Consider the following 72,089-nt stretch of genomic DNA (forward strand, 5'->3'; position numbering starts at 1 on the left):
AACTCTATTAGCTGATTTGTAATTTGGGGATGAAAGGATTGCGTTTTCTCTCTTCTCTTTCCCTTCTTGTCCATAAAAAGATAATGCAACTATTTTTCAATGCATGTGTATCCCCTCCCCTTTTTTATTTTCAAGCATGGGTAATCAGCCCATATAATTTAAACAAAATTATCATGTTGGAGTGAATGGTCTCTGTGATACATATTTTCTGTAGAGATAAACCAATTTGTTGATTTTGCTGTCCTGTGTATAATTTTACATTTTAAAAATATATTTAGACATGCTGTTATTATTGTTGCTACTTTTGTGGCATATAATTTTTCTAAAATTTCCTTTCCATCACAGATTTAAAAAATCCAGTAGAATGTCAGAAATCACTGCATTTACTGAAAACAGTAATTTTATTTTTCTTTTAACACTGTAACGTTTTGTCTTTTAGCAGTCCCACCTAGTCATTCACACCAAACGCAGAGTCAGAAGGCTTTCAACAGCACCTGCTTCATATCAGGTGTGAAAACAGGCTTCTTCCCTTCACATGGCAAGGAAAACATTTACATTATAACAGTGTAGGAGATACATTTTCATCACTTATTCACCAAGAATTTTATTATAGGGCTGTTAGTGTGGCTCTTGGGATTATAATTTCATATTAAAGAAAACTAATTCTCATTGGTGCTTTCTGTGGAAAATTGCTGTTGCAAAGTGCTGTTTGCTGGACTCCTTGTGATGAATTTCCAGCTCAGTCATGTGTCTGTCAGCTCATCAAAGTGCCTGGGAGTGATAAGAAGGCACATGGCCAGCTCTCCAGCATGGCCAGACCCTCCTCCTTTTATATTCATTGGGGAGAAATTGTTGGAAAGCACGCCAGAAGAATCAATGTGCTGTGTACTTGGCACATTCATAGTGATTTATAATTGCTTCATAATAAAGAAAAGTGACAGAAGGAAGTTTAAAATTCTCATCATTATGGTGCATAAAAATGTTATAAAGCTATTCTGTCATTATTGTGTTTTGCAGAGATAATCAAAACCACAACTTTTGTGAAAGTTGTAAAGCTGGTATGTTTATTACAGAGCTGGACACATGTGGGAATCCTTCCCCTAAAATGACATGCATACCTCTGGGAACTTCAGGTCCCTTTTTATCCCCCTCTCAAATACATATGTGTGCAATTTCACAATGGGTTCATACTTATTTATTTTTACGAATTTCTCGTGACATTTGCCGCTAGTTCTTCTTTATCAGAAAGAATTCCTAGGTCAGGCTGACCTGCTCTCACAGCAGTCTGTCTGTCTCTCTCTATCACCCTCTGTCTCCTCCCCCCTTATCTCTGTCCTTCTCTGAAGCAGTCCTTCTCTGAGCCTAGGCTTTGCAGTCAGGCTAACCACAGACTCAACTCAAAAATATACATTTCACCTAAATCAAAATGGATTTCTACCCTGGAAAATTTCCACTTTGCCTCAATTGTGTCATTTTCATATTCTTCAAAAATACCCATAAATCTCTCCCTATCCAGTACATACAATAGTATCCAATTAGGCCTATACAAGATACCATGGGCACGTGTTTTGGGGACATTTCCTGAAGCTTTCCTACCATCTACTCCAAGGAATTGAGGACTACGCTAGCTTTCATTACCTGTGTGGATGTGTCACCTACTGCATCATGCAGGGTGCATTTCACAGTGATGACGTGTGAGGGGGCCCCTTTTTCTTATCAAAACTGTTCAAAGGCAGAGTGAAAACTAGGCCTCCAAGGACTGCTGTTTTCTTGCTGCCCAGAAGCAATGAGCTTCTTTTGTGGAGAGCACAGGCTGCAATTTGTTAAAAATAGAAACATTGCAGTCGGAAGATTTTGCCAGAAGAAGGATGCTACCCTTTGAGTAAAGGTGGGAAAATAATGTACAGAAGTCGAAAGTCAAAAGTGAAAAACAAAAGCAATACCTGAACCTTCACAGGGGCTCAGGCTTCTGAAAATATATTAAATTTTCATACTGCCTTAGTAATTTCCTCCTGCATAGAGAAAAGTTGTCTCAAAGATGCAGATGCAGATCATTCATCCCAGAAATAACAAGATCATACATATGGACAGAAAAGTACTTTCTGCTTATCTTTAATTGTCATAATGAGTTCAGGCCACGTTGCTCCCAGTAGGTAGACCATATTAATATTAATCCATGATTTCCCTAAGAAGCAGTGGATAACTGGACTGATTTCTAAGAGTGGCAGAGAAGTAGTGACCTGGAAATTTCTGTACATTTTTGTGGTTTTGAGTAGATTCCCTTACTGTCTCCAAGCCATCACTTGTAAAGATACTGAAATACTGGGATTGAAGTAGGAGTGTTTAGGATTTTTATTTTTTCCTCCGCAGAAAATGAAGTAACTAACTTAATTGTGCCCTAAAGGCAAAATGTAACATTTTCTTCTTTAGAGATGTATTTGCAACAGGGTATGTGTACTGCTGTCAGCTTTGCCAATTAATATTTTACCCTTGTAGTGGGAGGAGAAGAACTGACACAGTAAGAGGGGAAAATGCATGTGTATCTCTGGAGACTAAACTTAAAAGATGACAGTTGCTCTATATGGTTTCCTGAACAGCCACTATGGGAGGTTATGTTCTCATGGAGGGCAGAAGAAACACAGCTCTTCTAGACCAGCTGCGTGCTGCCAACAGAATGTACAGATACCACATTTCAGGTATTCCAATACACTCATATACAGCAGAGTAGGATTAGCTTTATCTTTCTGATAAGGAATGATTCTTTTTCCCAGAGTATATGAGAGGAGTTTCACCAGGCTTATAGGACTTATTAAAGGAGCTTAATGTACGTCTAGGAAAGCTGTAAGCTGCTATTCCTGATTACTGATAACCACTGTGGAATACTGTGAAAATAGTATTTTGGTAATGTCTACTTTAAAATCTGACTCTGACTATCTTTGTGGCGTAGTTCATTGGTAGCTGCAAAACATTTTGATTTCTGGGGACAGGAAGCATTATAGTAGCCTGTAGCATATTAAGATCTTTCCACACCTTGGATTCTTTTTGCATGTTTCTGTGAAGGACAATAAGCATGAATTGTACTTTAAGGAACAAATACATTTACAGGTAGGTATTTATTAATATACAATATTAATATACAATTAATCTGTGGCTATTACATTTTAATACAAGAACTCCCATATTCTACCCTACTGCCATCTGCTTAGCTTGAAGAGAGATCTTTTCCTCCAGAAGATCATTTAGAGCTTCAGAAAGCCTTTTTCTCTGCACTTGACCACACAAGAAAATGAATGGGAGATTAATGTCCTTTAGCATACATTAGCCTGCAGGAATGTTGCCATCATGGACCATTTGAGTCTAGCTCTGAATCCTTTCAGAAGGCCATGCTCATAGTTGTGACAAGTGCTTGTCTGTGGTATTCACTCTGAAAGGCTCTCCAAAAAACTCACATACGAAGCCAGTCCTTGAAGTTGAGCTGTGTGCTGTAGTTGCCAGAAAGGAGCCTTACTCATCAGTGAAGATTGGATTTCAGGCTGACAGAGAAATGCTGATTTTGGCTTTATGGATTTGAAGCCTCTTATTGCTAAGAAAATGTTGTCATCCCTGAGTGCTCCATGGAGTAACACTGGCATATTCCTGACATTAATCTGCTGACACAACTGGAGTTTAGGCTTTGCTTTCTGTCAACTGTACTTCTTCTTCAAATAAGGGCAGCATCTGGAAATTTTTTGGAGGTTTCTTTACATTTTGCTTTTATTTAGTTTCTACATGAATTCATGAATATAAGCCAGACTTTACTACACTGTCCCTATGCAACCTCTTTTGCCTTTATTTTCCTCTCTCTCTGCCTCATGGGCCTTGCTCATGACCATGATGGGGTTGTGATGTGCACATGGAAGTCCTTTTACTCCTGAGGACTCCCTGCAAAGGTGAATAATATCCAGGTATGATCTGACAAAACATAAGACACATTCAATTTATGACAGAATTTCAAATTGACTTTTAATATTCAAAGCAGGATTTCTTGAATGTTTCAAAAATCCTCTGAGATTGTCAGTAATCTTTACATGAACAATATATATAAATATACTGTGTCTGTGAGCAATTTTAAGTTTCGCAGCTGAAGCACAAAGGCACTTCAGTTTTCTATCATTGTTTCCAATTTAAGAATCTCAGTAACAAAACCCTCTAATTTAGTCACCCACAAACCAGCAATCACTACATCAGTGAGGTTGTTAAAGCTAGAAGTGAGCTAAATTTTAGAAGAAAGCACAATGAGAGAAGCCTAGAGATCAGTAAAAAGAAGTGTTACTTGAGTTTCTGAAATACATCATCTGAGAGATAAAACACATCAGAAATGGAAGGAGCTATATCAAACAGTGATAAACTTGCAGGAGATAACTTAAAGTATTAGGAGCAAAGTGCATTACAACTGCATCAAGACCTTCCTAAGAACCTAAAATCAAAGGAGTCATACAAAAGGTAGAAATAAGGAACAAAATTATATATGAGTTTATTAGGAATGGAGAAAGTTCAGAGGGTAAGGTGTTAACATTATTTTGGAACAAAAATGTAGCAAAATTATGCAAAGTAAAATAAGTACATGAGGAGCAAAAGAAGGGCAAAGTAAAGGTTCACAACCTAGCAGACAATTCACAGAGTCCTGAAGTCTTCACTGTCTTCACATAAAAAGATTAATTTCCGATCAGATACTAACTACATTGAATTTAATGTGAAAATAGGAGCATGACCAGAATAGTGATAAATTAGGTTTAAAAATGTCTGGATAAGTTAAGTGTAGTTGAACCCATGAAGTCCTGATGACATTCAACTTCACTCCTTCGAAAAAAATATGAAAAAATCTCTGAAATGTTCTGTTACCTTTGAAAACTTGCAGAAGATGGGTAGATCCCATGCAAGAAAAGCAAATACAATACCTACCTTTAAAAACAAATCCAACCATAAACAGGGAATTATAGATTATTCAGTGCAATACCAGTTCCTGGAATTATTCTAGAATAGGTGGTTAGGTAACCAATTTATAAGTGCCTGGAGCATATTGAAATGGTATAAACAGCTGACAGATTTGACAAGAATGAATTGTATTGACCCTGCTCACTGCTGACAAGTTAACTGGCCTTGACTGAATAGTAAGGACAGGTTTTTGGGCAAAGGACAGTGAAACAATGCGGGAGACTATTGACTGATGCTGCTGCAGCTTTTTCTTTTCTTTCACTAGAGAATTTTTAATAACAAGCTAGGCACACAACTTTTGTGAAAGTTATCAGCATCTGTGGTCTTTCTTCAATGTAGGGTATTGTACTAGAAGAGCTGCAAGATCTTTTCCAGGCCTGTATTATTACACAGGCAGTGTTTGTTTAGGTCCCCTTTGCCCCATGACTTTTATTACATGTTTTTTGCCCTGAATGCTGGCTACTGAAGATTGTCTGGGATAACATATAAACTCTTTTATTCAAATTGATCTGAAATTGAAATTGTTCTCGTGGGCTTCATTTTCCTTTGGAAACTTTAGCAGAAAGCAAGCAGTAATTTTCCCCAGAAGTTTGTTTTGATTTTGCTCCTTAAGTTTATACAAATGGTACTTCTGAAATCTGCTCTTTCTCAACAGTACCTCTGAAATAAATGTCATACACAGGATGACTGATTCATTTGTTGGGGGGAAAGCTGTGGCCACTCCATTGCAGAAGTGAATGTAATTTTTTCCTGAAATTGCCTTGCACTAAACATGAGCATGTTGGGAAAATCTTGTGCCATGCTACTGCTTTCAAAGCAGCTCCACAAGCAGTGTCCTTTGGGCACACTTTTCAAATATTTCCAGGTCACTGGACCACAATATTGCCTTAGCTGTAAATGCTGATCATTCAAGATGAGTCTTTCTCTGTTTCACAGTTTCTGTCAGTGCAGGCAGGTTTAACTTGGCCTTGGAGGACAAAGATACCTTCTTGGGACCTCATAGGCTAAAGTTTGCTTTGCAGTAAACACAGTCCAGCAAGAAAGAGAGATATAGTCAGTGGGATTGCTGGCAGGATTTTCTATTACTCTGCAAGAGGAAACTGTACAGTCTGGGTTGGACTTTGAAAAATGCGAGAAAAATGTTTCAGCTCTCCAGATGTGGACCTGTCACTGAAGAGTGCCCCAAAATGGAAATAAATTACTGCTCCCCACACCCCTGAATTTGTGAGAGTGTAACAAGTTTTGAAAGACAATGTTGTCTCTTCAAAGGTAGGGTTGCCTTCACTGTCTAATATATATCTCATTTGACTGTCTATTATTTAATGGTGTAACAGCTAGTCAATATTTCAGGTAGTAAAAATACTTCATGCCCAAATGGTGGGAAATCCTTACACATACCCAGTAGCACATTCTCTCAAAGGAAACATTAATCTGCTGAGTGAGGAAAGCAGAGTCACTCCACTAGAGCATCTCCTTACTACTTTTGCTGCCTGGTTTTTTTTATAAATAGAACCTTTTTAGGAAAAAATGGAAGCTACTAAAATATCATTAGTAGTGGAATATATAAGTATTCAGATCTATTGAAAGTATATTTTACCAATTATATCTTAAAAAAAACAGAATCAGAGTCTGTATAAGCTTGGGATGTTAAACACATCTTAAAAGACTGTTGTTTTATTAAAAGAATGAGATTTTATTAAAAGCTAATTGGCATTTTTATTTTTAAAGGGGGACCCCTTAAAGAAAATGAGGTACATGTTAGTCTCATACAGATTTAGGCTTGATTGTGCTCTTTCAGATGGCTGCCTCAGAGCACCAGAATAAAAAATTAAACTTAATAAAATTACAATAAACTAGATTAAAAGCAGAATTAGGGCCCTTAATATAGTCAGTAACCTCCTGAGATCTGAACAGCAAAGCAACAGCAAGATGGAACTTTGCACAACTAGTAACATCCATCTTAATTTTTAGCCCAAGTATAAAACCTGACTGAGAAATTTTGGATTTCCTACATTATTTGTTTTCCATTAAACTGCAGTATTCTGGACACATTTAGTCATCAGAAGCATGAGAATGGGCTCCTGAATAATTCATTTGATGTACTTGATGCAATAAAGATAAGTAAGTTTTAGCAGCGTTGATCTGAACAATTTCTTTCTATGTAACATAACAGTTCCCATCCTTTAGGTTATGGACACTTGGCACTTGTGAGACTCTCAGGTACCTTTGCAGGGATCTGTGTGGGAGAGCTGGAGATGATAAAGTCAGTTCTGGAGAGCACAAAATGGTCCAAGCTATGGACAGTGCTGTGGTCTAGGCTTCTCTTTCGACCAATACTGGAACTAACTCTGTATTTTAAGCAAGGAATGAGCCTTTATACTGAGAGTATCCTGTATCTTGAGCTTATCTGTGTGTCTTCAGGCAAAGTCACTCAGTCCATCTATGCCTTGATATTTCAGAGATAAAATGGGACTTGGCCTCAGTGTTTTCTGTGTGTGGCCCTTGCTGTCTATCTTCTTACTCCAGGTGTTAAAACAGAAATCTGCAATAGCTGCTTCCTGGTGTCAGCTAGATGTCTGGGAGGTTTGGATCTAGATAAACTTCAATTTTCTGTACATTTTTTAAAGATTTTTTTTTCTTTTTTAGTAATCAGTTTTAACAATTTCTTTTGAGAATATGATGCTAGTGCAGAAAAGGGCAAGAGTTTCCTCAGATTAAACGTGATGCCAGTGTTGGATCCTATTTGCATTAGTAAAGTCAAACCAATTCATTTCAGATCATGCGGATTTAACTGAGATCAGACTCAGCCCTTCATAAATAATCCCAATTGCAGCCTTCAAATACTTAAAGGGAGCCTGTGAGAAGTTTGGAGTGAGACCTTTCACCAGAGCATGGAGAGAAAGGACAAGGGGGAATGGCTTCAAACTGAGAGTAAGTTTGGATTAGATATTAGGGAGAAACTCTTTACGGGTGATTAGACACTGGAACAAATTGTCCAGAGAAGCTGTGGCTGCCCCATCCCTGGAAGCGTTCAAGGCCAGGCTGGGTGGGGCTCTGAACTACCTGGTCTAGTAAAAGATTGGGGGGGGGCTGGAACTAGATAATCTTTAAGGCCCCTTCTAACTCAGACAATTCAATGATTTTATGATTATATGACAGTCCATGCTCCTGAGGCTGAAAGTCACCTACATTTATGCATATTGGACGCATCTTTCAGACAGAGAACTCGTACTCTGAAAGATGTTTTGCTTCACTGAGCAGCATTTCCCAAAATATTCCAACTGCCTCTTGTATTTCACAGATGCAATTTCCATTCTATTATCTTTTCTCCTACACATTATTCTAAAAGAGTTACACAAGGAGAGAAATCTCATCACAATGAAAAAACTGCTTGTGATCAATATAATGTGTGCAACTGATTAAGTTCCCTGTGGAGTCCTCAACTCCGTGTCATTTCTCTGAGCACTAGATTTTGCCTGTATATCTCTGATGTAGCCAAGATGTGTAAAAATTAATGTAAGCTGACAACTTGTTATTAGTTACACATCTGAAGTGTCTCAAGTGGATAGGCTCTTCCTCCTCAAGTCAATCGTGACTGAGGCTTGTTAATTGACTCAAATCTTCCTGGTGTGTGTACTAGCACATTAAGGGGCAAATGGTGGCTAGAGCTAGGGCTTTTGAATCATATCATGCCAAAACAATTTTCATTAAAGCCACCTGCTATCATTATATTTCCTCAAGCCCAAATCTTATATAATAAGAATTGGATTTCAGAGCCAGTCCCAGCTCTCTGCTCTGTTCAGCAGCTGACAGAGCTTCTGCTGTGAGCTGGAAGATGTGATTGCCTGTGCAAGAAACAGGGCAGCCCACAGCTCTGCCATGCCCAGAGGGAGATAGGGCACATCACTCTATCCCAGAGGGTGAGAGGACACAGAGGAGGGGCTTGGAGGAGGGAGAGAGAAATGGGGGAAAGAGGTAGGAATGTGAAAAGGAATGGGAACAAAAAAGGTAATAGAGGGCATTGCTTAGGTGTCAGCTAAGCCATCTCCAGGGCACAGGAAACTCCAGGGATGCTGGTTGAGGTGCTTGAAAGCCTAATGGAGCTTAGGTGTTGTTTTGCTGCACCAGCTCCAAAAGGAGCCAGTCTTGTCTTGTTTGGATGCACTATGCAAGAATTTATATAGTTGTTACAATCTATTTTGATTTAAGATCATTTTACTATGACAGTTTGAAAATGTATAACACTAAATAGTAAGAAATACATATTTCATTATACATTTAAGCATACAGCAAATTGAAATGAAAATAAATAAAACCAAAAATCTGTATTTCTGCATAGCCAGCATAAAACATTTTGGTATGATCATGGCAGTTTTATGGTTGCAGTTTTTTCCTGTTGAAATTTATTCACCTTTTGATACATTCTTGGAAAAGATCTGTTCTTTGGAGTATTTCCAAAAGAAAATTATTCTCTAGGAAAACCTTTAGTCACCTTTATTAAAGTTTGCCTCTGGTAACCACCATCAAACCATTATGGCTAAAATGAAACACATTCTCAGGGGAGTAAATCTGAAGCTGTGAGGGATAGGGAATAAAATTAAATGTTTAATGATGGTGATTTCATCCCTAAAAAAAAGCTGAGTAAAAGACCTACATGTGGGAAGAAGTGGAGGGAAGGTGAATAAATAAACCAGAAGAAAAAATGTAGGGCAATTATTTTGTAGAAAGCAAGTCTTTTCTTTTAATTACCATATTGAATTACATGAATATTTTTCTTCATTATAACCAGAAGACTTTAGTAAATAAAATAAAAACAGGACATAAAGAGAAAACATTCCCAGGAGCACTTGTATAGTATGGAACTGAAATGGGAGCAGGTACCTGCAGTTTTTATATACAACTTCAAGCGTAACACAGTTTAGTTTTAGGTTTTAAGGACTGATGTTGGCTATATGTTTCTATAGGAATGCTTGTATCTGTGACACTGGAGTACTTGAGAGCTCCTTAAAAATATATGGGGTTTAAACATTCCAATCTTTTCCTCCTGCCATGGGCTAATGTTATATTCCATTCCAGAAACAAAAATACCTGGTATCTGAGCACAAGCAACAGCAATTGGCAAGTAACTTCTGGCCTGGAGTCGAAGAGCCACATGGTTACATCTGTACATACACCAAATCAGTCTCTGTATCCTCTCTTTAAAAGCACCTGACATTTTCCTAAGATTCTGAAGACATCTGAGAAATGGAGCAATTTTTCTGTATATCCTTTGTCTTCTTTTCTCTCTTGCAGACAAACTTTCAGTAAACTATACACTCAGTCCATGAAGATGCAGATTGACTGAGATTTCCAAACAGGCTGAGTTACAAGTGTGTAAACCTAGAGTGACAACTGCACAGTCAGTGATGTTCCTTTAGATTCAGGCTGGTTCAGCTGAGATCAGATTCCAGCCAAACTGACATTTATGTGCACAGAAAATGTACGTCTCCTTCCAAAGACCTGCCACTGCTCACAATATGAGGGATGTGTGAGCATGAGGCAGAATTCCTGCAGGATTCCTCTGCATCACAGATTGTCAGGCATTCAAACAGTTAATTTATGGCTACTTTCTGTGATTCTACTCACTGTGATTCCATAAGTGGAGAACATATGGTTTACAAAATACTGTCTCCTGTGAGCCACATCCCTGTGATTTCAGCTAAGGTCAAGTTTTACAGATTAAATATTACCCTTCTACAAAGTGTCTGCCTTATGTGTCTTGGATTGTGTCTGGAATTTAAAAATAAATCAGCTTATCTTAGTCCCTCAAAACATTTATCCTTTCAAAGAATGTAGGCCATGTACACAGGCTGGAGAACCATGTTTTGGGATGTGGTTGTTTAGAAAGGATTTGAGGTTCATGGAAGAAAAATCAATCATAAATGAGGCATGAGTGACTGAGCATCACCCAAAGCACTGGGCTGTCATAATCCTTACAATTTCAAGTGGGAATCCCAAGTAGGAGCAGGACAGACAGTATGTTCCTTTGAGCCAAAAGTGTCCACTTCTGGTGTCCACTCATTGAGAGGAGTGTTAAGAAATTCAGAAGAATTCTATTGAGAATAACATAACAAGCTATCAAAGAGAGGGAAGGAAAGGGGAAAAATCATTTAAGAAAACCTTTAAAGGCTGTTTCCAGCAGCTTAGTGTGCTTAATTTAATGAGACCAAGGTTAGGAATGTCATGAGCACATCTCAGAGAAGAATTTATTCCACCTGATCTTAACTGATCTAGTGTCACCTCTTCCAGGCCTCCCTTAACTGATCTATGTAAATCACCTCTTCCAGGCCTCCTGTGTAACTGAAGGAAAATGTCATCACCCCAGGATGCTTTTCCTCCAGCAGAAAACAAATGGCCCAAACAACCTGGATAAATCATTATCTGTCTCCATGGGCCATGAGGGGAAAGTAAATGATTTATTCAGACTAGACACCTGATACTGAGACAAGTGAATTAAAAAGAGATAAATCCTCACATACACTGCATTGGAGCAAAGCTATGCAGTAGTTTACTGGAGCAGGCCAGGGTTTAATGAGATCTATCTGCTAAAAGTTGAAGGTGGACTAAACCAAGCTATAAATAAAGCAAAGGGCTTTTAAAACACTAGAAAATTTACTAGATTTACTAGAAAATGCAGCATATCCTTCATGACTGATCATTTCAAACACAAGATTTGTTGGTTTTTTCCACAAAATGCTTTAGCTCAAAAATTTAATTTCACAGACATCTCACATTAGTATAGTAGTGAGATTCAACTGCCTTAAGTTAGGGATTTAAAAATACATCATTTACAGCTCAAATCAGCACCTCAGGCTGAGGTCCTTTCCTTAAAAAAATAAGCATCTTCAGAGGGTACTGTGTTCAATCCTAAAAACAGGGCAGAGAAATTGTTTGCCAGAAGCACCTGTTTCTAAAATGTGTGCTGGGCAATTCACATTGATATGGGACATTGAACTTCTGTGTAGGTTTTGACCTTCTGTGTAGGTGAGATGATTTTCATTCTGGATGGTTTCTCCCTGGTCTGACAGGTCATGAAACTCTGACCAAAGTGACAGGCAGTGCTTTCACATCCAGTCCTAGTTTGTACATAATTCTTCTCTCTCATGCAGGTCTTGCCATACAACACCACAGAATTCCCTTAATTTCCCCAATGCATATAATTGTCTTTCAGTGCTCTTATATTTTTATGTTGACTATTAAAATACAATTCTGTTTAGTTACATGACCACACGGGAACAGCAATATTTTATTTATTGATTTGACTCCAATGCCCATTCTAAGAGAGATTAATTTATTTCCAGGTGATTTTATGGAAATTATAAAAAACTAAGCTATTCCCAGTTTTCTACTCTAGAAAGTCTAGTAAAGCAGGAAAAGCAGGACATTTTTATTTATGCATCCTCAGCTGCAGGAGTTCATTTGAAGAATCATCAGGCCTCTATCATAATAGCATAAGGACAAAATAATGATTATATATTCCCAGTTCACCATTAGAAAAGTATTTGTTCCACTTCTATCCTGAATAATTTGAGAAGGACATGTGGAAAGAATGCTCTTCATGTTCTGGGCCTTGTCCTCTACTGTTCAGCCCTTTGTTTAGAGGGAACCTAAAATGCCACTGCATGGTTATATCCCACCCAAATGCATTCAGACAAAATCTCCCTCTCCATTCTCCATGTATGTTTCACAGACATTTTCAGAGGCACAAAACACCTCAAAATGCCATCTTGTACAAAAGAAAAAAGGCATTGGTAGCAGATATTTCCTCTGACTCTCGACTGTTAAGAATATGACTCTTTCTGAAGTCTCCAAATTGTCCTCCATCTTCATTAAGTGCAAAAGTGATTTCAGAGTTCTTCTTCTTGCAGGCTTTGAGTTCATGCATTGAATCAGTGACAAAGGAGATAGTGAAAAGCTGCAAACTATCTCCCAAGATCAGAACCACTATGTCTTCCCTGTCCTCTGAGAGAAGGACTGGGTTTTGCAGAGAGAAGAAGCACAGTCTGTGCAGAAGAACCACATTTATCCCTCTGCTAAATGCTTTATGCCTCTTCAGTGCTGGGACCAGATTTGCCTCTGCATGCCAATTTTTCAAAAGAAAAGCCTTGGCTTTTCCAGATTAGTGGTGGGATATGTTTCAGCAAATCAGCCAGACAAGCAGATCAGATACGCTTCCATCTGTACTGAGCCTGGACATAAACTTTAAAAAATCTCCCTTCACAAAAAGTTCTGCACAAATTATAATATCCATCCACCCCTGAGACAAGAAATCATAAATATGGTAAGAACGTGGTCAAATGTACCCTGAGAAAATCAGTGACAAGCAACACAAATTTGTGAGCAGATCAACACACAAGTTGAGGGCACCATGTCTTTGGGACCATAGGATGCTTGTGCTCTGTGGAACAACTTGCAGCAGCAAGGCCAGGGATTGACTCTGCTGGCCCTATTTCCCAATGGAGGCACTGGCAGCTTACAAAATGTAGAGGCTGAGCAATAGATGAGAACAGAAGCATATCTACAGTGAAATTCAGCAGAAAACCCCAGCCACCTCTTCAGCTGATGTCTACATCTGAACTGGTTATCTAGATTCCCTTGATAGCTGGTGAACAGAAGAATTTGTCTGATACAGGTTATGAGCCCTACACGGCTCTTCTGACTAAAAAGTGCATCCCTTTACCTAGCTCAGGCAGAGACTTCTATGAAATCTATCCCAGAGAAATTTTCTGACAGTGCAAAGCCACCAGGGCACAAAATTACCTGTGATAGAAGCATTAGGCCCATCTTCTATTCTGGGTGCACAATTGTGGCTGAAACACACTGTGTGGCCTCTTCACATTTAAAGAGAAGGTTTAATCCTGCTCAACAGATGCACCTCCCTGATTTGAGGCTTGTCCACAGGATCAGACTTTAGCAGTGACCTTTTATGGGGGTACAATCATACAGTGCTAGAGGAAGTGCTTACAATAAAAACCACAGGTGTTCATCACAAAATATGGTTTCATCAACCACAACAAATTAAAAAAATAAACAAGCCTTTAAATTGCAGAAAAGCTTACGTATTTCAGAGCCACTGAAGGAAAGTTCTCATGGTAGAGAATATTCCAAACTGTATAACCTGTGAAGCCTCCACTGTTCCCTAAACTTGACATTTCTGCTTGTTTTCTTTGTTTTCTTTTTGCACAAAGCAGACAGCTGACAAAAATGTCAGTTCCTTCCAGTTGCTGTGAGAGTCTGGGGAAATACATGCATTTGGAACTGGCTTACTGTCCTCTAAATTACAACAATAACATTACATTTGTGTATGCGTGTGCGTTTGTGTGTGTGTGTGTGTGTGTGTGTGTGTGTGCGTGTGTGTGAAAAAAATTTAAACCATCAAGATCAAGACCAGAAGGGAATAAACTTCTAAGAAGCACAAAATCCCATGTTTGTGCCGAATATAACTGAAACAATTCTCCAGAAGAGCAGAATCAAATGAGAAGGAAGAAGGAATAAAGTGTAATTGGCTCAAGAAGTCTTATCCATGAGTGATATATAAAACTTGCTTGTAAACAAGTACTATAAAATTCATGATGCCTTTCTTTCAAGGAAAGTAACAGTCAGAAAACAATTTCATGTTTTTAAGTGAAACTCACACATTAGACAAATTATTTTCACCTTAGTGGACCAATAATCTTGGTTTTAATTGACTTATTTATCCTAGCTTCAAATAATAGAAGACTGACTGCACTGTTAACTATTGATATTGGCTACATGACTGTGACGTGTACTATCACTCTGGCTTGGCTCTGTGTAACATGTCATAAATGCACTACCTACCAGCACTGGATTTGTCAGAAAATTAGAATAGGCAAGGGATGAAGTGAGCAGGTACTCCAAGTCTGCCACTGTGAGTTGTCACAAGTGCCATCCACTTGCAGGGGTGATCTTGGGCTGTGTTGTGTTTTAGGAACAGCACTCCCTAGCTCAATGCCCCCTTACAAGGAGACTCTCCCAAATCAGACGTCGATTGCTTATTTCCTTCTGCCTCCAGCGGGAGACTCAAAAGGCAGAGATTATGGGCTGAGATAAGAACAATTTACTGGAAACAGCAATGAGATAAGAAAATGAACAATAACAGCAATAATATAATAGCAATAGTGTATAAAGAGAGGGTGATTTACAAGCAGAATGCTCACAGAATCACAAGCAGAATGGTAGCTGGGCCCTACATCCACCATGTTTTTCCATGACTGGAAATGGTACCCCTTCCTCTCAGAAGCGTGAGAGTTGTTTCCCCCCACCCCAGACATGATGTAAGATGGTATGGGGTAAAACAATGTATTTGCCACACTCATATGTCTCCAAACTACCCTCTCAAGGGCTACTGGAAAAACTAACTCTGTCCTTGGCTGGAACTAGGACAGCTTGCAATCCATTTTTAGAAACACATAGTGCCTAGAATCCAAATTCTAGGTATTCAGCAGCAGAAATGTGGGAAATGCTGCAAGGTTCAACATTGCCTCCAAGGCCACCATTCTCAGTGGACCATCATTGCATAGGAGGATGGATGGCCCAGAAACCTTTCCTTTTTAAGATACTGCAGATCCCTCTGATTTCAGGAGAAACACACCTAGTTCCTGAAGGGAAGTAGTCAGGCCTTTTTCCTCATCTGTGGCTCTGGAGGAAACAGCAGTCGCATCTCCAGAACCCTCAAAGACTGGCAGAGGAGCATCTGGGAGAACAGCCCATGGCATGCTGAGCTGCCCAGCAGCTTCCTCTCATGCATTCCAGGATACTCTCTTAACAGTGGTTGGGGTTGCCATCTGGATGGACACAAATGTGGATTTTAGAATGGCCACAGGTTAATATTTAGAGGAAATACTGACTTCCACTCTGTGCTTATTCTGGGCACACAGATACTTTCTGTCCTAGTTATTTCTACTTCTCACACTTTTCATGGCCCCTGCAGAAATGTTTTCTGGCTCTGCAATACTGTCTGTAGGCAGGGTCATCCCACTCGTTGTACTTGTGTTGTCATTTTTTTCTAGCACAGATAGAAAGTCATCAATGTCACAGGATTTGCATACAGCTTGCTCTTCAAGCTTAGCCTTTAATAGAATTACAAAATGACTGACATGCAAGAAATTATCAGAGGGAACATGAAAATATAGCCACCAAATGCACAGGTCACTCACTGCAATCTGTTAGAGGTCAAAAATCACAGTGCAATGCCGAGTTCATACGATTCACAGCTAACTCAATGACACCTCTTACACACAGGCAAGTTACAATCCCACCACAAGAATTTCCTGCCATTTCTGTCTTTTTTCTCTCAATAGTCTCCAATATCTGTTTATCTATTCCAGTTACACAATTAAATAGCTTTTAAATAGCCTCCCCATTCTCAAAGCGAATATTTTCAGCCTTCCTATTTAGCCTTAAACTAAAGTCATTTAGTCACAAAGAATTGTCACCTTTCTCATAGTCTCAGCACATTCTGTTTGTCCAGCTACAAAGACAGCAAGGAACACCATGAGCTCATTAATTCTCTTTCCAACTCACAACAAAAACAGTCACTGAACAGAAGTAACCAGCAACATACCCTCTTGATGCACAGAGCCTATTGCTGATTTGGTGCTGGTGAAATGTTGTTTCCTAGGAGCTGAGCAACCCTGCTGGCACACAAGAATTTTCTAAGTGTCATTTTTTAGTAGCTCTCAAATAACTCCTATCACAAATATTTACTCAATCAAGCAATTAGATTCTGAAACAAAAATGTTAGTATTTTGTCTATGTAGTAGTAGAGTTAATATTGAGGGAAGATTTTTAAACAATCATTTCTAATTTCACTGCAGCCAGCAATGTCTGCCACTGTTATGGCCACTAATGTGTTTTGATTACCATGCCTCATTTGCAACAACCGTCTGTTCAGAACTGAAATATAGAGCAGGAAAACAGCAAATACTTTAATGACTTCTTGGGTTCTACATCAGCATTTTCATGTTTCCTCCAGTCACTGCTAAATGATCATTCCTCAGTTCCAAACAAAAGCTTGTACCTTTTCATTGATGCTGACTGCTTCTTTTCACATTAAAGGTGTTTCAGCTACAACTCTGTCAATTTAGACACCATGGACAGATCTATATAACCTAATCTCCACACAACCCAGTGTTCCCTGTATCCTACTGACCAGACAAGAAAGGCAAACCATTTCTGTGCAGAGGGACAATATAGACTTGGTGAATGTGGGAGACTGTAAGCAGGTAAGTTAATGACAGACTTCTGCTGATTCTTCAGGAATGATTTCTTCATTATTTAATATCATCTCAATGATTGGAATGTCATTACTGCTAGCCATGGCTGTTAATAACTTGCTGTTGCCTTATCTCATTACCAAGACAAAGATTTGCCTCATCTAATTTACATGTTCATCACACAGTCTAAGCTAATCAGCTAGGATTTTCCATAACCAGTGAAGTATATCTAAAATACATATCTAAGCATCTTTGAAAAACTTGCTCTGTGATGGAGTCTGTTTCTCTCCCCTTATATGAAAGACATTAAATGACTGCCTTTGATAGCCTAGTTCCCCTGTGTGTTCCTAATTTAGCTTTGACAGCTAGAGTTAGGCAAGACAGATTCCATATTAAATTGCCTTTTAGTCTTACATTCAGTGACCTATTATAATTAGCATATGTAATATAAGTTCTTCCTAATTTGCTTCTAAAATTATTTATTTTAAGCCATGCATTGCTTGGTTAATTCATGCATCAGAATACATACATTGGTTTTTCAGAGCTGTGCCACTTTACTGAAACAATAGAAATGAAGAACAATGTATACAGCAGATTCTGAGATTGTAAGACAGATAAAGCAAAAATGTGCATTAACCAACTTTGCCCAGAAAGGCCAAGTGAAACTACTGGGTAAACACCTGTCCAGAAAAATTATTCCAAAGGTGACTGCCATGAGCCAAACTCCCCATTCTCCCTCATTTAGCTCCTCTCACCAGTTTAATGACTTCAGATTAGATTATGTAAGAAATGTTTTCACAGTATATTTATTTCCAAAGTCCCTTTATCACAAGGATTTGTTTCCTCTTATTTAGTGCTTTGAGTTTCATCACTGAGTAGAACACAGAGAATTTGTAGCTATGCAGATAGCAAGGATCTCTGCTAGATCCATTTTGTATTAACCCATCAACATAAAAGTGATGAAGAGCTCCCCAAACCAGTCAGCCCCAGTCTGCCCAACTCCAGGCAGCTAAGGGTAGAAGATCAACATCCAGTCAAGCAAAACACACATATGACCTGTGGACAGAGCATATTTAACAGAAATGTTGCATTCTTGCATAGCTCTATCCAGGACAACTTTACATCTATCTTGGCTCAAACTGGATGTGAATGCAATAATCTTAAAAATATCATCATTGCATTACTTGAAGGGGCACAGTAAAAACAGATTAAGACTATCCTGGGTCTAGAGGATATGGGGCGATAAGTCCTGTGGTCTTTGTGCAAGACTTAAACCCGCATTATAAATATACAATTCCTGTTGCAAATAGCAAAGTTAAACACGCTCTTTGCAAACTGTGCCGCAGCTGGACCGTGGAAAGGTCAGCCGTGTGTGCAGTGGTCTTACTGAAAGGTCGCAAGAGATGCAAATAACGATGACCTTTAGCATGGTCCACACCATTTCTCTCTTTGGAAAACGCACACTAAGTCCCTCTGGCCGAACCTCTCCCCATCTTCCCAGTGTGCAGAGAGAGGAGGAGGAGGAAGGGTCAAAGCCTTCTCTAGTGGCTCTCTGCTAAGGGCTGTGCTCCCAGAGGTGTCCCCTGCCAGTGCAGGCAGAGAAGAGGCAGAGAGCCCAGCTGGGTCACAGTGGGTCCACAAGTACATTACAGACATAGCCAGTCTATCTTTCTTAATACTTCTCTGGGATTAAGTATTTTTTCGTTAGTTTTGTTATTCAAAATGTGTATAATGCCCACATTCACCAAGGCTCTGAAATACAAAAATCTTCATACACATACGGAAAGACAGGGTGTTTAGATTACTGTACTTTACCTCATGCTCTGCAGTTAATCATGCCTCAGAGTAAACCCCTCAAAATCTAACATGAGTTTAAGAATAGAAATTATAAACTCATAGGTAATTACTTCAGAATTGAGACCCAACTCATTGATGGCCATTTACCATATATTTTCAAACATGAGGAAATAGCCCTAACATTGCATATTAACCTACAAATAACAAAGAGATAAATTAAAAATAAATAATAAATTATATTTATCAATATTACTAATAATTAACATTATCTATGTTATTAATAATAATTCAATTGATAACTAATATTAATTAAATTACTACAATATAATTAATACATTGATAATTTAAAAATTAGAATATGTTCCAAATAGTATTGTAATTGGTGGCTTCCAGGAAATTTCACTTTGCTGTTAAGAAAATATCATACCTTTAAGAGTCCAGTTCTGTACCTTTTAGAGTTCAGCTCTTATTCCATGCATTTATTAATCTATTTCTTTGCTCCAGAGAGGTCTCTCAGACCAAGTCAAACCAGCCTTTAAAAATGTCGATGCTCAATGAAGCAGCCATTGCAAACTCCACTCTTGGTGGGAATGGGTTAGGGATTAAATTCTACATGCATAATTGTGAACTGGTTTCCATTTTAAGGTAGACAGAATTAAATCAAATATATAGGTACATACTGTATAATAGTGTATATATAAACTAAGGTAGAATGGTTGCACTGAATCACAGGAAGTTATAGAAATAGACAAAAAATCAGGCTCACCTGCTTAATTAAAGAATATCACCAATAGAAAAAAAGAAGGCAGAGAAAACCATTTATATAAAACTCGTTTAAATGCCACCAAGGAACAGTGTACAATAGACAAATTTAGCATTCTGCTCATGAGAATATTTTCCAAATTAGCTGTTGATTTATTCCCTATGTCATGGTGCTTGAGAAGTTGGAAGGAAAAGTCTTTTATTCTCTGAGGATTATTTCCAGTATCCTTCAAACCCAGAGGCTGAGCAGAAGGCAGCTGAACTGGAGATGTTTTTTTGCCCTTCCCTGCCAGCAATCTCTCAGGCTGCTGCCCCAGCACCTCCCTGCATGCACAGGAGTCTTGCACAGGAGTCATGGTGAGCATCAGGCACGGACCTCATCTGTGGCTCTCACTGAAGTCCCATCCCACTGCCAGCTGGGGACAGAAAAGTCATTTGTCCTTGTGGCCCACACTCAGACAGCAAACACTCAGCTACCAGACATGGCACAGGAATCAGCTGGACATGGATTTTAATTTCACTGCACTAGAGGGAAGGAAACTCATGTTCTTTCTATGAACTTTTCTCAGCAGCAGAGAGAGCCACCCCCACTGCAATCACTGCTAGACAATTTTTTTTCTTGAGTAAGCCACTCAGAGATAAACAACTTTGCTATTAGTGCAGCGCAATGAAAATAAAATCCATGGCAGATGGTTGCCAGTGAGTCCTGTTCAAACACTTCTGATAAAAAGGGAATGGCAGAGAGAGTGTAAAGCAGAAATTGGTGAAAATTAGCAATGTTATGAATTCCCTACTGTCTAACAAACTCCTTTAACCATTGAAAACTCAAGATAATTGCAGATTTGCCCTTCTGTTTCTTCCACTCTAAAAATTTTGTTAAAGTCTATTTTACATACAAAATGTAATTTTTACTTCAGAAAAAACAATTCAATATAGAAGTTGAGAAACATGAAATAAATGTTATAAATGTTATAAATACATATTATGCCTCCTGCACAGGAAAGGAAATAGTAGAGAAAAGTTGTTTATTATTATTATTATTATTATTATTATTATTATTATTATTATTATTATTATTATTATTATTATTTATTGTAGAGTTGTTGTAAGAGATTATTATTGTCATCGCTAGGGATGAGTTATGTTATTTAGACATATATTTTAATTAAGAGGCCTGAAATTTGAGCAAAATGAAAAAATAACTATTTTTGCAAGCATCACACAAAGACAGACTGATTTCATTGAAGATTAGTATCTTTTATTGATTTATTTTATATTTAGTTGAAAACAAAAACCACTTGCCTCTGTTATAAGGACTTCATGAAAGACAAGAATATATGGTTTAATACTCATGTGTGTCCCTATGCACCTTTAAGTACCAAGTTTATTTCAGTGTTTTATTATCAGCTGTCTCAATGTTCCCACAAGTAATGGTCAGCTCAGCCAAAAGCTGCCTGTGATAGAAATTGTGAGGAGTCCCAGGCTAACAGCATACAGTGCATCAACACATTCTCTTTTATTAGCTTTAAAATGGATTTTTTCCAATTTCACAGTAAGTTGCTTTGTTCTTCTACTATGGAGATGAATAGAAGTACTATTTTTGTATCACATATTATATAATTTTGTCAAACATCTTCATTAAACTAGATCAGTCCTACTCTTTTCAGAATCTACTACCTTCATTTTCAGTTTTAATAGCATCTGTCAAATAAATTTGTAGATATTGATCAAAGATCTCTTTGAGCATCTTTTCTTCCTGTAACTCCACCTTCCAGCACTGAGAAAGGAAAAGCACATGACAAGATCTAGGAGTATTGTTCCTTCATTTCCCTCTTCATTACCCCCTCTAGCTTTGTGGTGGGGAAATCCCATCAAAACACCATAGGTTACTCCACTGGTTTATATTTTTATGAGAACACAGCAAGGTTTGGAGAGACCTTCCTTGTACCATGGCCATCTGACATCTGTGCAGTGTCATCCCCTGTGAGGATGCTATCAGCCTTAGGCTGTGGCTGTGAACACCATAACCCACTTCTAGCACCAGACCCCTGCCCACCAGGGAAAGGGATGGGGCAAGGTGAGGATGTATGGCAAAAAAATTATGGCAGAAATTTGTGACAAATGGTATGATTGTAGTCAATGACAACAAAGTGAACGATACAACAAAAAAGTTAATGATAAAACAATGAAGGAATGAGAATGCAAGGCAGATAATTAGGTGCACCAAAAAAAAGACAAGTTCCATATTGTGAAAAGTAAAAAAAAAAAAAAAAAAGTATTTACAGAGAACAGCTTATTTCTCACAAAGCCACAAAGCACTGAATTCTTACCGTAACTATTTCATTAAAATTTAAAATTTATTCAGGTAGTATAGATGCCCAAACCAACTTCAAACTGCATACCATGCCACGCAGCTAACACTTGTTTTGAGGACTCAAGTTGGAGAAAATCAGAGCAGAGCCAATGCCACTGAAATAGGGTCACTGCTGGGTGAGTTTCTACTCCAATCAAATTAAGAGCAGGAGTGCCTCCAGTCCCCACTACACCAAAACACACAATTTTTATTCTCCAAACCAGAATGATGCTTTAAATGAAATAAAACTGATGAGGAAAAATACATCTCTTTCAGGAAGACTTTTCATTAAATTGGTTTTTTCCCATAAAATTTGTGTGCAGTTTTCCCTCCTTGTGCTATCCCAAATCCTGGAAAAGCTGGAAAAGATGACTGACTGTCTGTGCTCTAAAACTGATGTTTCCCTTATATCAGGGCATTCTCCTTTTTTTATTTTATTTTTTACCACTACTAAAACAAATGAAGTAAATTAAGCCAAAACTTCAAGGTAAAATATTTAGCCTCCTTATTGGGTAAAGTTATCAAACCACTTCTCTTTTTCCCTCAGAGAAAACTGGGCTGTTTATGCTACAGCTCTATCAGTGAATCATTACTGCTTCACCTTTGATTATGTTACCTTCAAAATCTGTGCAACTGTTTTTCTACCAAATACTTGAATACTAGCAGGGTTTTGTGATGAAATTTTCTGTGCCTTTTTCCCTTCTCAGTTAGTCTAAATGTATCCTGTTTTATCATGATGATATGGAGTGCTACCACCTAATATGATCAGCTAAGAAAATAGTCTATTTTACTTTTTTAAATCACTAGCAACTACAATATGTAGTATTTCCTGGAAAGACTAAAAACTGAAACATCTTTAAAATACTACAAAATCAAGGAGTAGAATTATCTGTAGCTGAACAGGATTTTTTTTCTTATTACAGAGAAATATCATAAGTCAATGTGCTTTCAGTACTGTCCATTTAAAACTATGTAGGGATTTTATGAAATCAAAGGAAAGCAAATAATTTCAGTTTGGAAAGTGAAGTATTTTACTTTGAAAAATGCTGCAATTAACCATTGTGACAAATGGTTTTGATTATTGTTTCCAATCTGGAAAATAAAAAAAAAGCTCACAGAATATCTCAGTATCTTTTTACTTTCATTTTTTTCCCCAAGCCATTTTTCTACATTTTTCCCCCAAAATATGCCCTGTAATTCTGTTCCTATATTCTTATTCATACAAGTCCTTATTCTTTCAGACTCACTCATTGCTGATGTCTTTTACCCTCTGGGTATTGAGGGAAACAGAGAGTGTATATGAAGCCTAATAAAAAAGCATGGGCTAAATAACGTTATCAAAAAAACTAATTAAATCAGTTTTCTAACCTTCACCCAGCTCTGTTTTTTGCAAAACAATGGCAAAAGAAATCAAATGTAAGCTGATGATAGTCCCAAATATGGCTTAATCAACTACTGCAAGAGAGGTGATCATGGTTTGAAAAGTCCATGGTCTGTGACAGAAGCTTTCTGGGCATTTTCTGTTCTAGGATAAACATTTTTCCCCAATGTCTCATTTATCATACTGCTGAAAAATTATATTATGCTCTTTTTCTCAAGTTATAAATGTATTACAATTGACATTTTGCCAGAGGGAACTTTAAACCCATACATCTTCAACATAGCTCAAACCCCCAACCTTTCTCAAGTAATTTCCACTCTGTTGAGCTATCAAGTCCATTTGTCTTTCACATTCATATGTGATCTTGCTCCTCCCTTGTTGGGGCTCATAACAATGTGTCAAAGCAGACAATAAGAAGTTCTACTTACAACTGAGTTCTTCTGCCAGGAACTGGGAGTGCTGTCATAGCCACAAACACCCCCAGGGCCAGCCCATGTGCTCCATAAGGTGAGAAATGCAAACTTTGCAAACTGCCTTAGGGGCCTTGTCAATTCCTAGAAAAAGCATTGCACAAAGAGGTTGGGAATAACACTGTGGCCTCCACAGAAAGGACTTGAAGGGTATTTTCTAAGACCATAGCAAAGCATAATCAAGAACATCTGAAACAGATCTGTAAAAGCAAATGCCTGCATTAGAACATTTTATTTTCTAATTCTACACATTGTTACAAGAGTGATATCTTATTAAAATCAATGGAGTTTGACAAAGGAATTAGAATATAACATTTTAACTAAAATAGTTCAAACTTCAGTAATATGTGGGAGAGATTGAAAGCATCAGTATATTTCTGAACATATAAATGTGCACTCTACTTTTAGCAGACTACACTTTGCATTTAAATTATTTTATCCACTTCAGTACTTTGGGCCTGATTCCTCTTTTATCTGTTTTTATTCAGTGACTTCACTTGAATAAAAATACAGATTAGGTGGCACTGAAAACTATTGTGAATTTCTATTCATTTTTCAGAATTTTAACGTCAGAATATACCTTATATTATTTCTCAAGGTATTTTCAAAGTGAAATGAGTGAGAAAAAGATTTTGCAGAGACTTTTATAAAAGCAGACTCTTGTTCCTTGTTATTCCCCATAGCAGCATCTTTTTTGTGATTGTAAAGTCTCACCAGTTTTCTTGGTTTATTGTTTGTAGCCCTATTATGTTTATAGAAGCCATGGATTTCATTAACTCAGCATACAAGACTTATCTCTTCTTATTTTTTAAATTGTCTCTGGGCAAATAGTGCTGTTCCTGGGGGAAGTTGAATTGTTTGTGTTGAATCTCTAATTCCTTCAGCTTTGTACTGTAACAAATACAGAAGTAAAATCCTTCTTTCAAGGCTTTTACTTCCTGACCAGGCTAGGAGGAGAGGGCATGATGTGGAGTAATTTTCCCCCTACTCTCTTTCCTGTTTTAACTTGCATTTATCCATTTGTTTTCTACTACTTTGTTCAGGCAGATTGTGGTGGTTGAAGGCAAAGGGTTACCTGATGCTCTGAGGGTAGCCATGAAAATGCCTCAAGTGCAGTTTCTGCTCGCTCCAGGGGAGTTTGCGGCATTGCAGAGCTCTGTGAACTTGGTTAACCTCAGTGCATCCTGTGGGTGAGTGCATTTCAGCAATGCTGCAGGTGCTGCTGCTGCCCCCAGGGAGCAGAGCTCTTCTGAGCTCTGGGAAAGCAGCTGAGTGCCTGCAGCAGGAGGCAGATCTCCCTCCCAGCGCTCCCATTTTAACTAAGGGAGAGAGACAAGCTCCTCCACACAGGAAGTTGTCAAAGAATCTCAGTTGTAAACCTGCAGTGAACTGCTGTCCCAAAGCTTAGGCACTGCCTGACAAGGCAGGAAGCCCAGTGACACCAGGGACGAGACACCACGTGTCCATCTTCCCTCTTGGGGAACGCTGCTTTCATTAGGTACATATGGATTGACCTAAACACTGCTTTTAGTCTCAATAAAATGTTCCAAAAGCCTCTAAATGCATTTGCAAGATCATTTTTTTCAGTACATGCCACGCATCACATCAGGGGCTGTTTTCAAGGGCCAGCCTGAGAGAGCCCAGTAATTTATTTGGCAGCACTTAGGCTAGGCAGACAACCTGCAGGCACGTGCTACTCTTTGGATTCAAAGTACCCATTGACTTTTTCCTGTGCCTTTAGTGAGAAAAGGTGGAGAGAACTGAAGTGTTTGTTCAGCCTGGAGAAGAAGAGGCTAAGGAGGGAATGATGGTAGCAGTCTTGAAAAGTTTGCCCAATGATCAGTGTAGCAAAAAGACATTAGTGGGAATCTAAGGCCATTAGTTGCTGAAGTTTCACTTAGATATCAAGGAACTCTTTCTTTCTAACAGTAAGGATCACTAATGACTGGAAATGTGTCCAGAAATGATTTAGGCACATTTAACTCCGCCTAGGGACAAAGAGAGAGATTACACAGCCTCTGAAGATCCTATTTTAATATTAATTCATTTAGACTAGGCATTATGGCTTTTAATGTACAGGGCTTCAGTCTGGATGTATGCTTTGTCCATTCTGGTCTTTGGCTCTATTTCACAGTGGAAATGAAGAAATCTCTTTCTCAGTCTGTAGATCAACATAAAGCCTTTTTCAGAAGCTCATGCCAGCATATAAACTAAGTAGCACTAAGACTGCTCAGCCACAGCCTGTCCTGGCTCTTGTCAAACTGCAGAAACAGTGGCAGAAGCACAGAAGAGCTGAGGCTTGAGATGGTCTAGTGCAAGCCCCCTGCTCAAGTAGGGTCATCCTGAGAAGGCTGTCCAGAATCATGTTCAGAGGGATTTGGAACATCACAGAATCACTTAGGCTGGAAGAGACCTGACATCTGAGACACTTCTGGAGGACAACCCCCAACTGGCTACACCCTCCTGTGAGGGAGTTGTAGAGAGGTCACCCCTGCACCTCCTTTCTTTCAGGGTAATAAAGAATGGATGCTCCACAAACTCTCTGTGCAACCCACGCAAGAGTTCAGTAACCCTCCCTGCAGAAAAGTGTTCTTCTGTATTCTGAGGGGGTCTCCTGCATTTCAGTTTGTGCCCACTGCATCTGGTCCTGTCACTGAGAACCTCTGAGATTAGCCAGGGTCCCTCTTCCTTGCTCTTGTTCATCAGCTATTTATATGTGTTGATGAGGTCCCTCTGGAGCCATCTCATCTTTAGGCGTGATGATCTCAGCTCTCTCGGACGCTCCTCCTCTGTGGGATGCTCCCATTCCTTCATGGTCCTTTGCTTGACTTGATTTCTGTACATCCCTGTTTCTCTTTTACTTGAGAACCCAGCCCTGGACCCAGTACTCCAGGTACTTCTCACCAGTGCTGGAGATAGTGACAATGAGAGAAATAATAAAAAGAAGCATGAAGTGGATCTGAAATTCAAGGAGAGAGTAATTTTTATGAGGCCATCACGACTGTCCTGCTAACTGCATGGGATCAATCAATAAGATTTAGCTGTGATGATATCATATTTCTAAAGTTACTTTTTGCCAGCAGAATATGTTATTATTCATTAGCTTGAAGGAGGATGAGATAAAGTCCATGTCAGAAAATTTTCTTTTTTCTGAGGATGCTAGTCTTCTCTTTTTTTTTAATTAAATGAACTTCTTATTTTTTCTTAAACTTCCCAGCAGTGTTATTAAAACAAACAAAACACAAAAGACAGTCATTGTTCGAAAAGAATTCTTTCTCCTCATTCAGTAATGAATGAACCATAAAATCAGCCACTAAACTGCAGTATCTTGCCCAGAGATATTTTGTACTGCATATAATACCTCACTACAAGAACACCTTCCTCTTCTCCATCCAATTAACACACTAGATGTCCATAGAGCTTTTTTCAGCATTTTTAAACCACTTACAAATGAAATGACACAATAAATGATGACAGCTGATTGCAAAAGAATACAAAACAGTTTCTAATGAACAGGAAGAGTATCCTGAAAGCATATAAAGCAAGTCCTTTAGACAACCTCTTTTTTAAATTAGACAGGAATGTTTAATTTTCTTGCAATGATAAAACATGCTTCATTCTGTCAACCAAACATAAGAGCTATAAAAATAATATGTATTCTGTCATCCTATCTGGCTGAGTCCAAAACAGAAAGGGTTTTAGGAAGAAAGGTATTTGGAACTAACACATGTTTGTTATGAACATCCCTCAAGACCCAAAATATGCTTATGATAGGAATTAAACTACTATAAAGAATTCTATAGTTCAATTTATGCCCTCTTAAATAAAATTAAAAAATAAAAGTTTAATTACTGTGAATTCAAACCACTCCTTAATAGAAAGCTTTATTATTTTAAGAATAGAAAATTCACTCTCAAGACCCTATATGCATTGGAAGCTGGCTCCAAGGTAAGATTTTCCTTCCCCAAGTGCCACATACACAGCACAGAGACTGTACTTGGAAATTTGGCACAAACAATGCAAGATTCACATGATGTCACTGAATCCCACTGTACAGGTGGGAATTCATCTTGCCAAAAAGTAGTTATATGTAATATACAACCCATGAAGTCATCTAGACTTCTTTTGTAATTAAGGGAGATAAATGAATGAATGCTTCTCAGACATGACCTGCATAATATATTTTAGTCAGCTACCTTTAGATTTAGTGAACCATTTTTCTAGAACTCACTAGTCCAGCAGACATACATTTGTCTCAAACATTACTTCTTATGCAAATGTCTAATTCATTTCTGGAAAGGCAAAATTATCTCTAAAGGAAAACACACAGTTTATGCCTCATTTGTATCCATTGGCAGCCCTTGAAAAAACAGGGCAGTGTAGGCACAGTGCATTAAATGGATAACAGAGGTCACTCTGAACAGCTACTCTTTAGTCTGGGATGGAAGGGCCACTGATATGATGCAGGTCATTTAAAGCAAATGCCAGTAGAGCCAGCCCACACTGCAGTATGCTTCCTTATACGTCACAGGCAAAGTATTTTAGGAATTTCTGGCAACTTTAGCATTTGTCCTCTCTGGATTGTGGAGTCAATTGCTCTAGCTGTCATCCATCAAATCATAAGTGTTTCAGCAAAAGCCGTAAAATTTATTATGACATTTTTTTATTTCAGTGCCCAACATTTCAGACTCTCCCAGGACAGAAGTGATTGAATAGTTGGTCCCAATGACATATTCTCTCTTCATGTGATCCAGCCACAGTTTCAGTCTTGAGAGGGATGCCAAAACTTTATCATTTTACATGTCTTTATCCAAATGTCTCAGATTGAGACCATGGCATGTGGGGTGGCAGGCTTATTTAATTAAAGGGAAGGGGGACAGTAAATGGGAAAAGAAAAAAAAGGAGAAACTTCTGGATTTATTTTTAAATTTTGCTTGTATCTGAACACCTTCAAAAATCGGGTTATTATTCCAGATTGCAAGGAGACAGAGCACAAGGAAGTGCCCTTCTTGAGGATGACCGAAAGCCCAGAAGCCTTTTGGTCAGGCATATCCACAAATGCAGAGCAGAACAGCAGTGCTGCCTTCCACATTCCACTCTGCAAGGAAAAAGAAACGTTGTTCAAAAGGAACCTTTTCTTGTTTATTAAAGAACTCACCCTGTTTATAACTCACACTCAACAGCAAGTGTAACCCAGCTACTCCACTCCTCCACAACCAAAAGACAAGCTATGGAAGTAAGGCTTGAGGAGAGGTTTAACAAATGGCAAACATCCTCATAGGGGATGGTATGAAATCAAAAGCCTCCTGTGCACTTTCAGAGACTCCTCCTCCTACTACATATACTGTCTCATAAAATAGAAAAGACACAGGGGAAATCCAGCTGCTGCTGAGAAGATACCACTTCCACCAAACTGCAGAAAGCCATGCAAGTCCTTAGTGGATAGAAGTCTCTGATGATGCTATCCTTCGAGCTATCCTCTTCCCCAAATCCTTATTTTCTTGTGATTGCGTTCACCCTACACATTCCATTGAGAATAGCAAAATGAGAAAGCACAAGGGTTCTGGAACACACACACGTTCGCTGCTGCGTCGTCTTTTCAAAAATGCCAATGCCGAATTTTTAAGGTGGGCTTCGGGGCCCTCTAGTGGCATTACAGAGGCATTAGGGAAGAGGAATGGCATCTTTCCAAAACTCAGCCCCACCACTTTCAAACCAAAATACAAACGGTAATTAGAGTTCCTCCGCCTCTTCCAGCAGAATTTAAAGTCTTCTTTAGGCTGTGTCTCTACTTTGCTTTTTCATCAACGTTTTCAGTGAAGTACGACTAAAAGGGGTGTTGCTCTTTGCCATCAACCTTGTAGAGCCAAAGGCTGATTGTGGTCCCAAGAGATACCCTGAACTGCTCTAATCAGCGGGAAAGCACTCCCAGCCTGTCACGGATGTGGCAAGTCTGTGAGCTTTATGACCTCTCAATGCTCCTGCAACAAGAGTAGAACATAAAATTGGCTTTCATCTTATTCTGCTTAAGTGCAGTGGCCTTTTGGCAGGGTATACAAATTAGAGCACAGCTTTTCTGGTCCTATCTTATTCTATAACTCCGAATCCTGGGAAACAGATCAGTGGGCACTTTGAACCTCTCACTGCCACCTATGAAGATGGCCCAGCATGTAAATTAAGCTGTAAGCCTGCTCTACAGCCAGAGAAACAGCACTCTTTGCTGCCTAAGCCCTGGAGGGATGCTGCAGCAGGACAGCACTGTGTCCCTTCAAATGCCACATGACCTGAAGTCCATCTCAGGCTTTGCAAAAAAGGCTTCAGCTGAAACACAACACCATATTCAGCAGTAAAGTGAGAGGTCTTTCAAGTGTTTTCTCTTAAATATGCTTGATGTTTTGCAAGACATGAGTAGCTACAGAGGATGGAGACGCTCTGCTTGCAGAGTCACATGAAAAAGACAAAAGATAATGGATACAAGTTCATCCTGGGGAGATTTTGATTAGATACGAGACAAAAATTTTTCAGAAGGAGACAAATCAGTCATTGGAGTAATTTCCCCAGGAAAGTGATGGATTCCCCAGTGTCAGACTCTTAAGAATAACGAGAGTGCTGGGACATATCATCTAGAACATGCTTTTGCTGAGATAGGTTGGACAAAATGATCCCTGAGATCTCCTTCCACACTATATTCTACAAAATCTGGACAGCTGACTCTTTGTCCAAAAATTTTGGAAGCCAGATTAAAGATTTCTAAAACCTTTTTAAACACCTGAAACTGTTGTAAAATAGTAGGAGAAAGACTTGAAGGTACTCAAAGAGCTAGAAATAGAGGCAATTTCAGCGCTGCTATGCCAGAATGTTTGAAATTTATGGTCAATAACTTCCACTGTATAATCATAAGATTTTTATTAGAATCTTGACAGCAAAAGAAAGATATTAGGGGGTTCTTTTTGCCCAATTTCTGATCTTCAACCTCCTGTGTAGCATCTTATGTATAAAATATTCTTTAGATTCCAGCTAGAAACCTATTTTTATGTAAAATTGGAGATTTCTCCCTTAGAGCTCAAGAGAAAAAGAAGCTTCTAGGGAGGACTCACATTGAAATCACATTGGCAGCAGAACAATTTACTGCTGCTGTCTTACTTATATACTTATATAGATCTACTGCAGATGTTCTCAGGTCTACTTTTAATAAAGGAAAATATCATACCACATTTTTGTCCAGTTTCAGAAGAGATTTTAGAGCATATACAGGCTAACAAATAGAAGAAAAGTGGTGTTTATGATGCAGCTTAGTTCATGGGCTGCTTTCAGCAAGTGTGATAGGAGTCCCCAAAAGACCTATTGTGATCAGTGAAAAAGAGGAGGGTTAGGTATGAACTAAATCTCTTCAGCTGACCAGTGCTATGACTGTCAGTAATCATTATAGACTTGAGACCCAAGATTTGGTAGGCATGACCCTACTGAAAGCTGGTGCCCTCTCTCCTCTCTCATAAAAGCTTGATTTCATGACTTGGTGATGCTGTACAGAGGATGCTCCACTCCAGCAAGCTGCAGGTGGCAGCAGACAGAACATATGTACAGTACAACAGCGTGTCAAGCAAAGGTACCTCACCCCTGGAAGCAGTCTAGCTGCCTGAGCACAATGTTTTATTGTGTTAAGTCATCAGGAGGAGGCCAGTGCTGCAGTATGACACCAATACTATCTCTGGTAACACTTACCTGTGCAGAGCACGGTATCATGCTCAGCTTCACACCTTAAGTATGAACCAAAAGCTCACATCTCCTGCTGGGAAAAAACAAATGTTTCTTTAAATGTATCTCTTGTTCAAAGCCTAGTTTCCTTTTTGTCTTGTTGGTTGGGGAGTTTTCACTTTGTTGATTTCACACCAATTATCACTTTTACTTAGATAATAAAGCATAAAGGCTTGTGCAGACTTGCAAGTTAAATCAGATTTATGCAGAGAGTGAATTTGCAGTACCTCAATAGCTATTCCTGTATAGACAAGCCCACTGCTGTTATAGGCTACAGTGAGCAATCCCCAAATCTCTCATGGGATTTGTGATCCCAAGATCACAAATTAGGCTGAATTAAACCAACTCAGCCTACCTCTAGTGGGCAGTCAGGAAAGGACTTTATAAGTGCCTCAGATTCCTTTAATGAAAGATGGCAGGGGGGAAAAAAGGGCAGTGGCCAGATCACTGGAAAGGCCTGAGATTTTGGCTGGAGATCTCAAGGCTGTGCTTCCCTGGTGCCTTCAGCACCAATAGTGGCAGTTGTTCTCCACACTCCTTTCCTAAGAAAAACCTGAACAAAACAGGAGATGTAACCTTACATACCTTATACTTGATTTGCAACCTGAATGCACTTTTCCTCCCACATGCTGTCATACTGAAATAACAGCTCATCTGTGAATCCATTTTCCTTTGTGTTCAGGTAGAACATTGCTCTAAATGACCAAAGTGGAATAAAATGTACCATGAGGAGCCCAAAAGAATCAAATTAGTGGAGACTAATGTGCAACATTTTCAATTCCTCTAACACTCAAAGATAAAGAAATTAATCAGTGGGATGTTAGGAAGCGTTGCACTAATTGACACTTCTACCTGACTGCGGCATTTTCTTTAGAAGTCACCCATTAAATCACAACGTGCCTGCTCAGTACATGTGGTAAAGCATTGTAACTGTCATAGTGCTTTAAGTACTTCATCCAGAGTATGCTTCAAGTGACATTATTCCATCTGCTTATGATCTTATTCTGTATTATTCCATATTTTTTCTAAGACCCTCATTTCCTTAGTTTCACAAAAAGATGCTGCAGTAATTATTCTAATTGAAGACCTACAAATGCCACAGTTTTATTTTACTCTTCTTGAAGCTGATCATGGAATTTAAAACTAAACATTTGTATTCTGCTAAGTTCACTACACAGCTTCCTCAGACATGGTTTTCCAGTAGTTTGCAAGCTTCAGCACATCTGCAATGCTCTGCTGTAAACCATAACCTAAAGTCCAGTCACAATGGACATACAAGAATGTTAAGGGAATGTAATGGAAAATAACTCTAAAATATATTTCTATGCCACTACGCATTCATTGGACTAATGTATTTACAACACTAGGCCAGCATCTGTCAATGTCACCTCTGTAGGAAGTTACTGATTACACGCGAAGTGGGAAAAAGAACTTTAAGAAAAATCAAAGATGAAAAAGACCTTGCAGGAGAGTAATATGTAACAACTGTGAGAGTTTTCTTTAGGAAGAGTTTAATAGAGGCATTAAAAATAAGCAGGAGACAGACAAAAATTGAACCAAACTTTTCTGTTTGCTCTTAATTATAATATAAAGACTTGGGGAAAGAATTCTAGCACTGACCAATAATAAATAAATAAACAAACAAATTTCTCTTTGTCCACTGTAAATTCTAGCATTTGACTGGAATTTGTCAAAGAACCATAGTTGTCTTAGAAGTTTGGGTTGGGGTAGAGGAAAAAGGATTAACTAACAGTTCTGGTGGAGAAGATATTTGTGAAAGATTGTTAATGAAGCATCAGAAGGATTTATGTCTTTGGACATAAAGCAACACTAATTTGTATGGAAAGAACATCTGTCTTAATGGGAAGATTTTTCTTTATTGCCCAGTGTTATGCTCCTTCCTATAAAGGATGTGTCATGAGCTGGCACCAGGGCCAGAGTTCTGGTGGAGATGGCTGAACTGGGATTTTCTGACAGGGACTCTTGATGCTCACACCATCAGGGACTGAGGTTCTCTTGCAAGTACAAGGTAAACCTGAGTGTGTGTATCCTCACATCACCTCTCTAAAATAAAGAGATGGAAATCTGAGGCACAAAGATTGAGTGATTTGCTTGAAACCATCAAAATACTTTCTGGAGAGTGCTGAAAGGCTGTTGTTTAGCTCAGATCCTCAGCAGCCAGCCGTCGGATTTATGTGTGCATTGCACTGAAGAGAGGGAGCTGCAGCTAACCTGAATGCCAATGTGCTCCACAGGAGGCCTCAGACTCCCCTCTTCATCCAGACTGAGATAATCTTTATCAACTCTTTGTCCTTGCATCCATTTTCCATCTCTCTTACCAGGTAAGCCCAGCAAGCACACCTGCACTTGGGAACTGGGAAGCCCAGTCACATCCTTTGAGAAACAGGCTCTTATCACTTGCAACATAGAGTTATTTCCACACTTACAAGACAGCTCAAACGGGATTTACATTATGAATTTGAAATACAGGGGATAAAGACCTTCCAGCTTCCTTAAAGCAGTGCTGGAATAGGAATCTGTCCTGTCTTTCTCAGCTGCTACAGTGAAATGTCTTTTGCTGTTCCTTAAATAGGTGGTTGTTCTCAGCATGCAAATAGTTTCACCAAAATAAGCTGGGGCATTGCAAACACTTAAGAGCTCTGTGTACAAGCTATGTTTCTCCTGTGATTACATGTTCTTCAGTCACTGAAAATGCTTGTTTTCTTTCCCTCTATGTCTAGTCAAGTAATTGGATTTCCTCTTCCCATGTTCTGCACTGCTCCCACAAAAACACACCTGGGAACCCCATGTGGGATGTTATTTTTCTTCCTTTGGTAATCTGTCAATCACACTAAGACTTCAGCTTGTCCTTCAAATCCTGACAAACGAGAACTCAGCATTATAAAGTGGGAATCCATGTTTAAAAGGTACTTTCCAGTATAACTTGCCCCATGGTGTTTCAGTTCAGGTTTCTCTGTCCTCTGATTTCTCCACTTTTTGGTGTTTTCTTCATAGCTATCTAGAAACTATATGACTCACGATTCAAGAAGAGAAATTTTTGAAGATTTAAGAGAAATAGGAAATGTCTCATTGCAGACATGTATTTTAAACTGTTTCCCCAGAGTTAAGAAAAGAACTTAAAATACAGACACATGCACACACAAACAAAATTTAAAATATTTGAATAACAAGCCTTATGTTTTATGCCAGGAATGTAGACTGGAGGAGAGGGATTACAAAATTGAATGTGTGACTAAAAATATACATACAGATGGGAGGGTATTAGAATCCATGTTGCTTATTTCGGAACAGATGGAGACTATTCTCTATTACAACTATTATTTGGGGAAAGCATTAAGCTGTGCAATTCCCAAATTTCAGTGTAACTACAACAAAGCAGGCAGTATTTTTTGTGTCAGTAATCAGATGGTTTTAGAGGAAATACGTTTTTAAGAAATGCAGCTGAATCATAGAAATAGTTCTGTTGATTTCTCACAGGTGCCTAAGCTTTGGCAAAACAAGTACCTTAATCACTAGTTCATTCCTTGTACTCAATAAGACAGTCTAATCTACTCTCACTTTTAAAAAACTCTTTTAAACCACTGTTCCCTGACTCAGGGTTTCCTTATTAGTATTGCAGGTGGATGTTAGAGCACTCAAGCTGGTATGATTACATTAAGATGCAAAAAAACTTCACAAATACTTAGTTGGCCAAATGTCATGGAAAACTTCCTGGTAATTAACTCATTTTTTATTATCAAATAATTCCTCATTGGAGGAAATGGGAACATCAGCTCTTGGGACTAGTTTGTCATGAGACTAAGATAAATTATATATATAGTAGGTTACTACTCACCGTAATTTCGGTGATACACCAGTTACAGTTTGAAACTGAGCTTCAGTGCAGAGTTCTGTAGAAGTATTTGAACTCTAAAGATTTTTACAATGGTCTCTGAAAGAAATCAGACTATAGCAGAATGAAGAACACAAATTCATTTTGGCATAAATCAATGAAGGAAAAGGTTGTAGGAGGCTATAGTGGGGTGGGTGTTGGTCTCTTCTTCCAAGTCACAAGTTATGGGATGATATGAAATGGTCTTAAGTAGCTTCAAGGGAGGTTTAGGTTGGATATTTGGAAAGTTTTCTTCCCTAAAAAGTTATCAAGCATTGGAACCAGCTGCCCAGGGAAGTGACAGAGTCACCATACTGGAGAGAGCAACAAAGAGATGCAGATGTCACACTTAGGGATGTGGTTCAGTGGTGAGCAGTGGTGCTAGGTTAACCATTGGACTTGATGATCTGAAATTCTTTCCCATCCTAAACTATTTTATGATTCTATTGTCAGGAGAGGAGAAATGGCTTTTACTGCAAACTTAATAAACAGCACAGAAGAGGCATTAAGATAGGTTTATTCAGGGGTTTGCCATTAATCAAATCCATTTTAAAAGCCAGTAAAAGTTTCCCTGTTGAGGAATTTACTCTTGATGCTTTCTGGTTTACAATTATTTTTTAGTTAAAATAAATATGCCTTGGTTATTTAATATATTCCCGTTATTTGTATTATTAAGAAAAAAAAAGAAAGAAAGAAAATTGTGCTTGAAAATAATGAATATAAATTGGTTGGTAACTTTTACAATATGACTGATCTTGAAGTTTCTTTATCAATAAGTCAGCTTAATCATATACTGGAAATATCTTTAAAATTTAATAAACCTCACCCAAAACAAGAATCTAAAAATATACAAACATAAATTATATATCTCAAAGGAAATATTTTCTTTTTATTGTAAGTTCCATACAACTATTTTCTATCGGGGGAAGACAACACAAACAGAATTTACAAAGGCCAGACTTGTTTTTCAGTTTTCATCTGCCATGGCTGTCTTATGATCTTCAAATATCAGAAGCATTTTACAAACAGTACTGTAGGCCATTTTCAACAGTTAAATGCAAAATTTAAATATGGTTAGTCAAATTTCTAAGTAAACCTCTGATTCTTCCTCTCCACTGGCTAGAAATTAAAGCAAATCCAAGATAGCAGGATGAAGTCAGTCCACAAAGAAGGACTATTCACACATTTTCTGAGTTTGATAAGGGGGTACCCAGTCACATATTATCAGCCCACCGCTGTATATAAGCTCAAGTAAATACCTTGCCAAATGAAGTTTTCAGAGAAGAGGCGGAAGGACAGATTTCCACATCCCAGCTCCAAGACTGAGCCATACAGGACTGCACATCTCTGAAGGAAACAAAAAGAGGAATTCTGTTGTCCCATTCTCATTTTAATAAGGGACTCCATGACTTCCCCAAATATCATTGCATGAACATTTCTAAATATTTATTGTATGAGGACACCAATATATTGATTATTGGGTGGGATATTTATGCAGTAACAAGACCTGCTTTTGCTACCACTTCTTGCTCTCACCAGCTCTTCTATCTGTGCCTTGTCAGGATCTTAACAAGTGTTTCACCTTAGATTTTAACTCAACAAACTGTCTTATTAGCACTGTCCTTTTTAAGTTAAGATACTTCTGTGTGTCATAAATGATCAAATCGAGAGCCAAACTTATAAGAAAATTTAGCAAAGATTTATTAATTTGTCTGCGAGACCAAAGTTCAGTCGTCGAAACCACCACAGCCAAGGGTCAAGCCCAGGATGGGCACTGAGTGAACACAGATCTGACATCCGAGTGTCAGAGTCCTGGGGGAGCCCTGCTCACGAATGCTGCCTCGCGCAGAGAATTTTTATACAGCTTATTCTGCCCAAGGCAGAGATGACCGAATGTTCCTTGTGTCTCTTCACATGCAGAACCGTGGCTTTGCATGTGCAGAGGTAGACAAAGACTCAGTCCAGGTGTCTCGATGTTGTCAGTAGACTCCGGGGAAGTCAGCATTCACATGCATCAGGGTGGTGCCATCGAGTATCATGGTAGATGTAATCATCAAGGCGATAATCACTCTTGGGTGGACCCGGAGACCCAGGGAAGCCAGTGATTATCAACCTGGAAACTTCTATTCTTACGTTAAAAACCCCGATGTTTATCTCAAGGAAGTCCAGGAACTAGATGTATATGAATCCTGCTCCCAGTCAGGATGGTCAAAGGACATAGTTTGGATTTTACAATATTTTATACATTAATAACATGAATTATCTCTACCATATACTACATGTGTCAAAAGAAAAGACTATATTTTCCATCCATAACCATGTTACCTCTATACCTTTCAGGAAGAAGTTGTGCCTGTGTTGAAACTTTTTTCGTTGCTATACAGTATTTTATGCAGTGTAGTTGTTCTGGCTTTTTTCCCCACAGGGAATTCCCAGATACAAGAAACTATTTGGACTTCAAAATTACCAAAGGGATCTTATCACACCTACTTTTCTGTTAGTGCAAGGTCTGCTATCAGCTCTGCAATTAAATGTACTATAGTCAGCCAAAATTGTATCTACTGTGCCTATACCATTATTTTTTTTTAATTAACTTTCAGCAATATTTCTGAAAGAGTATTGCCCCTTTCAAAATCACAGTGAGGCAACCAGTTTCACATCAAAACATGCAGACTAAATGAACTGCCCATATGAGCTGAGTTTGCTATAGAACTGAAATTTTTCCCATCAAGCTACAGTGTCTCTTTTCCAAAATGGCTCTTCCAGCTTGTGCCTTTTCCATCCTGCTCCTTGGCAAGTAAGTGATAGAAGTAGTAATATAAAACAGTTCACAGGTATTTAGCATCTCTTTGTATTCACAGACTCAGTTGTACTACTTGGGAAGGCAGTCTTCTGTTCCAGCTACTTGCTGCAAACAGAGTGAGAAACTTAAGTTCTGCAGCTGATGGAAATGGTTGTTTGCCCTTTTGGGTACAAAGAAATAAAATAAGCGTTTCTCCCATTTTTCCTTTCCCTGTGGAGTTTCACATCTGAGACTTTTCCCAAAGTGAGGCGTTTTTTACTGTCTTATCATCAGCTCCTTCTTTATTTAAATCAGAAATTAATGGCTTATCAAAATTGCTTGAAGTCCTTTGGGGCCTGTGTGGCTGAACATGCTGCCAGAATAGTTATTGAAACTCTGAGGAGGTTAAATTAACTGATGACAGTGATTTCAGACAGTGACTTTCTGACTACACTGGCACTCTCGTCTCCATGCAACCACAGTTTGTCTCTTCCCAAAAAACCACTAAAGAGTACCCAAGTGGTTACTAATATAGCAATAGTCTATGCACCTGTCAGATATAAGGAATACAGGACATAGGAGTTATTATAGAAGACAAAAGAATTCTTAGCTGTACTCTTAGGGTAGAAAGAAACAAAACTAGACATGCTGTGCGAGTGTCCCCTATGCCCTGATATGTTTTTTCATCACTTTCTGAACCCCTGTAGCTGCTGGCTGGTTATGTCAGACTTCCTCCCTGGATATTTTAACATTCCTCAGAGTGGCCAATTGGATCCCTTGGCTGGGATGACATTCCCATCCCACAGCAGCCCAGTGAGGAAGTGATGAGCTTTCCCTCAGCAGCACTCACAGACTTTACAGAGAAGTGGTATTTTTCCTTTGCAATGCTTCCTCCAGCTGTCAGGATCAATGCATTAAAGGACAACTGCCATGACTCTCACTGGACACCCAAAGAGGTTTGTGAAATCATGAAAACCAGAAAGTTCTGTGGAACAGACCGAACAAACATCTGTTGGGAACTCTTGAGGTTACACTGAACCTCTCTTGATGTGGGTGGTGACTGAAGACCCATTGTCATACAGCCAATGCTCTCTCAAGTGCCATTCACATTCCACTTTTTGAGATTCCCTGATACTTGTATAAAAATACAGTCAAAAGAAGACCAGGATAATACTGAAAACAATACAGCCTAAGGTGTTAAACAAAAATTGGATCTATACAGCCATTCTCCTGTGGATGAATCATCTTGTGTTTGTGTTCTGAGGGCATCTTTCTACTGAAATGATGAAATAGGATGTAAAATTTGCTTTATGCTATACCACTAGATGGCAAACTGGCAGTGTGATACACTTCAAACTGCCTAGCACAGACATCTCTGATGAGGCATATTGCAAAAAATGCAGGCCCATCTGTATGCAAATTAACAGAGGCTTGATTATATAGAATGAATACTTCCACTTCCATGTTATTCATGAGGTTTTTAAGTCTGGACAACATGGATCCTATTGGAATCAGGAGAGGTTTCTAGGGCAAAGTGTTAGCATGGCCTTTCCCTTTTTATCTCCTAAAGCTGGAACTAAGCACAGCTGAGTGTCAGACAACACTGTAGTGGCTTCATCTGGAGATAAGTCTGGAACAAGAGTGTTACAAAGCCCCGGGAGAGGGGCTGTTCCACCACACTGAGACCTGTGGAAGTGCTTCAGGAGTGCAGTCTCACTCTTTCCAGTGTGTACATTTTGTAGAGGCACTAAGATCTTCTAGCAGCCAGCTCTTAATCAGAGTAAAAATTCATTATTTATATAACATTATGAATGAACAAACATTTATTTCAAATCTAAGAGACCCAGGAGCAGCTGCAAGGAAAGAAACATTATTTAACATTTCATTTCCTCTTCACCATCACTTGTGATCAAAGCTGCTGGAGAATCATATAAATTGGCCTTTTGATCCCTTCAAAGAATTTTTTACAATAAATCCAGGAAGATGTCTTCTCTGTACCTCTGGCCATGGAACTGGAAGGATAGTTGCCCCGTTTGCTTTCAGGATCAGGAACAGCTATGGGAACAAGCATGATGGGGTTTGCAGGTTTCTGCCATTGAAATTGCTGCTGCTGCTGCTGCTGCTGCTTTGTCTGCCTTCCTATGGAAGTCTGCAGAGGTAGAGCAAATTTAGAAAAGTACATTAAAGAGAGGGGAAAGGCACCAAAAAGACTCCCAAGAGCTCCCAGTCTTTTCCCCGATGCTAGAATGAAGTCACCTAAGGATATAATTGCTAACAGCTGGTTTTCTCACTCAGAAAATCTCTTAAGTTACAGAATAAGCACTGAAAATGCAAAATGCTCTGTAATGCTACTAAGATGTATGGAATATTAGTAAGAGAGAGTGTGCCCACTCAAGCTAAAATGCAACCATGTAATGACTCAAGGACCAAACAGAAGTGTATGCTGGGAGAGATGCGAGTCACTTCACTTGCTTGGACCTTTTTAGTCCCTTGCATTTGCTTTATATAGGATAAATTTGGTATCAAGTATTTTCTTGAACACAAGTGAGGATCTGCAAACTATGGACAAAGAAGTTTTGCTTTCCTGTGCACCAGAGAGTCAAAACCCAGAGAGCAGTCCTCTTGTCATAGCTCCCAGCCTGTTTTTTCCATAACCATCAGACCCAAACACTTCCTGAGCTCTCTCAGGGCCTTGGCTACAAACAAATCCTTTTCAGGTTCTTGCCTGATGCCAGTTGACAGAAACAGCAGTTAATCCCCAATTTTTATTCTAATTACAAACTCCTGCACTAACTCCAGCGCCCATTTGTCTCAGCATCTGTCCAGACTTTTGTACAGTGCTGTTTTTAGGGACTAATTTCCTTCATTTTAGCTGTCATCAAACAGACAGGGAATCAAGAGCTCTATTTACAGGACAGGATTTGAGCAGGGTTTGTCTCAGGCAAGAATCCTACCCCCAGAATTCACAAATTGCCCTATGGCTCTTTTCATAAAAGAAAATTAAAATATACTGTATTATCATTGTTATTGACAAAATTATTATTATTATTTTTGGAAGTACTTATTTCTATTTTCATTTTATTCACATCTGGAAGATCCAGAGAAAAGCAATAGATATGTACACAAGTTTTTGGGTACATAACTTTGTTTTTTTATCTATAGCAGTATTTGGAGTGCAAGAGAACTGCTTAGAAGTCACAGCATTTCCTTGTAATGCATTTTTATGCTTAGCCTGTGCATTTAGGTCTTAAATCATTGAGACTAAGTCTCACACTGTAGAATAAATGTTTTTATCACGTCCTCTATTGTGTAGAGTACGTGGCAAAAGTGTGGAATTCACCAGGTGCCAAAGGCTGTACTGGGCAGCTCCCACTACCTATGTTACCTAAGCTTCAGCTCTGGAAGGGGAAGGCTGTAAGGACTGGGGGGCACATGGGATAATGGTCAGAGTTTGGAGAAACAACACCACAGTTCACCTCTGCCTCCAGCCAGCAGAAGCATTTGTTCTAATAGTCTTTGCCCTCTCCACTTTGCACCTGTTCTCAGCCCTCTGTTTTGCTCCTGCCCCTTTCTTTTCAGTAACAGAAGCACCTTAGGCTCTGCCAGGCTCCTGTTCACCACCTCTGAGACAGTAAAATCACTGTTAAATTCATTTTTGAGAGAGCACTGGAGCTGACTCAAGTTGTCACATGCACACAAATAGCAGACTGCATTAACCGAGCTTCAGCTGCCCTTCTGAAGGCAATGTGATTATAACAGCTTTAAAAGACAGGACAGTCTGTAATTAGCAGAGGGCTTTTCCTGGTAATTACATTAACCTTTAGTTGAATGTTACCCAACCCATCACAGTGTTATTTTTATGGTCCCCTACCAAAGTATGCCTCTGTAGCATTGTGAACCTGTCTCGGTCAGTGGAAAATTCCACATCTTTGCAGATATCCTACAAGGGCCTTGCTTCGGTTGAGTGCCACCCCGCGCTGTGCCTGTAACGTTTACAAACAATGACCTCGCTGGCTGGAGGGAATCCAGCCCTGATAGTGGCACTTTCAGCCATTCTTTCCTTGTGCAATGAATGAAGAATGAAAAATGCAGCTATTCACGGCAGCAGCTTTGTCTGATAGTAATGACCTGGGTACTAATGTAACAGTTTGTCACATGATATGTTCTGTATATTGTTTTTTCCCATAGTGTTTGTTTGCCTCTGTGTTTTCCAAGTACAGAACTGCATAAAGTATTCAATGGAACTCTAGACATTCAGAGAAAACAGGGGCCATGTCTATAACAAAAAACAACTGAGCTGGATAAATATGCAAACATTCCTCATAAAAATCCAATTAAGAGATTAGCTGCACAAATACACAAAAGTTCATGGGAGGTAATCTGGCACTACACATTCTTCCTTTGTTCATTTCATCTGATTAGGTTCATTCCATATAACTGTAGTCTACAGTGCAGTAAAATGCCACTGTAACTTAGCTTAGTCCAGGTACCAGTTAAAAATTCATGAGTGCACTTATGAAAAAAGAATACTACAATCTCAGAACAAGCTGAATGATCAAAGCATGAGAAAAGTTATTTTAATTAAAAATAAAATTAGAAGAGATAAACCTTTGTAAAATTTTTCTGGTTTTCTTTCAGAATTAGTAAAATTATAATCTTGATGCAGATCTCTGAGTAAGAGAAGGAAATATCAACTGAAATAGTCCTGTAAACTGCTGAGAATAGAAGCAACCCTTACTGATTCAGATCCCAAGCTTTAGGGACACTCTCTGATTTATCTAGGCCTCAGTTGCCTACCAGATAAATGGATCTTGCCATTATAATGTCTTTCTTTCCCCCAGCCTACTTTTGTGTTCAGATCAAAACACTCTTGGGGCAGCAAGTTAGTTAGGTTGGGTTCTTGGCATAACTTCCATGTGCCAGCATAACCCTGTGATAGCTGTGTCAAAATAAAAAGGAGGATTCTCCATAATGTTCAAACCAGCATCATTCTGTTTCTGTTTTATCTTTGTTTTATAGATGCCCATGTTTTGGAAGTCTCCCATTCTAGATGTGTAATATATTCTTTCTTGAACCCCAGGTTGCCCATTCTTGGCACCCAGAGCTGAATATAGAGATTCAAATGCTGACAAGGGATGGAAAGATGGGCAGTTGCACACCAAATTGGGGGTTCCTCTGAAAACCAGGACATAAGGACTGTGCAAAGTGATGCACCTGCTCACGTACCTGCTTCATTTCTCAGCACAACCAAAGGACTTTTTCCATACAGCCACTTAGTTCATTATTTAAAAAACCTATTTTATTAATATATTCCAGTAGTGATAATATTCCTTCTCTACAAACTTTAGTTTCTCTGTTAGTTCAGTCTTTGGCATTCCATCTACCTTTTCTTCAACTGAACAGACACTTTAGTTAAATTTCCCTCTTTTATTAATATTCTTTATCTATTTTTTAACCTGTAATTGGAAGTCTACCTGGATGCCTTCAAAATTAATTATAAATAATTCCTATTTTCTCCATTCAGTGCTTAGCATCTCTTAAAGTGACAGAAATATGATATTCAAAGGTGTAATACCTCTATCTCCCATAGCATGGTAGGCTGAAGAAAACATGATAATTTATGAGTGGAAGCTATGTCACCTAATAGCAGATCCTGAAGTCAGGTTTCTAAGTTCATGTTTACTGGGGAGGATTAGGCCCTTCTGGAGGATGACTCAACTCTGCTGTATTGAACATTTACACTAATATTAGATGAATTACATCCTAGAAATACTTACTCACATTTTAATGACTATAAAAGGAGTCTGGATAAGTAGTTTACAATCATCTTCATCCTGGACATCCAGAATTTACTAACTTGAATCCCATGCTGAATATCTTAAATTCTGGTAATTTCAGGAAACCACTTACTCTTGGAATGTAGGAAGACCCATAATGCAATACAAAAATCTCAGGTTATTCAGTGACTTTTTCAAATATTTTTCTGATTAACAAGCCACAAACTCATAGCCTTCTGCTTCAAACTTCTGATGAGCTCAACACTTGAAAGCTGCATTATGGTAGTTCTTCCTGCTATGCAGTCACACACCTCAAGATAAAAAGGACCTCCTACTGCTTTACTGTCTGAGACAAAAAAGGCCATTTTGTGCTATTATGACAACACAGTAGAGGAGTAGAAAACTCTGGGGGTGTGTCCACACTATGGTGTACCCCGGTCATGGGATGACAGCTTCCATCTGGAGAACTTCTTATATCCTATCTTTCCACAACCTGACTGTTTTCTCCACCAGCCTGGTTATGTAGAGAGGTGTTCTCTGAGTTTTAGTCCCAGAGATAACCCCTCCCAGAGACAACAGAAAGAAGTAGAATTCTACAGTCAGAATATCTAAATAACAGTCCCTTCTGGGACTCTAACTTGGTCTTTCCCAGATTCTGGATGAAGGGTGAGGAGATTAGCTCCCTGAGGCTGAAGGTGGTTTCTCATCTCTGTGGGAAAAGGTCCTTGAAGGGAGTAGTCTGTGTTCAATTTATCAGTGTTGTGTCTTCCAAACCAGAGCCCCAGAGCTCTGCAGCCCCCATCTCAGCTGTTGTCTAGGACAAAAGAGCAAGAATGAGCTGTCATCACCAGCTGTGAGCAGAAGCAGAATGACCAGTAACTTGTCACCTAAATCTTCCATCACTGGAGGAATGGTCTTCGTATGGTGAACCTCTCCCTCAATTTCCTGAAGTCTGAACCCTTTTAGAACAGTTTTGATGAATGTTGTGTCTTTCCCACCAGTGTACTTAATCAGATCATTTTTCAAAGTTAAAATACCTCAAATTAGCTGAAGGTTAGATCAGGTAGATAGATAAAGCACTTTAATTTCTCAAAAATGCTTTCTCATAAGAAATAATTTTAATCCACAGCACTTAGATTAAAATCTGGAATTTCCAAAGCAGATACAAATTAATCTGTGGTGCCACTAATTACCTATTTAATGTTCTTCCAGAATTGGTAGAGAAGTTTATATTTAGTTTCTATCTTTATATGGAAATGGCAAATCTTAACCCAAAGCAACAGCACAGAAAGCCACCAGAAGACCATATGTTTGCAGAGTCTCTGTGAAATACTGCAGGACATACACTGTTAGCTCAACAACAATTGCAAGGCTGGAGACATGATATCCCTCATTTCCAATCTCTACAAAAGTTTAGTTATGACTGTGAAGGGCATCAGACTTCATGGTTTATATATAACAACGTGCATAAATAACAGCACAGCTAGAAAAGGGCATCCATGGGATAAATTTTGCCCTGACAGAGCAACAGGAAATTTTTTCAGATAGATGTGGCCGATAACAATAAATCTTCACATTAGGTCCATACAAGGTCCCTTGTCTTTCCCTTCATCTTTTTTAGAAGTAAGAAAATATTATGTTCTAACCCCTAACACTTCCTGGAGTAAATGGAGTTCTAACACAAATGCCTATTTTGATTTTGTTCTCAAATCTGTTTTTCTTTTAACTTCAAACATGCATGGAAGGTGCCCCAAAGCACCACAGTTTCACCAGTTTTTTACATGTAAAAAACATTTTAGTCAGTTTATCACTCAAGGAAATTTACATCAAGTTCATAAAATAAATGTCATTATGCCACATAACAGTCACGAGGGTAAAAACTTAATCTCCAATTATATGCTTTACTTCTGGTCAAAAAGATTAAAAACCTTTTTCTGTAGGTCCTAGTTGCTCAAGCCATGTCAGGGAGCACTAAAATTTTACAGCCTTGTTTAAAACCCAGTATCACTACTGCCTCTTGTTACTTTTCAAAACCTAGTCACCGTCTGTTATGACTACAAAGGACAAAGGAAAAGTATTCTTTTAATTTTTTCCAAACCTTCTAAGAGATTAGCATTAAGCATTCAATTATCTTGTAGTCCCAGAATACTGAAATTCACTACTAAAATAGAAATTGATCATGGGAAGCCTTACTATGTATGGAAATAAACATTATTTGATTATCAGTACATTTTTAAACAGAGATATCCTCTTTAAGACATCGTAGAACCATCGTACATTTGTGGTGGCTCTCCAACTTTTTGTTTGGTGCTACATTGCCTGTGTAAAAACACTCATGACTCTTTAAACAAGAGCTTACTCAGACAGCTCTTTCTCAAATCCCTGTTCAGCTCCAAGGTCTCAGCCCTCAGCTTGGTCTTGCAGCACATTTCAGTTTCAGTGCCACCAAAGCTGCCTGGCTGCCTTGCAGCACAGGTGAGCCCAACAAGAACTGCCTGTGTCTGCTCACAGCAGTGTTGCTGTAATCTCATATGTAGTAGTGCTTCCAAAGAGAATTTCATATGGAAAACACACGTATCAAAAACTATCTGTAAAAAGCAAAACTTCAGTGATTTATTTCCCCCTCCACCCCCACCCCACCCCGGGTGTTTCTAACTTAGAATTATTTTAATCTTTGATGTTTACTAAAAAATAGATTCAGTTTTGGTGTGCATAGTTAGGTATTTAATATTAGTCTGGTTTAAAATTGAACAAATTTTTAGCAAAGGCAAGACTTACTACTGAAAATTCTAGTGAAAAAAGATTATTAATTCTTTAATATATATTTTTGAAGACTTTTTTTTCACAGTTCTAAGAAAAAAAGTTTTTGATAGAATAAAATCATAATTATGGTGATTTTCACAAAAGGAACAATGAAAATTCAGAAATCATATTAAAAAACTGAGTAGGAATCAATTTCAAACGTCCTTAAATACCACAGATGAAGAAATTAGTTAAAACAGTAATTTTCGTGTCTCATACTGAAACTTATTTACTGCAAAACCCTCACTCAAAACCACCAAAGTTCTCACAGTTTTGTCCACTTTTGCCTCCAGTCCCATTTCTATATGTGTGGTCATGTTTGATGCACCATATGGCAGGTATTGCACAACTCCTGGTGGACAAGAGGAGTAGGAAGGAGTTGTTGGGACCTTGGAGGGAGCAGAGCAAGGAACACAGCTGTGGGAAGCAGGGCTGTGTAGACTCCCAGTGCTGGAAACACCACCAGCACAGCAGCCAAGCTGGAGGTGCCCACACAAGCACAGGCTAAATAGAACCTTATCTCTCCATTGTACCACAAAAAAATTTTTCCCCTTTATCTGTATTTTTATCTCCACGCTAGGACTCCTTCAGCTCTTTAACAAAGAAAATCCTTGGATAGGATTCAGATTCAAGCTTCTCTTTTTTTTTTTTTTTCCCTCCAGACAAAGCCTTTTTAGAAGTGTGTAGGCATTACACAAGACTACTCCTTTTTTCTAAATTTTCACCGAAGTCAAATCTCTTTATGCAATATAATTAGGCAGCACCTGCACTTCAGGCAGACTATGAGAGTATAAGTCTCTAGCACCCAAAAATGAGAACAGAATGCTACCATCACCTTTGGGGAATCAGACTATGATTATACCCTAGGTCTTGAATGTATATGACAGCTGAATTAGATAAATATCTTTAGATAAATAAAGAATGTTGGCATGTATCTGCTGAGTAAGTTGTACAGTCCAAAGTTAAACAGAGATTAACCATTTCTAGTTTGGATAATCCAAAGTTTGCATGCTTTAATTGCCCACCACTAAATGTATAGTGTGAAACTGAGTTCAGTCCATCATGTGGCATTGCATTCCTGGTTTGGGGGTTGATACAGAATGGACTGGTAGCATCTGCATTGGATTTGATCTTGCTGCATTTTCTCATTTAAGATGGAACCTCTCAGAAACCTGAGGGTAAGAAGTGGTACAAAAGTGCATCAATATAACAATGATGTGTCCCAGCAATAAGCCCTTTTTCTGGCCATGCAGACACCTGCTACACATTATTATGACAGCAACAGCAAAGGAAAATGTCAGAAGACCCTCAAAACTACCTCTGTGTCCCTATTCTCAGCATGTACCATTAGACTGATAATCAAAATATCAGTAAATTTTATCACTCAGCAAATAAAGCTTTTGAAGTGTTACAGGGGTCGGGGTGGTGGTGGTTCAGACAGAAAATCATATATGCTGTGTCCTCCTATCACATGAAAGACAGCAGTCTGACGCTTTTTTTGTTTTATTTTTACAAATAAAGATGTTTTTAATGGCTTTGCACAAGTACAAACTAGGTTATTCACAAATTTCTGAGAATATCTTTGTTCTTTTCCAAGTCACTTGATAATTAAATGGCATAGGAATGTCTCAGAAGTATTAAAGTTCAAACTCCAATGAAAGATTAGAAAGGGTAACAATTCCTTTAACCAAATTTTCACTTCCTGTAAATTCTTTTACTATAATTATAGCAATTTAGATTAAAAGATATTCAAAATTGTTATTTTAAAAAGGCAGTAATTCCTTTATTGCCAAAAGTGCCTCATTCAGCTCTTCCAGTTAGGTGATAGGCTATGTCTTCATGTATTTGTTAAATTAAAGCCACAAGGAACAGCTGTATATACAGAAAATATCATCTTACCTTTGATAAAAGACATGTTTCCCAGAAAATTATCCAGTCATAAACATAACAATAAATGTGGAATTCCCCAATTCCTGTGGCAGATCTATCCCAATAGTGCACAACAATATAAATGTGTTTCTGTCATTACAAAGTTCTTACTGGATCCTGGAAACTATTTTTCCCTAGCAGATCAAAACTGGAGCAAGTTCCCTAGGGAAGCTGTGCTTTCCATCCAGACCTGACTGGATAAAACCCTGAGCAACTGGTCTGAGATCAGAGGTGATGCTGCTCTAGTAGGAGGTTGGACTGGTGAATTCTGAGCACCCTTCCATTCTGAATTATCCTGTGATCTTATGATGCTATAATCCCAACATTAATTTCCCTGTCTCCAGTTTACAGGCACTGGTCTTAATTAGGCCTTTGTCATCTACTAGGCTTTCCTCTGCTGAATTACATCTCACTGCAGTGCTCACCCCCTGGCCACAAAGGATTTTCTCACTCCTGGCTCTGCAGAAGATCTCCAGGCTCCCAAGCTGCCTGTTGGTGGACTTAGGAAAAGCTCTCACCTGCATCACAAAACAGACCAGGGCCACAGACCTCCTTCACTTCTTGCCAGACAGACTTGCACAAATAAATTTTACTAAAAAAGCACACCACGATTTCCAGGCTGCCCTGCTCCAGCAACTAATTGCAAAAATTACTTGATTATATTGTTTAACTATTAAAGAAGTTCAGATATCAAAGTGAATTCAGATACAGGATTAAGAATAAGGGATTCTTCAGGACATGATAGACAATCATGCTAATACATGACTTGCTTTCATATTAAAATAGAAATGGTGAGTGAGTTTTGAAATTAAGATGTTAGAGTTGTGTATCACATGAAATGAAATATATATTTCAGATCATTTTCTTAAAAGTTGCAACAGAATTCAAAATAAGGGATTTCTTTCAATTAAGAAGCTAGAAAAAATCATAGTAGAAAAAGTGGGAAAAATATGAGAAAAGTTAGGATGTTCTCTTTTATCTGCAACAGACATTCTTTAATGTTGTGGAGACAGCAATTAGGCTAAGTACATTAAATCTAGTGTTTAATAAGATTTTTAAGTTCGGAAGTCTGGAAAAAGATAAATAAGTCTAGAGAAAATATCCCTGTTTAATGTGGTTATCCTTGCCATCTATTAAGGATGTGACTTGCAGTGACCAAGCTCTGTAATGATTTCAGCGTGATACAGAGCATCATTTGAATGAAAGAACTCAATTGTTTGAACTTTGGGCTGTATAGTAGTCCCTTTCATAGTGAAAGTCTTTTTAATGCCTTGAAATTCGTTTAAAGAGAGAAATTGTCCCTGTTCCCATTTTTTTTCCTATTCATTTTAGACCTAGAGATTCTCCTATGGTATTCAGGAAACCCCACTCAGAAAATGGGGAAAAAAATCTGATCACATTTAAAATACATCCTATAGTCAGTGCATTGCACTACTTTGATAACTGCAGGGTTAACATCTGCATTTCCTGCTGAGAGTTTGGTAAAGCATTCCATGGAGCTATTACAAGGCACAAATTTTCTGTGTAAAGTTTTCCATTTCAATCACAGAGAAGGAAGAAGTAGAGCTGCTCTACATCACCCAGGATGAGATCAGCAGTGCTGTAGAAAGAGAAAGTTGATATATCTTTGCCAGAAGGTGTGGACCAAAATCAGATCAGGAAAAACTCTAGTTTAAGAAAATACAAAAGAGATTTTATTCACCTACTCCTTCCCACTCCATTTCAGTGGTGTGAGTCATCATTTCAAGAGAAGCACCATCATTATTTTGGAAATCTTCTGACTCCTCCATGGGATTTTAGGCTCAAGATCACAGTCCCAGTTAACAACACAGTGTTTACTTGGTTGGATCTTCTAAAAAGTCATGTGTATCTCCTAGGTCAGAATGACAAATCTTCCTGTTCTTCACTTGTAGTTTAACCATATGAACTGAAAAAATACTTGAGAGACAAGGGCTGGAATAAGGCTATCATATAGGGAAAAGGTTCTGCTCTTACATTTTCATCATGTCCTTAAAAGCTTTGCAGGATACAGCAGACAAGCAGGATTTAATACAGAAAATGCTGATTCAAACCAGAGAGAAAAGACACCCATTTTTTGTTACCATGGGTACAGTTGAAGAGCTCTTTCTTCCTGCAGTGCCACAATCCCACACCACTGACACCACAATGCAGAGATCAAAAGGCAACAGAAGAAAAAGTAGCTACTATGGGCAGGCCATCCAGACACCAAGGCCTACCACTCCAACCCCCCTAAATCCCCAAACAACCCCAGCACCAATAGATTGTCTCCAAGTGGTAAACTTAAAGGTCACTATTAAAAACAGGAAAATAATCCTCAATATGCAGTGAATCAGAGCATATTTCATAGTTGAAAGCAACCATATGCTGATTCCTAATAAGTTGAACTTAAAAACAAAATATAAAATGTGTAATAAAATATAAACCACAAAAAGCTCATTAAAACAGGAACAAGAACGGTATGTCTCATTTCTCCTCCTTTTGTGTTTCTGACTGGCAATTTAAGTATTTACTCATTTTCTAGAACTAAATGCTACAGCATCTTGAATTTTTTTTTTTTTTTGCTGACTTTCTCCGGAGACATGAATAATTCTTTTTCGTTGCTTGACTTACTTATCAAAGAGTTTTCACTGTGGCTGTTTAAAATCTCACTTCTTTAGTCTATCTCATCCTTGTTCTCTCCCTGTACTTGGCACTGGTGAGGCAGCACCTCAAATCCTGTGTTCAGTTTTGGACCCCTCACTACTGGAAGGACATTGAGGTGCTAGAGTGTGTCCACAGAAGGAAAATGGTGAAGGGTTTACAGCACAAGTCTTACGAGGAGATGCTGAAGGAGCTGGGTTAAACAGTCTGAGAGAAAAGGAGTCTCAGGGGAAACCTTGGCACTTTCTACCTGACAAGAGGATTTAGCAAGGGGGAGTCTGTCTGTCTGTCTCTGCTACCAAGTAATAAGTAATAGACAAGAGGAAAGGGACTCATGTTGCAGCAGGGGAGGTTTAGATTGGGTGTTAGCAAAATTTTCTTCACCAAAATAGTTGTCAAGCATTGGAACAGGCTGCCCAGGGAAATGGTAGAATCACCATCCTGGGAAGTATTTAAAAGATACGTATATGTGGCACTTCAAAACCTGATTTAGTGATGGACATGCATTAACAGCTTGACTCAATGATCTTAAAAGTCTTTTTCATCTTAAACAATTCTGTGATTCTACTGTCAGGACAGGAGAAATGGCTTTGACAGCAATCTTAAACAAAAGAGAAAAGGATCTTACCTGGATCATATGGAGTCTCACCACAGGGTTAAGGTCTTAAAATTTTTATACTGTACTGATGATCTGGAACAGGTTCCTCTTGTTCAGACAATTGCTTCATCTAAAAATCTGGATAAATTTCCACAGTTACAGTCACAAAAACCACCAGACACCCAAACCCCAACCTTGGCCTCCCCTGCCTCCCGCCACTACCACAAAGGGACAAACTTCACGGGTTGCAGAGAACTAAAATCATAAGCTCAAAAAAAATCCAGGAATGCAGCAAAATAATGTCCAGTTTCAACATCATGCCATGGACAATGTTTCCCAGTTCAGACTTCCAGGCTTCTGAGTAAGAATCCAAGAACTGTCTGGTTGACAACTTTTGAAGTATGCTGGATGATGTTAAGGAGGATTCATATCACTAGAAAGGTATGAAGTATGCTCCCAAAAATCACTGCATTTCCTTTTTACACAAATTCTGTAGCTTTACACATGGGGAAATCAAAGCTGTGCGCAGTAAAAGTATTTTAAGCTTGGAATTCAGCATAGAGTTTGTGTGGAAAAAAAATAATATTGCACAAATCAGGTATAAAAAATACTATTCAAGGGGTTGTGTCCCAACATAAAAGGACTGGTTAATACTAATAATAAGACATTTAGGCTATGAGGAAGTTAAGACAGCAGAAATCCCCGTTTCTATAACTTTAGAAAGGGTATCAGGGTAGCACCAATGATGAACAAGCTTAGTTAGAATGTGGTTCAACACTTCCCAGTGATCCCAGGTGCTCTGGCACTGTGATGTTCAGTGTAAGGGCCTCATGTGTCCTAAACTCTTGTGTGGTCCTCAGTCTTACACTCCTCCAAACTGGGAACCAGGTAGAGGACCAGGCAAGGCCAGGATGACCTAAGGTGGTCTCTTCTAATTGATTCAGGGGCGTCTGAAGAAACATAGCAGAGCAGCAGCTCTCAGGGAGAAGCTGCAGCTGTTTCCTCATCAAAATATTGTGTGATGATAATTCCAGTAAAATCAAGGATACAGCAAGTCAGGCCATTCAGGGTACAGGATATACCTGTATAATCTTATACCTCATGTCTTTCCTACAACCAGTGCAGAAACACTTTTCTTGCCCAACTGCATTAATTAAATTCTACTTCCTTGTGTTTAAGTTATATGAATACTCTGAAACCAGTGTTGCTTCTGAGTCATCTCACACTCCAGTTGGGTCAAATGAGAGTAGACAATCAGGGATAGATGACTCATTACTCAGATTTGGGGAATACCTGCATTATGCCGAACCATAATGACGGTTATTCACTCTCCTCACTCTCACCAGTCATGTGAGGAGGAATGAAATCCAAATGCTAATTTTCAGCTAATGAGAGAAGTGCTTTTTTACAATATTCAGAGTTGGGTTGTTTTCTACTTCTCTCTTTGACACAACAGTGCAAAAATAGCTGTTTGGAAGGTAAGGGTAAGGGGAGGAACAGGAGTTGAAAATAATAGATGGAAAAGGTTCTTCTTCAAATTTGGATGGAAAAGCAAAATTCATGTCTAAATTGCCTATTTATGCCAAAACTTATGAAAAGTGAAGGGATCTTCAACTATATTTTCTTTAGCAATGCTGCTCTTGAAAACCTTAACAGAAGCCTTCTTGTTTTGACCACAGTAACTCAGCCACAGTTTTCACCAATAGATTTATTTTATCCTTCCACACCCCCCCTTTTCACAACTCAGAGCTTAAACTTTGAAACCTTTATTCACACTGAATGGCCTTAAGTGATCATATCTATTTCGAGTGAGCCTTCAAGAAGGAAGCTGTGTGTCATCTAAGGTTTCTAAAACTGGCCATGCATGAAAAATTCTTGTGTGAAACCAAGTCATTAGGCTGTATCTCATCATGTACCAACAAGACTGTCAACTCATTTCTGTTTTCATAGATGCTTTCCAGTTTTGTCATACTTACCCTTTAAACACTATTTCAGAGCTGCATCTCAAAATGAAGTCCACAGATACAAAGCAATGTCTCGCTTATTTTTAGTATGGATGTTGAAGATGCTAAAGACTGTGTCTAAAAAGCACAGAATTAGGGAAAACATATTATTTAAAATTGTTGGTCAAATTTTAAAAAATCAAGGTGTGAAACATAAGAAAGGGTCATATTCACTGCCTAGAAAGAACACTTGGCATTTCAAATACAAGAAAGCAAATGTCTATGTATCTTTAGCAGGTGCACTGTAAGCTTCTTGGACTGAAAGAGCTGGGAAAGTTTGGTGTTAGTAATATATTTTTACATATGTTTCAATACCAAGTTCATTTTGATCATGTGGTCTATATCTACACTTGGAGCTAAGGTAGAGCCTGTAATTATCACATTCTGTTTTAATCCCAGGATTTATGCCAAAACACACATGTATCTTAATGCTAAAATTTCTACTGGACACCTAAGAACAAAGTGCACTTCTACCACTCAGTATTTTTGAGGGATATCTTGAATTTACTGATGGAGTGCCCAATCTTAGCAGAGAAATTAATCCAAAGTCTTTCATATCGTCCACTTTCACTTTTCCAAACAATTATTAGAAAGAAAATTCATTATCATTCACTTTTGGTGGTAAAAAGAATTTTAAATGTTTGGCCAGATTTATGCAAAACTTCATTCCCGGTACTAAACTCTTTTTTGGGAGTGTTTACTGTTTCCAGTTATAAAGCTTCTTCATTCCTTGTACACCTAAACAATTTCTCAAGATGTTTCAATTATTTATTCAGATAGAGAAATTTCAAAAGCGTTCAGTTTGCATTTATGGCTTTAGGAGTGCCCTACAATTTTAGTTCTGCATTACCTTTTTTTCTCTAAGCTGATCAGGTGAAAATCAAAGTAAAGACAGCTTTCACAGCTGGTACCAAATGGGTTGTTAGAAGTGATGGCTGCTTGACCTCAGTGTTGCACTTTTGCCCTATAAAACTGTAGGAGTCGTGGTCAATATCCCAGGCTGGTGAAAAATTCTGTTGTCATACAAAAGCAAAAAGCTGGAGAGTCGCAGTATCACAGCACCATGATATTCACAAGTCTGTACTGATACTCTGAAGCCAAATTTTCAGCAACATGATTCAACGTAAATAATTCTTTGACAGAATATTCTGGCTAAATTTCTTTGGTGCTCATCCATGTCAGCCGAGAGAAAGAAAACACTTCAACCAGTGGGTGAAATTCTAGCTTAGAAAAAATACTCATGCAGTCTCAAAAATGGTACATAAAATCTCTTACGCAACTGGTAAATCTTTGAAGTTTTACTGGGTTGTAAGACTAAAAAATCAGCCAAATGACTGTGTATGGTTCAACAGCTGCTTCCTTTGACCAGCCAAAATCTTTACTGTTACCATGCCAAAGGAAAGCTAGTATTTGTAATTTTAACAAAAAAGGAAAATAAAATTGTTGGATTATCAGAACAAAAACCACAAAATGTTAAGCACTTTTCAGAAATATTTATAGATTTTCTAGATAGTGTCTATTTCCGAAGAGGTCAAATGACATCTCCAAAGGAAAAGGCTCCAGATTGTCTAAGTATTGTTGGGAAGGCTGAAGTTGGAAAGCAACACTGATGTCACAAGTCTCGTTCAGAGGAGAGGACAAAGAAAATCCAAAGTACTATCATGATGGGAAAGAGAGAAGGAAATCACAGGCTATGTCAGGAAATCACTGTGCAAATTGTCTTTGCTTAGTGTTCTGTAACTTCTGCTCCACTCCTCACCTCCTATCAATATGACAGTGTTCTGCTTTATATGCTTCATATACCATATTTATTTATACTTTCTGTTCTAAAGTAATCATTACCTATTGATAATTCAGGTTTTCATGACATCTTGAATTATTCTCTTGTTAATTTATCCTTCCTTGCAGTTGCCATAACTTAGAAAAACTTGATTACTTGCTTCTTGTAAGTATTTTCTTCAAAATTAGAAATTCATCTCAGCACAAATGAGAAGTGTAAAATGTAATATGACAATATGTCCCATCCTACCTTAGGTAACCATGAGAGGCAGCTAATTTGGTTTCTTAATTTAAGATGATTTATAAATGTGGATGTCCTTCATCTGGAAACTGTCAAAACTGTGCAGATTAGGCTGCCAATGCTGCATTATCAGGGGCACCAATCTTTCAGCTAAGGCAAAAACAAACTGCAAATTTAGACTTAATTAAGAACTAGATGAAAGTTCACTAGTATTTTTACATCTTTAAAATGGGGCAAATTAAAAACTCTGAACTTTTTCAGTTATTTCAATTGAATTTAAGAATTATTTATGAAAAACAGAAAACAAAAGACTATGATGTGCAGAAAGTTTTCTTTCTGAAATTCAACTTATTCCTTTCAGGTACCATATTTCTACTTTCAGGGATCTTTTTATACACTCTAGCACAAAAGAAACTAAAACTTTGTTTTAAAAGCAGAACAAAGAGAGAAAAAGACAAATTCAGAATAATTTTCTTCTATTGGAACTTTTGAGATTCCCTAACTCCAGAGGGGAAATCATGTCTCAGAAAAATTTGCATTTTAAAGGCACAGTGACAACAAATAGAAACACAAATAAGAAAAACTATGCAGTCTAAATAATTATGTCAGAGAATGAAATAATTCATTTCTTGCTCATACTGGCCTGTTGGAAGGCAAAGTCAGTAGGTTTTCTTCCAAGATTAAATTGTCATTTACAGAGCAAAACCTGATAGTTTAACTGTGTATTAGAAAACCTGTCCCCAAAGAAAAAGATCAAGTTTTTCAGCATTCCACGGAGTCTTTAAACAGACAAGTTCATGACCTTATGGGACAGCAGGAAAAAAAAGTTGAAAACCTAGATACACCAAAGACTTATCAAAAACAAACATTAGCCAACCTTCTGTTTCTCTGCCCAGTGTGGAACAGTCATAAAGCAAATGCAAAAAAACCCCAATGATGATAGCTGCTGTTTTATAATGGAATGTTGGGCACCATATCTCATTTGGATGAAACCAGTGATTTTTGACCTCTCCTGTCAGCCTGACTTGCTTCACCTTCTCCCCATCTGCCGGATTAGCTGTTCCACAAGAGCATAAATCTTACCTACAGTAAAATAATACGTTCTTTCGAATTTAGGGATAAAAAATGCATTTCATATTATTGTACAGTTTATAATGATTTCTATGTTGAAGTGTTTCAAAGTTTGAGTTAATATGAAGTTAATATCTATCTTTTAGAAAAACAAAGTATCCATACTCTTCAAAGTTATTTTCTGAAATTCAGTTCTTCTGAACTGATTGAAATGCATGCAGTCCTTTATTAAGCTTTGCCTCAACGCCTCATGGCCTTGAAACTCTTGTATTAACCATTTTTACATGCAGAATTTGAACATTTCCTAACTCACTCTTTCTTAGGGTCAGGTTTCTTAACCTCTATATTCTCATTCTTCTCTAACAAGGGCATTGGAATAGGAACAATTATATTCCTTCAATCCCTGGCCTACCACACATAAACTCATATAAGATAACCTTCAAATCTAAGATTCCTAGGAACAACACCCTTCTCTATAACATTCTCTCATGTATTTCCTAATTTGCAGAATTCATTGTCTACTGTCAACAACACAGTAGACCGTAAACGCAAAGACACAATTTCAAACTTGAGCTTTTGCACCCTCGGCTTTTCTCTGCGTCTTTGTTACTTTTGTCTCTGTGGAATTCCTAGGAAGAGCAGGTTGTGATTGACATTTTAATAGCTGTCTTTCATTATGAAATTTCACTGGGGACCCACAAGAAATTATCATTACCGGTAGGAACTAATAAAGGCCAGAACATAAGCCACTAGCTTCAGCTGGGAAAACTGCAAAAATACAAATTTCATTCTGATGTAGCTGCCAATAAGAGATTAACTTTCTTATAGAAATATTGTAAGTCTTCTTCCTGTCAAATCCTTAAACTGAAGTGCAAAAAGTCACACAGATAGTGGGAGAACATCTTTCCTAAGGCAAAAGGCACACATTAACGTCGATGAGGTTTTGCACAGCTAAGACGACAGAGAGGACCCTGCAGGCTGTCCTAGTAAATGTTTAGTACCTATAGTGTAATTGATGCAGCCACTCTTTAGAGGCCTGTGGCCTCCACAGTCTTTATAATTTTATCCTAATTTCAAATCATGTCCAACCCCAGATTTTGTAAACATTCATAAAAATTAATATGGAGGGCTAAATTTTAATCTCCAGGATTTTCAGGATTCAAAGTGGATCCTTGATCAAAAAAAAATTTACCTTGCTTAAGGGTAAAAAACAATTTTTACTCTGCTTGAGAAGTCATCTTCCCTGTTGACATTAATCTTTCATCTCCTTTATAGGAGGTGAAGCAAAGCTTTCCTTCATTTTGCTTTATTTTCTCATGTCTTCGATTGTTGTATGTTTTGTAATGAAGCAAGGAAATTGCAAGAGCCACAGAATTTAATGAATTTTTTCAGAACCTGGAAATTTCTGCAATGTATTGATTTTTATGTATGACTGTCCTCAAGACATCTTGCTCCAGATTCTTAACTACTCAGATAATGAGAAGTACTGGACAAGGTGATTTTTAGAAATATTTAAAATCCACTGCACTTTATAAGAATCTTGCAGAAGCAGACCAGTAACACAATTCTGTGAATATCTGTGATTAATATTGTGATTAAATTTCATTTTTCCTGGCCCACCATATTTTGTGTTAAATATAATTATTTTTGAATGTCTCTACCTAAAATGTAAGTATTATTTCTTAAATTTTTACACTAATTATTGCACATCCCTTAAGTCTTGCTGAAGGTATTCTCAATGCTTTCCTGAGCAATCATAAGGAAAAATTTATTATGTTGGTTTATTATGTGATCAACGGTGCCTGGTTGCTTCAGGTGATACAGCAGAAAAAAACTCTAAAGAAAAGTAAAAAAAGGTCTGCCCCCTCCTCCTTCACCATTTTCTTTACCTCTTTTGCTCTAGAAGGTAATGAAACTCCTCAAACATCAAGTCTCTAAAAGCTTCTTAACATATTCTACATTTTTTCTCAGTGATTAATTTCTTAAAGATAAGAACACAGTGAAAATGTTGGCGCTGTCCAAAATTGCTAGTGTGGTAATTTGGCCTGGTCCAGCTACAAATAACATTTATAGGTAGAAGAGAAGTGAAAAAGCGGGGTAGTCCAGCTGTAGCTGCACCAGCAGCAGCAGCAGCCCAGGCACTCTGGTAGGAGGGACAGGGTGCAGGAGGTGAGGAGGAGCTCCCATGTTGAATCCACACAGCCCTGGGAGGCCAGCAGGAAAAATGGGGCCCTGCTATGTTGTGTGGGAATGCTGTGGCACAAGGCAGAAGGCAGCAGGAGAAGCTGTGTCTCCCACAAGAGAACAAAGCATTTATGTATGTAAAGCTCAAACAGAAACTGAAACCACAGTTTGAGAATGCTCCAAGATGAAAGAGCCAAATTTACCATTCGGTGAGGGACTAAGTCCCAGCAATAAAATCATCAGACTCTAAACAAACAATGTCTGGACTTCAAAAATGTCTTACTTGGCATCCAAAGAAAATAAAAATAGGCCCAAGGCAAAAAAAAAAAAAAAAAAAAAAAAAAAAAAAAAAAGAGTGGGAAATCTTAGTCTTAAAATCACAATCCACAAGAGCAGGTGTGCTTCAATAAACTCTGCAAGTCAGGACAAAGAGGTGTTGGAAGGTGATGCAAGAATTGGAATGGAATGAATTATCAGCTTTGTAAGAGATTGCAGATAGCATTTCACCATGAAGAACACGGAAAGGAAGATGGAAACAATAGGAATGCTGAAGTCCTCCATAGATTGTAACCAAACAAACAAGAGCTGAAAGCAGAAATAGAAGAAGAACATGTCAATACAGTGAAAGCGAATGAACATGCATTTCTATAACATGTCTAGGGCAAGATAGCACAAGGACTATCACTTTAATGGTGAAAGAACATGAAACATTCAGATCTTACAAAGTGTGGTTCAGTGGAATGCCACAGCAAAAGGACACTGTAATTGGCTTAGAATGGATCTGAAGCTCTTGTTTTCACTGAAGGCGAGAGCTGGAGAAGAAGAAGAAGAAGGAGCTATCCAAACTAAGAAAGAATTTATAACATCTTTCATAAGGCAGCAAAACTCTCACTAGAATAGATCTGGAAAAGGTGGTTTATGTCTCCAAGAAGTTGTGCCTCACCCTGAAGCTACAAAACAAGCTGCAGAGAATCTTGCCTTGGGATATCACAGAGTGAAGAAAAAGATATGGGAGCCTTATACTGTCTTAGGTAAACTGACTTCCAAAGACAACCCTTTCCCTCAACAAATAAAGAAAATGAGGGCACTGAGTACTCTGCTTCATAGCTAAGGTAGCTGCCTTTTGGGCTGCCCAAAAATTTGAATGCCTGAAGTATCTTCCCCCATCTTCCATGAACATCCAGGCTAATTAGATGGCATGACAAAGGCAGCTCCATCATCATTTAAAAAGGAAGCATATACAACTTCATGGAGCATTAAGCCAATTCTCAACAATTTCTTCTGCTGCATTTTGAAAGCTGTAGCAGGACTAAGCATGTCATAAACAGAGGGAGAGGGGTAGCTACTTTCTGGCTTCTGGTTGAGCTGAGATTTGACCTAGATGTCAAATTGTTCAGACGATTCAGGAAAATAATTCAGAAATGTAAAAAGTATTATTCTAGGCTATCCAGACAAAATGTAAAAAGATCTTGGAAATTACTCACCCTAAGAAGTAAGGGAGCAACTGATTATCCTCATCACACAATTTGGACAAAACCACCTAAATTCTGCTTAGTCAATTACTGGAATTAGACCTGATCAAATGCACTAAAAGAAAACATATTCAGGTTTCAACTAGATAGAACTGCCAGGACAGATGATCAACATCCACAGATTATCCATTCGTGATGCATCATCATGGGTCTGATAGGTGAGTTGAGAAAGTAATAGATCATACTTGTTTTCATTCAGCACTTCCCTTGGGAGACATTGTCTGCATCTCAAAAAGCAACCGCAGTCTGTGGAAATTCCTGAACCCTGTATCTGTTTCCCTGATGTTAGGAGCTGTGAGAAACTGAGGTCTGGAAAATGGTGAGGAAAGTATTGACTTTCCCAACTTCAGTTTGATACAAGGTAAGAAGAAAGCTGGAAAGTGCACCCAGACCAAAGGTCTGCAAAGATCTCCCATGCCCAGCTGTTTTGACATAATCACCTGGACCATAAGGTTTCTCTGTATTTATATTTTAAACAGCTCAATGTGCTAAAGTTTACATAGATGACGTTTTGATCTTTGTATTTATATAACAAAAAGCATGACAGATGGCTCAGAACAACTTGGGAAAGGCCCAGCCTGATGGGTTAATGCCAAATAAACAGGGAAAGAAGTTAAGTTGAGACGAATGAAGGAGAAGATGAAAAGTTCATAGAGAAAGTTATGCAAAGAGAGGTTAGTTGTCTTGGGAGTGCTGGAAATTAAGAGTTTCCTTGAAATGGTAAACACCCCAGGAAAACACATCTAATTAGGCTTCTGTGGTCAACAGCCTGCAAGCACTTCAGACCAAAAAAGAGCAGAGGATGAAAGTGGTGGCCAAATGCCCAAGACACATTACAGACTGTAGCAAGAGCTGAGCATCACTGCACTCACACAGAAAAGAAGGGCCTGCTTGTGCATTTATTAGGGGAAGTGCAGTCACAAGGCAGGCTCAGGATGAAAATAACAAGTCATAGATCTTTTAGACTGAAGTTGGCTCATGTCCTGCTGGTCCAGAACTTGAGCACACTGCATTGTGTCATCCTGCAGTACAGCACTTGGACATTGAAAGCAATGGCAGCATTTCCTTTCAAGCAGAACAGACCTAAAGTGTAGAACATTATCATCACATTAGTAAACTTCTATACTAATTTTAAACATGGACTGTAGATGTCACTGTGCCATAGGAAGACATGCATTAGCAGTAATTATCCAGTGCAGTAATATTAGGACAGCAGTTTATGCAATCTATCTATCTGAATTTCCAGACTGGATTTTCCTGGCTATACTGGAGAAGGGGTCTCTCTGTTCCTGCTGTGGAAAGCAGGCCACTGCCCAGCTGAGACTGCAAAAGCAAAGAAGCCAGCAGGGATAGATGCTGACTTCAGGCATGTTGTGGGGGCTGGAAGACCAGCCTCCCCTTTGGCAGCTGGTTAGGGATGCTGCTGTGTAATATCTGAAGCTCTTGAATAAACCAGGTTACTGATGAGTACTTAATGAGCAGATACACTATAAAAACTCTACTATTTTGTGGGCTTCAAAGAATTTAGTGTCCAAGCAGTCTGATTTCTCCTGACTCAGACACCAAAAAGATCAGGAAATGAAAGATGCTTTTGAGATCTGGAGCACAGGCAGATGCAGGGTAAACCTCCTCTGCAGTCTGATTGACATGTGACTGCAGCACAAGCAGATATTTTTCAACCATTTTGATATGAGTGGCACTGTCACTCCTAGCCAGTCTTGGGGTATGAAGTCCTGCAAGATATCCATTCTGGCCTGGAGTTTATAATCCAGGATTTAAACTCCCTGCAAGCAGCAGCAGCAGAATAAGAGGTGTCCCAGATCTGCCTCCAGGCCCTGCAATCACAGCCTTTCCAAGGAGACAGTTTTCCTGGCTTATTAGCAGAGAACTTTAGATACTAAAGAGCAGCATCCCTAAACAGCGGCATACTGCTCTTATTTAGGATGTTGGACACAGGCAGGCCTGAATAGAAATCCAGAATGTTCAGCAGCATCCTTGCTACCAGCAGGGGCTGGCTGGCTGTCTGTCTGTCTGTCTGTAGCAAGGACTATTCGTTTTACCCCCTCAAGCTGCCTTCCCAAAGTTCCCCATAACAGTTCATTGTCTTGCCTGAAATGCACTTCTCTGGCAATATTAGCATCTAGACACAGTCATGCTGACGGGTAGCTTATCCAACTAACCAGTGGAAATCATCCTTGTGGATGCCCCATGGAACAAGGCTACAAAATGTGCAAGGAGAAATATGGTACACTGTGGCTCAGGGTTACAACCAGCATCCAGATTTGGGATGTCAGGGAGAGGGAACATAGAAACTCCTGAAGTCAGCAACACTATGATTCCCCATGTGATATAGCTCTAATGTTGCTAGCTGCTGAGGGACTCTTTGTGGTGTCTTAAAACCTGTATACACCACTGACACATGCCATTGCTCTATTGTTGTCCTGGATACTCAGAAAAATCTAGGAAACTATTTGAAAAAGGATAGGATGGAACAATTGCATGCTGAACCTGTTTTCCATTGGAAAATGGCTGAACTGTCTGCTGAACTCTTGTTTTAAGAGCGCAGTGTAATGAGACATGGACACTGGGAGTCCAATTCTTTTATTGAGTTAATGTAGAAAAACATATCTTCATTTCCTTTTGTACCAGTGTAAGAAGACAATGAGATTTAGGGGCCAGAAACTGACTTGCCCTAAACCAGCACTACTGATTTGTCAATCTTGGCCTATATTATCTTTTACCTACCTAACTCTGGGTTGTGCTGCCAGCCCAACAGCAGAAGCCCAAAACTCAGAATAAAACACAACATAGGCTGACTAAACACAGTCTGCCAGCCTGCTGCTGCCCCTCAGCCTCATTAAAACCAGCATTACACCTATGCCAGGATACTGTGCCATTCCTGTGGCTGCTGTTTCGATGTACTGCTAGTGCAATCCAAAGGCATTTTAGCTACAAGATTAGTGTCAACCTCCTTTTACATTCATTGGAGTTGAACAGGGAGATGTGTAGATATTTCTAGCACAGATTTTGACCAGAATGTGGAGGGAAAGGGTAAAAATAGGACATTTCTATGGAAATTGAGCCTTCACAATATTTTTCAGGTAATTCTACACATAGTTCTGCATCCCTTTATAAAGACACTGCACAGACTGGCAGTAATCTTGGATCATTCATTAACTACACTTTTCTGTCCTGCTATTGACCTGCTGGATTGTAACTGCAGCAGTGCATGTGTGGTCCCCAGAGGGGTCCCCTTGTGAGGAAAAAAGTCAGAGAAGTGCCTCCCATCCATCTTGATTGTAATTGTGAGCAGAAGGCTGTGCAAAGTCACACAGACTAAATTTGTTTCCACTGACTCATGGCTGCCTCTGGGAACTCTGAGCAAATGCAGCTGCTGAGCAAACTTTTAAGCTGCTTGGTTGCAGGTTGATCATAATTACTATCAGAGAGCCAAGGGATGCAGAGCTTTTATGAGGAGTTCATACACAATATGTTTAGTAGCCCAAGGGGGAGATTTCTACCCAGTGATTTTCTCTGCACATCTGTTCACTTACGTCCTTTTTAGCATACCTATTGCTATATCCTATTTCTCCTGAAAACAAAGAAATAAGGGAATCTGAGCAATGCCACAGAACCAGATCACTCATTGATGTTATGCGAGGAAGAGAATGAAAACTGTATTTACCTTTTTTGTTTGTTTGTTTGCCTAGTGGAACCTGTAAGAATCACAGGCAGAGCAATTGTTGATCCCAGATTCAGAAGGGTCTTGAAATCAGATTCAGGACTACACTGACAATTTCTTATATTAATTAGGGCTATTGTCTTTTTTTTGAAGCCTCACGTGGTGTCAGACACTACTCTGTCCTTCTGGAACAGAGCCCAGAACCACGGGGTCATACATCTAATGCAATGTCTGCATCTGTACCATTGGTTAAACATACACTATGAAACACCAGTGTAGACCAAAAAACACAGGCTTGTCAAGAGGGGGAACCCTTGACAATGTAATTTTTTGTTCTTGTATTATTACAGATACCATTTCTTTAATTTTTACTAAATCAGTATGAAACATGGTGGATATGAAACATCTCAGAGTCATAGAATCATTAAGGTTGGAAAAGACCTCCAAGATCATTGAACCCCACCTTTGAGCAAGCACCACTATGTCAACTACACCATACACTAAGTGCCATACCCAGTTTCTTGAACACTTGCAGGGATGGTTACTCCACCACTCCCCTGGGCAGCCCATTCCAACCCAAACCATATAATGATTCTATGAAACTGCTCTATGAATGTCTAAATTGCTTTACATTGACATTCTTTTTGCTGGTATTATGAATAGCAACATAAATCTCTTAAAGTAGTTTCATATTTATTAAAAATATCTGGGATAAATCTACTTCCTTATCTATAAAACTGACTAATTTCTCTGTACACACATATACCTTCATATCATCCTTCAACTTCTTTGAAGCAGCACATAAGCAGTACAGTTGTTAGCCAAAGTGTGTCACATTCACCTTTGTCATACATAAAAGATTTGTCAGAGGCAGAAGAGCCCCTTAACCTCCCAAATCTGAGGCAGGAAGAGCTATTCTTCAGGACTTTGTCACTGCAGTCTTATTTTCCATGTAAGAGCTTAGTACGGGTTTAGTGATATTGATGTCTGCTTTCCATTGTTTCCTACTAACCCGTGCCAGAAATTCTCAAATCCTAACTATGCTGTTCCAGAGCAAGCTGATGTGGTCTCTGTAGCTCTTCATAGCACAAAAAGGTCTGAGACACCACTTTCTGAAGGGCAGCAGTCTCTCTTTTCTGGACAAAGGAGAAAAAAAGGCCAGTGACCAAACTTTTAAATGGTACAAACAAAAGTCAGTTCCCAAAGACATCTCATTAAAATCCCTTTGAAAGTGTGACATGGACTAAGGTTTCTCTTCATCAAACCCTGTTTGGCATTCCCTGGACGCATATACAGAATATCTTTGGCAATTATGTGTTCTATGACAAGATCTGCATTTGGAAAGAGTAAAGTTATTATGTGAGAGGAAGATCTAATACTTAAAATTCCACACACTCAAAATGAGCTTTTATCTAATCTGGTATCAGAGATGTCAGCTTAAGAGTTAATTAAAAGCAAAGCAATTATACACTGCTTCACAATACCTTCCATCTAGCAGTTACAAGTCTGGGAACATGTTTAGCTGGAGTTTACATTTGTACCAGGGTATTTAACAGGCACTAGTGAGCATTTTAGTAATGAATTTGTCATTATTAAGTATTTTTTATTTATGGTTTCTGTAACTTCCTATGGGAATGAGTTTCACAGTTTAGCCTATACTTTCCATATGTAAAAAATATTCATCCATAACATTAATATAGAAACTCACCATCCACAGTAAAATGAAAATAAAACGTCTCCTTAAAAGAGAAGCCTAATGTTGTGCTGCAATAAGACTGGGAATATTTCCCATTTTTCATTGATGCAAATAATTCTCTGTGGTTTATAATGTCAAAAATTGGAAAAGAATGCAACGAGTGTATAGTTTCTACTGAGTAGTTCTCTTTTATTTTTGATGCCTCACACTGGTGTGTTTGTATCTTTGCAGCTGGAAAATAGCCATTACAAGAGGTGTCCTGATGCAAGAGGGGCTTTTAGCCAACTTACTGTCAGCTGTGGGCAGGCAATGGCCCAGCAGGGGAGAAACCAGCCCCAAAGGCAGCAGAGACCCCAGAGAGCCATCACCCACTGCAGTCACAGCACCAAACTGAAGCTGCTGAATCCATCCTCCAAATGCAGCACCACACAAAAAGCACCTGACTTGTTTCCATACCTAGGTTCGATCTGGAAATAATTTGGGGATTTTATGTGCAATAAACTCTAATAAACGTCCTTCAGAAGTTCAGCTAAATCCCATTTCCCCAGCCTACGGATTTATCAATGAACTTTCACCAGTTCCTTTTCTTTCTGTTCCAAAGGGCTGATGTGCCTCACAGGAATGTTCTGGGCAGGGACAAGCCAGCCCCTGGAGGGCATGATCCCATCCAGGTAATTCCCAGTGCCCGGGGTTGCTTGTGGCAGAAAACCCTTACAACCCATGGCATGGGCACTGTTGGGCAGTGCCCATCATGGCTCATCTGGGCTGCACCCTTGAAAACACCCAAGTGTCTCCCCATGTATGCACAGGCTGGATTCCAGCATTTTCATTAAGCATGGGATTCCCATTCCCCATGCAGCAAGTACTGGCTGGATATGCTCCTAGCAGAAAAGTAATGCTCAAACCTCTTGCTAAAAGCTGGAGACAGACATTTTAATCTTGATGCTTTGGCCTTCTGCTACTTCTGACATGGGTTTAGGCTTGTTCTGTAGACCTCAAGTGAACCAAAAGGATCTGAAGTTAAAAATCTGAAAGAAAGGTAAATCTGAAAGAAAACCATGTTTCAGAAATAGAAAGACTACAGAATTTCTGTGAATTTTTGTATTGTGCACTCAATATTGTATTGTTTAATGTATTTCTGAGTTGTGGCAGTGCATTGGAAGAGCTATAATATCCCTGGAATAATCAAAAAACCAATTTATGGGACACACTGATGGAACAGAAAAGCCAATTTTTAGTTCAGGCACTGAGTTGAGCACAGCCTAAAGAGTTCTCCATCTCAATCTAGACTGCAGACAGAACTTCTAATGTGCTGAGCCCTGTAATTTTCTGTTTTGGCAGTTTGTATGGTTTGTTGTTACTTCAAATGTTTTTTGTTAAATATTGAGAATAATGAGACACGATTTTCTTCCCAATGGACCATGACATGTAGTGGTTATATCTGCTAAGAGGAATGTGTACATACTGCCAGCAATCCAGAAGAGGTCAGGGACAGAAGTAGGGTGAGTGGGCAAAATATGTACACAAAAAAATCAATTAACAGTTTTTCTGATTAAATTATTGTGCTCATTAGAATGAGAAGCTAGCCAAGAAGAATCAATGGCTGGTTGCCATTGTTATTTTCTAGAGTACCCCTGTTAAACACTCACATGAAAAGAAAGTGATCTTGACTTCAGAAAATGTTCTTGCATGAGACCACAAACTCACTTAAAGAAAACAAGGTGGTTTTCCTTAGGAGTACTCCAAAGCAGCCAAGTGCAATGAGGATCTGGGCATGTTCCTGTATGCATTAGTCTCTGTGCACTTCTGGTTGTCCTGATAATGGCAGTCTCCACAGGAAGCACAGGGCTGTGCCATACATGCAAAAATGTTTAATCACCTGGCACAGGTCTGGAAGGTGGCTCAGCACCTCATTAGGGCACTCAACTGAGCCAGGCATAAGAGTTTTGGTAGGCACACCAGCTCCTATCAGCATCATACAGTCAGGGCACATCCTGATGTAGTGTTTAATTGATAAAAGCTTCAAAGCTCGCCCTCTACATAGATGGATATTACCACTCTTTCAGGAATTAGGTGTACAGACAAGAGATAGGCTTTGGTTGAGAGGAAGCAGGTGGTTAAGTTCAGAACAGAGATTCTCTGAGGGAGAGGTACCTCTTTTCACTGTTTCAGAAACATTCAGCTCTGAGTAGATCTCTGGGCATGACAGGTCAGGCTATTCTTATTCCCTCACCACTTTAGTCTAACGTCACTAGTTAAGCCTATTATTAAAATTGCAATGACAGATCTTCAGGATTTTTGTTTTCTTTGTGTCTTTTGATAGGAGGAAAGATAATGAAGGTACCAGACACATTATTCAGCAAATTGACTGCCTCATCATAGAGACCTATGTCAGGATTTGTGAACTACAAAGGAAATAAGTGAATGTAGATCCACTTAGGCTGTGTTTCCTCAGAATTCTTGGTCACCATCCCAGACCATTATCATTTCACAGGACATAGCAATGATAGTTGTCCTACAAGTCTAGCCATCTGTACATAATAAAAGTTTATATTTTAAGCATTTCAGGATGGATCCAATGGAAACCACAAACTTATTTGGTTTCTCTCATAAGTGCCAGACAGAAAGCAGGAACTGAGGATACTTCAATAAAAAACCAAGAAGCCTGTGACCGTGTTCACAGGGATGAGAGAAGAGATGAGAATGTTGACTCCATGATCAGAAGGCTTGGTTTATTATTTTATGATATATATATATTACATTATAACTATACTAAAAAGAAAAAGAAGGACAGGTTTATAAGACAGAATTATAACAAAGGCAGCTCTCTAGGACTCTGTCCGAGATAGCTCAGTTCTTGATTGTCCATTAGTTATACACATCCAAGATGGGCCAATCACAGGTGGACCTGTTGCATTCCACAGCAGCAGATAACCATTGTTTGCATTCTGTCTCTGAAGCCTCTTAGCTTCCCAGAAGGAAAAATCCTGAAGAAAGGATTTTTAGAGAAAAGATGTCTGCGACAGAAGCCTGACTTATCTCTTCTGATCAAGTATAACTTGTCCCTAGATGAGACAGAGTTTCCTCATGAGATCAGTGGGAACTTGTGCTAAGTCTAGTAATAATAAAGTTTTTACAAAAGAGTAAGAGAGACAAGTACATAGCTTGCTGTCCAGTGAAATACTAAAATTTGTCTCTTTCTTTTTTTGGTGATAAATGACGTCAAATCTCAAGATTGGTTTTATCAATAAATTTTTCTTCTTCCTTCAGTGCAGTGATTTATTGCATCCTTTAATAACATGAATCCCTTAGTCTTGGCTCATGTGCAGTATGTTTTAGTGTTAATGCATTTTTAGGTAAATACATCTGGAATTCTTGATTAGTATGATATCAGAAGCATTTGACAACACTATCTTTGTTTAAACTTGTAATGGCCATGTTCCAGCTTGAAGAATTAATTCTACTAGATTTTGAAAAATCCACAGAAATCCTGTTACCTTCACACAAATAATCAGTGTTCTTTACATCCCTATGCACAGTAACAGTATTTTTGGTGTAAACAGGTTCCTGAACATCAGGTGAGTACAAATCCTACTTAGATCTTTGTTCTGAACTCAGGTCACTAGGACATTATTAGCACAACAGTTTACACGTGTTATCCCTCCCACTGGGGCCCAATCAATTCTGTGAGAAGCTCTGCTGAAAATAACTGTGGTTTAACAGTAGATAACCAATTTATTTTGGGGTTTGTGCTAATTATGAAAGCTATAACTTATGTGGCATTCCAGGCTGAGCAGGCAAAGAGGTTACATGGTGTTTTATCCAAATCAGAACTGAGATTTCCACTTAAAAACTTTTACTTTTGGTACTTCAATGTGAAAATTAATCAGCCTTCATTTCCAGTAGATCTGGATGAGTTTGGTTTCTCATTTCCTGCATGCCATGTAGATCTGAATCTGTCACAGCATAAATATAGGTGTTGCTCCTCCTTTTCTCATATTTATAAGACTAATTATGTCTTTAGGCTGTAACATAGTCAACTGTATCCAAAAATTGGTCTTTTTGCTTCTATTAATTAATTAATTATGATTGAGTTTTATAAAGAAATAATTTGTAATCGAATTGGCAGAATAGAAACTGAGTGTTATAAAAAAACTTGGCAAAGTGCCTATTTTAGTCTATTAATTCTGCCAAGTGAGTTGATAATAAGATTGAACTGGATTTGAAAGATTAGAGAGACTTGGCTTAGAAGGATATGAAGGTTAGTTCCATACAGTTTTTTCAGCTGCTTAAAGGGAGACAGTATTTGAATTTTTGTCTGTTCTTTTGTGATGAATTCTTTCTATAATCTTCTTCTGGGGGAATTCTGGGGGGAAAAAATGGTGCCAAAATTTAAAAAAAAATGAGCTGAAGATTTTTCATTTTCTATCAGTTTTGGATGCTGAAATCAACCCACACACAGTCCCAAAGTTTATTAATACAGAAGCCTATGTATCAGGGCCTGAGGGATAACTGATTAGGTGGTCCACATGCAGCAACAGTGTGACTCGGACAACTCAATTTTAAATGCTTTTTATTTTGTATTGGAGACCATAGGCAGAGGAACATGGCAAAATTAAATCAAAGGAGTCAGTGCTAGATGACTTGTGGCTTCTTTCACTGATTTTGCAGAAATTGTTTCTCCCTATTTCAAGTACAAGAGAAACTGCACAAATCATTGAAAATAGAAGTGACTGGTCACAGAAAGAAATAGATAGAAAAAGCAGACAAACACAACCCTGATGAAATCAGCAGCTTTCTCTGACCATCAGGTTTGTCTCTTTGACAAATGATCAAGCCCTGTTTTCAACTTCTAATGCCTATTTCAAATATATCATTCATATATCAAAAAGTCTTTGCATATTCAAACATGTCTGCAAATTTTTTTAAGGCAGATGAAAAAAAATCACTTGTGTTTTCAGCAACACTATAACAAGACATTGCATAAACCCTATAAACATGTCTTTCAGTTATTCCATAATTCCATCTTTATGTGCATACAGTTTTTCCCTGCACTTGCAGCACCCAGGTTAAACATGTCTATCATAAGCCCAAAGCAATGCATGAAAGCAAACAACAAGAGCTGTCAGTCCAGAATATGACATAGTATTGTCCTTCTTAGTCAAAGGCCTGGGGACAGAAACAGTTTAAAGCCATTTAGTCATGGAATTTACTGTTTAGATGTAGAACAGGTTCTGCAGAAAAGCTACAGATGTCCCACCCCTGCAGGTGTTCAAGGCCACACTGGGCAGAGCTCTGAGAAACCTGGTGTGCTGGAAGGTGTCCCTGGGAGGGGTATTGCAACTAGATGATTTTTAAGGTCCCTTCCAACCCAAATCATTTCATGCTTCTATATTTCCTGAGATTAATATTTTGTTTGTCTCTTCTAACAAATAAGCCTGTTTTAATGAGCCTGGAAATTTGTGCTGGTTTCTGGGCCTTCTGAGAGCAGGTGGATGGAAGGAGACCTCCAACAGGGTTTGGATGTTATTCCATGAAAGTTTTGTGCTCTTCACAGTGTGAAAAAAAAACCTGATGATTCCCCTTAACAATCAAAATCCTGTTAGGATGACAAGCATCCACTGTGTCTTCAAACCAGGAGGAAGTTACTGTAGTTGCTTCACAATACTGTTATCTTGGGGATTAGGCTCTCT

This window comes from Agelaius phoeniceus, chromosome 5 (assembly GCF_051311805.1).
Source record: "Agelaius phoeniceus isolate bAgePho1 chromosome 5, bAgePho1.hap1, whole genome shotgun sequence".
NCBI classification, from domain to species: domain Eukaryota; kingdom Metazoa; phylum Chordata; class Aves; order Passeriformes; family Icteridae; genus Agelaius; species Agelaius phoeniceus.